Source organism: Spermophilus citellus (genome assembly GCF_964194105.1).
Source record: "Spermophilus citellus genome assembly, chromosome: 12".
In the NCBI taxonomy this organism is placed as follows: Eukaryota; Metazoa; Chordata; class Mammalia; order Rodentia; family Sciuridae; genus Spermophilus; species Spermophilus citellus.
The window spans coordinates 125,189,150-125,261,238 of record NC_138198.1 but is presented as its reverse complement, the minus strand read 5'-3'; the positions used below and the strand labels follow the sequence as shown (position 1 = coordinate 125,261,238).

The 72,089-nt window shown below is 38.0% G+C and overlaps 1 pseudogene across 1 annotated transcript; it reads left to right on the top strand.

The window, feature by feature from the left end:
* The first annotated feature begins 43,314 nt into the window (after positions 1-43,314).
* LOC308631678 (Na(+)/H(+) exchange regulatory cofactor NHE-RF3-like) lies at positions 43,315-49,506 on the top strand (annotated as a pseudogene). Its single transcript has 2 exons — positions 43,315-43,465; positions 48,127-49,506. The product of its transcript is annotated as a Na(+)/H(+) exchange regulatory cofactor NHE-RF3-like (transcript).
* Positions 49,507-72,089: the final 22,583 nt, after the last annotated feature.

The following is a 72,089-nucleotide window of genomic DNA, read 5'->3' as shown; positions in this document are numbered from 1 at the left end:
TGGAAACAAACACAGCTTTCTTAGGCAGACTTTTACTGGACTTGTGTTAATCTAATCAATTTTGTGGATTCTAAAGTTCTTCCTCGTCTGCCACCAGGGCTGAATGTCCAAGTCTTTCAGTGATTCCTTGTCAGCCCAGTTTGTCCAATTTATCTTGTTCCCTACTTGGCCCCTCCTTTTACCTCATCACCCTGGGTGCTACTCTTCAGAGAGAACCTGTCTCTTTAGGCTCTCCCACTGTGGCCTTGTGAGCTGGGAAGTTGGACATTGTCTAGAACCCTCCTCCAGAGCACCTTTCTAGACCTGCCTGCTCAGGAGAGCCTTCCTGGGTGCCCTCCTCCAGAGGACTGCCGAGAATGCGCTGCTCTCACAGTGCCTTTCTGCTCTCCTCCAGAGCCCTTTCTGACAACACTCTTCTCTGGAGTTGTTTCTTCTTCGAAGCCTTTAGAGTTCCTTCTTTCAGAATGTCTTTATAAGCCACTCAGTTACAGAGCACTCAAAGGACACTCCCACCCTTCACCCTGAGGTCCTCTTCACATTCAGCTGGAAAACCCTTTGAGGTAGTTGGCCCCTCCTGCCTGTGGCTCCAGGGCTTTCACCCCCTCACAGGCCCTCTCTCAGCAAGCAGCCATCTGCTGGGGACACCTAGCTTCTTTCTGGCCACCCTAGAGCCTTAGTAAGCCTGTGTGAGTTTCTGTCCAGGGAGGCCTGCTGCTCAGTGACATCTTCCCTTGGTGGCACCTTCACAGGAAGAAACACAATTGGGTAAAGGAAGGATGTGCTGTGTCCTCTGTGGCAGAAGAACAAAGGAGCAAAAGGGCAAGGAATGCCTGAGCTTCTCTCTCAGCCATCAACCTGGTGCCACAGTCTTGAGGGCCGTGTGGTAAGGACTCCATCAGCTCCCAGGCTCCCCTTTGACGTCACCTCCAAGGGGCGTAGGTACAACCCAACCCCGCTGGGCTATTCAGACACGCGGGGTGAGGCTGGGTGACTAACACTGCAGAGATGCCTCCTCTCACACTCTGTAGGACAACGTCCGACGTCGAGGTCCCAGAGGTTTGGTTCTTCTGAGGATTTGAGTAAGCTCTGCTCTGCCCTGTCTCCCAGCTCCCGGTGTCAGCCCGGGAACCTGTCTTCTGGCCTGTGGGCAGCGAGGTCCTCACATGCTGTGGTCCTCTGTGAGCTCACAGCTGTCCAAATTACTTTTTTAAAACACAGCGACACTGTCATCTGGTACTAGAGGTCTGCCCGGCTCCAGCGTGACCTCTTCCTGACTCATGATATCTGTGGTGACTGTGGCCCAACACGTTCAACTTCTGAGGCACTGAGGCTTGGGACTCCAACACAGCCACAACGTACAGACGTCAACTCAACACAACTGACATCTGCCAGCGTCTGCCCCAGGTAACCAAAGCCTCCGCTTCCTTTCAGGTCCCTGTCTTTCTCCTGAATGCGGGCTCCTGATTTGTCCTGAGACATCAATCTTCTGAGGGGCTCAAGGAACCATTTAAATTCGTGGTTCGTCGGCTTTTCTCATGTTGCAAGTGAGTTCGGTTCTTCTTCAAGCGCATTGTGCCTGCTACTCACGAGTTGATACAGGAACTGAAGTATGTTATATTCACATTTCTGTATGTGCAGCGAGTCATCAGAATGTTTATGAAAATTGTACTCTGTTCTTTTGTTTTATTAAATTCACAATGAATCGTTCAAACACCAAACTAATATCACTTAACTGATTTTATGTCATCCAAGGAAAGAAACTTCATATTAAATATCTTGATACCTCTGTAGACAATTAGCATCTCCTAAGTGCTCAATAAATATACAGTGGGTAATATAAGTGCAAAGCAAGTGTAGTAAGATAGTGAAAACACAATAAAAATCACATTTGTGTTGGGTATGGTAGGAAATGCCTATAATCCCAGCTGCTTGGGAGACTTAGACAGGAGGATCACGAGTTCAAAGCCAGCCTCAGCAACTTAGGCCCTAAGAAACTCAGAGAGACTGTCTCTAAATAAAATATTAAAAAGGGCTAGAAATGTGATTCAGTGGTTAAGCACTCCTGTATTCAATCCCTGGAACCAAACAAAAAAAAAAATCATTATTTTTTCTCCTTAAATGTATATACAATTAGATTACATATTGCCATGAATATTTTTTGAAATATGGCTAGGTTTTTTAGTTTGCACTGCTATAAATTAATTTTCCTAAAAAAATCAGCAATCCAGAAAGGGTAGACTAGTTTACAATTTTTGATTAGATGTGACATGACCAGGAAAACCACATCATACTTACTCTTTTTGAATAGAGATATTTCAATCCTTTGGGATAAGGCCAACCCATCTCATAAACACAGGAAATGTTTACTTTAAAATCAGGCCTTTGCTTGCGGCTTCCTGTAAAAGTGCATTGTGTCTGCCCAGTCCCAGTGCTTGCACGACTACCGTGTTGTAAAGGCTGAGAGGGGCCTTTGACGTGGCTTCTCTTATCTCCAGGGATTTACTTCTCTGGCAGCAGCAGGATTTGCTTCTACTGTCAGCTGCACAGAGCTGCCGTGTTCCCACCAATGCAGTGCAATCCGATGTCACACCCACAGGTGCCAGAGCCCGCAATTGTCTCTCTTCAAGCATCAGAGTAGGAGGGTGGAAGCCCCCCACAGAACTATTTTCTAAATGGCCTGAGCAGGTATGGTGGAATGAATGAAAAGAATACATGGACCCTTGAGGTGGGCAAGGAAAAAGACAGGGTTGGTAGCAGATGGGTACAGGGCACGCAGAGAACTCACCTTCACTCACTTGATCTTCCTACATGTCCCCACCAGGGTTGGCTTTGCAGCCCCCTCTTACTGGACTTTCACTGCTCCTCACTTCTCTGTCATCAACACAGTTGCAGTTCTTGCTGGAGCAGGATTTATTATGTTTAAAGTTTAAATGCATTTATTTTATTATAATCTTTGTACATAAACTAGAAATGCTTCCTAAGGAGGTCTTTGGTGGTTTTTATCACTCTGCTAAAAGTTCCTTTAATACTAACATTTCAGAGTCAGTAAACTAACGGCAAATTATTTATAGTGAGATGCAGCTTCAACTTTCTATATGAGCATATGGGATCAGGAAGGGCTTGGGACAGGCTTCCTGAGCATTAGGTATGGGTCTGCTTTGCAAGGGTCAAATTCATATCATGGACTGTGGTCTCTGTTTTGTGCAAGGACGCTCATCTGGTTAGATGGAGGAGACGACCACACATCAGGAACACAGTGACTGACCAGTGCCCAGATAGCCTCCTTACCAGCTTGCTATCTTCTTTTTTAAAATCTCACCTTGATGATATTTCAGAAGAAAGTATAATATCATGCTATCAAAATTCAGACTAGTCCAGTTCAAATTTAAAATTTAAACCTTACCTTCAGTTAAAATGTTTCCTGCTTTTCACCTCTGGGATAAAATCAGTAAAACTAGGGTCACCAGTGTTGAATATGAAATATTTACGTGATTAAAGTAGATGGCCTTAGGTGTTTTATTTCACTTCTATACCCTGGTGTAGATGCAGTGAAGACCAGTTTTTCAATTTCATCTTCTTATAGCAAAACAAGACCTCAGGTGGCCCCTCAGCTCACATTCCTCCATGCACAGGTGAGGAATCGAACCCCAGAGGGATGAAGCATGTCGTTTTGTGTCACGCATGCAGCTAGGAATGGCACTGAGAATACTGGGGTTTCAAGAACACGGCATGTGAGTAGCCTATCAGCTCTTCCAAACCTCCAGGACTTCATTTCATATTTGTCCTCTTCCCAGATTCAGCCATTTTCTACCTTGTCTCTTCCTCGGTGCACTCCTGTCCCCAACAGCTGGAGGTTGACTTGGACTCAGAAAGGGAGACTTATGTAAAATCAGGGAGAATTAGATGTTCTGCTTTTCTCACTCTATGAGGAATAGGAAACAAATATGAAAATTAGCAAAGGCAGGATGACCCTGCAGAGTGGGACTTGAAGAGAAGGTGCCACTGCTCTCAGGTATTAAACTAGATGCGGGTTATACCTCCATCTATGCTTGTGGAACATTACACAGTTCTGAATGCATGCATGTGTTTAGATGTATATGTACTTGTGTTTAAATTTCTTAGTAAAATTTGCTGAGTGCTGCTAGAAATGATGAGGACCTGGTCATAATAATACACAAATATTGGTCTATGAATACTGTTCTTTACCAAAAAATTATATGTGCAGGAATACACATATACTGTGTGTGGGTATGTGCATGTGTGTGTGTGTGTCTGTATAAGCATATATTTGTAGAAATGATTTTTCCCTAAGCTTGGGTTGGAAAAATATCCAGGACATCTATGATGTCTTGTGCCAGAAAGTAAAGCTCTGGGTATGCTTCCCAAAGACGCAGAGCCCAGTCCACAGGGCCCTGTGGGGTCACACCTGGCACACTTCCAACATCAAAATAGAAAACAAACTTGAACCAATGACTTCTAAATCATTTGTGAAGAATAGAATTCTCAAGTCTATAGTGACATAAAGGGAAACTAATTCATAAATAAATGCGAGATAAAGGAAATCTCTACCTTCTGGCAGAGTAAACATCAGCAAATATGAAATCATGATGGAGTTAGAAAATCACAATTTATCAAACAACCTGGGAATCAAGGATTGAACAGGAATCATCAACAGTATGGAAACTGGCGAGTGAAAGTTCGATTAGGATCAGAACAATTTCATGCTTTTAAATAAATGGTTAATGAATCCTTTCCACTAGGAAAATCTGACAGCCCCTATCCAAGGTGAAAGACAAATCCCAGCCTCCTGGGATAGGGCGATAGCATGAGCCTCCTGATAGCATGGAGTGAGCAGATCCCATCATTACATTCCTGGTATTTAGCTTAAGTCATGAAGAATTATCATAGAAACCCTAGATTACATCCTGAACATTAAAAAAATGATATTTTGGGGTAAATGTGTGAAACAAATTTGGGTTCCATGTAACATATGTTAATTTTGGGTTGATATTAATTAAAAGAAGATTTGATCTCTTTTTGTATAGAATATTGTCCTTAGAAAGCATACTAGAGTTCTTCTGTGATAAGAGTTATCATGTCAGCAAGCCACATGAAAATTACAAAGCAATTATGTGTATTTTACCTGCAAGTTTTCTGAAAATAGAAAATGCTTTAAAATCAAAAGAAGATTAAAGGAGAAATAATATTTCTGGTTAGAAAATTGTTAACACAGAGATGGAGCAGCTCTGACTGGATCTCTTCTCTGTGTGTTAATTTTTATGAACTTTTTTCCCCTTGAATAATAATTATCCAGAGTGCTTTTCATTTAGTCAGCAATATCAGATCCCTGCAGAGTGCAGTTAGCACCTGTAATTTTCTAGTGTTGCTAATTAAAAATATCTGCCACAAAAAAGCTAAATTTTACTATTCATTTGCTAACACAACCTGCAGGGTATGCACTGTAGGGTTGGATTTCACTGAAATGGTTGGATTTCATTGAAAATGTGACATAAACAATTTGGGGAATAAATAGTTTCAACTTGTCTTTTACATCACTCCTGTAAAGATGCTCCTGAGAAGGATTTTCCATGTGGGATATCTTTGCTGATAGAAGCAGGGATTCAGGGGACTTGAAAAAAAGCCATCTCAATGACAGCACCTCCAGCCTCAGGGGAGTGAGCTCCTCCTGGCAGCTTGTCACATCTGTAGACTTTTCTGGTCTTACTTTCTCTAGGCAGTCAACTGCAGTCCCCTGGTGCTCCCCAGGTGCTCCCCGGCCAGAACCACGAATACAGAGAGTGTTCTCTCTATTCCCCACGTCATGTAGCTGCTGGCTTGCTCACTGTCAGTGCATAAGATGTTACCATCACTGCAGCTCTCCATAGCACCTCCTTACAACAGTCACCTGGGAGTCCTTTCCTGTCTGTTCATCAATCAAAAAGCTACTCAGACCAGCACCCAAATTCCAGGCATCAAATTCCATTTCAGTTATGCATCACCTTGAATATTAGTGGTTTAAAATTTATCAACAAAAACATTTTATTCCAAATCACTACTATGTGGTCCAGCAATTTGGCCAGGGACTAAGTGAGGATTTCTCTTGCCCAACAGCATGATCACCAAAAAGTCACAGGATGGTATCTAGTTTGTGGCTGGATTTGCAGGCACCGAATGGTTCAGTCACAGAACTAGTGCCTGGCCAGGAATGGCAGGTGGATGTGCTTGGCTGGAACACGTGTTCTAGTCCCTAAAGTTGCAGGGCTTCTCTGTGGCAGCTCATGAGAATGCACCTTCTTAGAGATGGAAGATGACGTTGCTAATGTCTCAGCAACAGGGACCAAGAAGTGGAATTGTGGCATTTTTTGGCACCTCTTCCAAGTATATAAGTAATTAGCCTTTAAAAGGGAAGACAAGCAATGGGAAACTGGCATTGATAAACTAGACAGGGACACAGAAAAAGTAAACCTCTAGCTTAACTCCACTTTTTTTTTTTTACAAAAATTAATATCGATAATAGACATTTATTGAAACCTCAAGTATTATATATCTCTAAGAAACAGAAAAAAATGTAAGGTCTTGTGATTTTCAGGCAGGAAAATACTTATTTAGTTATCACAAAGAATGGTCAGAAAGAAAATAAGTGACAATGGGAATTATTGAAAATTTAATCTCTTCATTCATTGATGTGCACAAAAAGGAAAATAAATAACCACCTAGAAATTCTAAGAAAATATTCACCATGAATATAAGAACTGCAACTAAATTACAAGTGATCCACAAATCAATAACGTAAAGACAAACAACTTCCTACTGAGTGACAAGATATAAGCAGACACTGCAAATAAGGATATATGGATGAGCAACAATCTCATTATGGGAAGATCAAACATCATTAATTATCAAGAAAAGATTAAAATCACAAGAAAATATTTCTTCATGCCAAGTGAAAATTAAAACCACTAAAAGAAGAGCAAATTAAATCCAAAGAAAAAAGAAATAATAAAATATTAGAGGAGAGATCAAAGAAACTTAAAACAAGAAATCAACAGACAAAATCATCAATACTGAAGATAGTTCTCTGAAAAAAATATAAAATTGATAAGCCTCTAGCAAGACTAAGAGAAAAAGAGAAAGAACATAGATTACTAATATCACAAAGAAAAGAAGTCAGTACAGATCCCCTGGACATGAAAGGGTAAGAAAGGAATATTCTGAGCCATTCTAAGTTCAATATTCACAAATCTAGACGAAATTGACCAATTATCTGTCAAAATCACACAAGAAATAAATAAATTAAATGAATTGCCAATATCTATTAAAAAATCAAATCAATAATTTTCCAAAACAGAAAATACCAACCAGAAAGTTCATTGGTGAATTTTACCACACACTTAAGTGCAATATTTTATCAGTTCTCTACATTTACCTTCAAAAGAAACAGAATGGCTACTTCCCAATTCATTCTAAAAAAGCATAGTATTTTAATACCAAAACCAAATTCATTAAAAGAAAAGTAAAAATCATATCTTATGGACATAAATGCAGAATTTATCAATAAATATTAGCAAATTTAACTCAGTAATGTGTAATTATACATGATAAACAAATGGGACCTATTGCACATATGCAAGACTTATTCAAGGCTTATTCATACAAATATATGCAATCAAAAATTAGACAAAATCTAACATTCATTCATGAAAATGTGAATTAAGAAGATAGGGAAACAATTTCCATTTGCAACAGAGTATCTATAAGAATTTTATAACTAACATTACACTTGATGAATGACTCAGAATTTTCTTGAAAGATCAGGAGGAAGACAAGGATGCCCTTCATGAGCCATGCTTTTCAACACCGCCGTAGAAGTCCTAACTAATGCAACAAGAAAAGGAAAGGTAAATGGTATACATATTGGAAAGAAAGAGACTGTCTTTGTTCTCAGATGATCTGAATATCTATGTAGAAAATCCAAAAGAATCAGCAAAAGAGAAACTCCTGGAACTGCTAAACAATTATAGAAAAGTCACAACATTTATAGAAAGATTAATATTCAAAAGTGCATTGTTTTTCTATATTCTCATAATAAAAAACATAGTCATTAACATTAGCATATACAAAATTGAAATAGTTATAAATTTGTATGTATATGTATAAGCTATCTCTGAGGAAAACTATTCAAGTCTGATAAAATATATCAATGAATGAATGCATAAATAAAGGTCTTCCAAGTTTGTGAGTAGGAAGACCAAAACTGTTAAGAAACTAATTTCTCTCAACTTGATTTCCAGGTTCAATGCAACCTCATCAAATGCCATGTGCTCTTTTGTGAATACTGAGAAAATGCTTCTGATGTTCACATAGATATAAAAAAGACTCAAAATACTAATTTTACTATGAAAGAGCCAGACAGGAGGGTTGGTATCACTCAACTTTACAGTAGATGGGGTAGAGAGAGAAGAAGGGAGGGGAGGGGAGGGGGGATAGTAGGGGATAGGAAAGGTAGCAGAATACAACAATTACTAATAGGGCATTATGTAAAATTGTGGATGTGTAACCAACATGATTCTACAATCTGCATTTGGGGTAAAATTGGGGGTTCATAACCCACTTCAATCTAATGTATGAAGTATGATATGTCAAGAGCTTTGTAAAGTTGTGAACAACCAATAAAAAATAAATAAATAAATAACTAAATAAATAAATAAAAGAAATTAACATAGAAATAAAACAAAAAAAGAGATATATTTAAAAAAAATTTCTATGAAGCCATAGTAATCAAAATAGTGTACAAATAAATCAGTAGATCAGAATAGAGACACCCAAATATCCTGCATGCATATGGTCAGCTCTGTGTGTGTGTGTGTGTGTGTTTGTGTGTGCTTTCAAAAAAGACAGTCTTTACAAAAATGGTGCTAGAACAACTGGATATTTACAAGGAAAAAGTAAATCTAGTCACAAAAATTTCCCTGCTTAAAAAATTGGCTCAAATAAGATAATCACCTAAATATAAAATGAAACACTACAAGATTTCTATAACAGGCAGAAATTAGACACCTTGAGTATGGTGGTATCTTTTTAAATATAATACAGAGAGCATTCTCCATGAAAGAATCAGGTGATACTATTGATCTGTTAAAATTTAAAAAAAAAAACAACTCTGTGGAAGAAAGTTAAAAGAATGATATGGCAAGACACAGCCTGGGAGAATGACTATGTAAAAGACCTTTAATGAAGGACTGTTACACAGAACATGCAGAGAACTGTTGGCTCAAAATGAGGACATGAATGACCCAGTTGGATTGGAATAGAATTCCCACCAATGTAGACATATAGATGGCAATCAAGTTTCAGCAAGGAATTGAAATTAATTTGAATTAATTACAAAGTGACAATGAGGCATCATTACACACTTATGAGAAGGGCCCACATCTCAAACACTGACACACCAATGCCAGCAAGGACATGGGACAACAGGGCTCTCACTGATCCTGGGAATGCAAAACAGTGCAACCCCTTTGGAGAATAGTTTGTCACCTTCCTAGGAAGCAGACCACACTCATACTACACAACAAGCACACACTGCTCTAGACTCAAAGGAAATAAAACTTTATGTTGACACAATACCATGTGCCTGTGTTTACAATTCTCCCAACTTAGAAACATCAAAGGTATTCTTCCAAATGTGAATGGAAAAGTGAACTCTGGCACACCCATAGAGTGAAGTGCTAATTATAAGAAGAAACTTATGAAACAGAAGGAAGACACAAATGCATGTGACTAAGTGAAAGAAGCCCATCTGGAAGGTCCATCTACTGAACGGCTCCAACCACATGACTCTCTTGAAATGGCAGAATTATGGACACAGCTGCCAAGGGTTGGGATGGAATGAGATACAAGATGCAAAGCTCAGAGGAGTTTTAAGGATTTTTACATAAGAAACTCTCATGTAAAACTGGAGATATGTTATTTCAAAACTTGTACAATATGCAACCACAGTGAACCTTAATGCCAAGTTCAAACTGAAAGATAAAGATGTGTCATACAGATTTGGCTGTAGTTGATGTATCACCTTGTCTGAGATGTGGAGGGTGGTTGAGATGGTGTATATGTTTGGGTACAGGGATAATGTAGGAAATTTACTCAATTGTTCTGTGAACCTAAAACTGCTCTAAGACTCAAGCTTATTAACTTAAAATGTGTACATACAAAAATCCCAACAGCATCAAGTATTGGCAGGAATGTGGAGCTACTTAAGCTCATAAGCTGTCTGTGGAAGTATAAAAATCATGCCTCCCCTTCTCTTGAAAACCAGTCAACATTTTATTATAAAATTAACCATGTGTCCACTTTATGATCCAGCAGTTGGGCCACTGTATATATGAGTCATGAAAACATTATATCCACAGAATGTTTATGTTTCAGCCTTATAAAATCCTTGTAGGAGCATTCTGTTCTTTATTTCAGCTTTGTGCGTCTTCCATATATACTTTAATTCGAGAAAACAGAATTAGCTGTTTGTGTTTTCAATTAAATATCATTCATCATCAAAAAAGAACTGAACAGAATATCATGATAAGTGAAATAAGCCAATCCCAAAATACCAAAGTCAGAATGTCTTCTCTGATATGCAGATGCTAATTCACAATAAGGGTAGGGCGGGGCCCTAGGGAAGAACTGAATTACTTTGGATTAGGTAGAGGGGAGTGAAGGGAGGGGAGGAGAAATTGGGGTAGGAAGGAGAGCAGAATGAATCAGATATCATCACCCAATGTACATATATGATTACATGGCTAGTGTGATACCACATCATATACAACCAGAAGAATGAGAAGTTATACTCCATGTATGTATGATGTGTCCAAGCGCATTCTACTGTCATGTGTAACTAACTAGAACAAATAAAAAAATAAGAGAACAAAAAGAACTAAACAACTTGAATGAGTCATAATCACATTATTTAGAGCAATGTAATAGCTAGACCCAAAGAAAGTACACTGCATTATTCAATTTGTATGAAATAACAGGAAATAGAATTAACCTATGATAACGGCCTATGGTATAGAAATCAGAAGCTTATTTACCCATGGGCAGGCCTGGATCGACTGGAAGGGCAGAGGGACTCCCCGGTGTCTTTGCTTCAGCTATTCCTCTTGTCTGGAATGCTCTTCTCTCACATATCCGTACCACTGATTCCTTCTAGTATTTATTTAATATGTCCTTCTCAAAATGGAAGGCTCTCTAGGCTTTATTGTCCTATCTGCCATGGCTTGCCTTGCCTTCTTTCATAAAACAAAATTTCCTCATCCTGTGTGTTTTCCTGAAATAAGTCTTGGATCTAGGGTCATTATTTAAATTCTGATGCCCCCTCAAGACTGTGTTGGCACGTTCACACACACAGGCATCTTCATCTTCCAGTCTCGGGTTCTGGTCTGGGGATGCTCTTTGGACCAGTGCTCTCTTCACCTCCCTTTCTTATTCTCTTGTTAATTCTTTATCTCAGCTTGGATTTTCGGTCCTTCTCAGTATTCTTTTGACTCCAAATATTTCCCATCTCAAGTATTTCTAATTCTTTTGTCTGAATTCCCATGGGTCACCCTGAGTAGCCAGAAAATCCAGAACAAGCTTTATGTATAACTCATAAGTCGTTCTCAAAATATTTCTGAATGGGTATGTTGACAATTATGTCAGTTGTGGAGGAGATCAAACTTAAATTAATAGAATCATTTAACTTAATACCATCTTTAGCTAGAAAACGTTAATCTGTGTAACTGAAGCTGTGCTTTTGCTTGGTAATCAGTGTCCAAAATGCTTACCAACTTGAGACTCTTGGCTTTGCCTGTTTCAATGAAATTCTTACTATTAAATACATCACGTTATCCTAGTTGGTTTTAAATTAAAAACAAGAAATAAATTTGCTATTATAACAAGTATAATAATGTATTTTCCCTAAATATTAATTCCCTTTCTTCTCCATAGATGTACAGAGACATTCCATCATGCACACATTTTTTTTTTTGTATTTTGTATTTGTTTGGAAAGAAATACTGTTGGTTTTATATAAGTCTTTCTGCAGATTCAAAATGATTTAGATGAGATTTACTTTGAAACCAATAGGCAGTATCTATATTACAATTTCCTTCTTTTTTTCTTTTCTTTCCCTTTTATTTTGTGCAGCCCTATCCCTCTGAGTTTGTGCTCATCAATCATACTGGGAAGCTGACTTATATTCTCCACACTTCACCACTAACTGGATTACAGAACTGAAAAACTTACTCAAAGTTTAAAATGTGATAAACGTAATCAAATTGCTCTAGTCAAATTCTAACACTGGTGAATAGATGACACTAATTACCTTTTCTTATTATGCTACAAATGTGGTTTACTCCATCTTTATTCATGAAGAGCTATCATGCGGCCCACGAAGGGGACTGCAGCAGGATGTAATATTGCCTTATTTGTTTCCTCAGTTTTACTTCTTCCTTCTACCAGCTTTCAGGAGATATAATTTTAAGCTGCAATATATTTATATGCAGTAGTTTTTTATCCACTTTGGAAGATAATTGTTACCCACTGAAAAGCTTCCCATTTTACATAAACAAGTGCTTTCAGAACTCCAGTAAAATGACATAAACTTTTTTTTCCTCATTGTTGAAGTTTATTTTTGTTTTGGAAGAAGTGAGATTGTTTCAACTCAGTTAACACAGAAAACAAATGGGGCCCAGCTAGCAAAGTTCATGGAGATGAAAGAAAATTTACCATTTTTCAGAAAAAAAATATGGAAAACAATACTTTATAAATATATTCTTCATTTTACAGACTGGAATTTCTCATAATTCACCTTGAAAATAGTTTACAGAAAATAACTGCTCAAATGTGCTTTTATGCTATCTTATTTAAAAAATTCACATCCCATTTCCAGTGGTCCTGATAGAGGTGTTTTCATAAACTTGTCCCTAAATGATTCCGGACTCACTCTCCATGTCAAGTGCTGTTCTAAGGAAAATTATCTGTAAATGTTTCTGCTTCTATTTGTCAGATAGCCAGAATTTGCTTTGCTTTCCTGTTTGCAAGAAGAAACTACCCTGACGACTCTTCATGGGTCCATAAACTTATTTTAGGATATTAAAGAAATAAGCAGAAATATACCTCCACTATCACAAGTACAATAGAATATGGATTGCTTTTAGAATCTTGGAATTTCAAACATTCCAATAATGTAAGTATATCTGAGGCTAAAAGGGACTTACTTAAATAATATGAATAGATTGGACATCATACATATGGAAATTAATTCAATGAGTGTTTTGTGATCCTCTCAAAGATACTCCATATGGGAATGCAAGATAGGGACCAAATTACAAATTAAAAATTAATTTGCAGGGCTAGGAAAGCATCTACCCAGAATGCTTTGGACAATTCAGTTTTATTCCTGTTATCCTGGATTAATTGTCAACCACATTGCCTTTAGATTTCAGTTGCTTTCCTTAGGGTACTAAATTGTGTGGGTACCCTAATTGTAGGCACTTGTAACAGAATTGCATTTTGTACTCAGAGCAAGTGAATGCTTCCAAAGCACTTAAACAGGGGGTGCCTTTGTTTGATTCACATGAGGCCATCACATGACTTGATGCTAGACAGAGAAGAGTTTGGGGGAGAGAATGGGGTAAAGTGGGTATAGGAGAGTGGGATGGGGGAGATTAAGTGGGAAGGAGTTGGATGGTGGAAAGGATCCCAATACTGCCATTCTTTATAAACCCTGATAAGAAGCTGGGTGTCCTCCTTCCTCCCATGATGAGATGGAAATTTTGTAAGGCATGAAATAATTCAATTCAAATACCAAATTTGTGTTTTTTCCATTGATTATTATGCCCAATGTATTATAATGGTGTCCGGGAGAAGAATTGGGGCCAGTCGTTTCCAAAAGCAGCAGGGACTTGCACAGAGGAAGTAATAGGAAGGACATGGTGGGTGTGGTATGTGTCTCAGACACAGAGTAATGAAGACATGTCAATGGATTCAGGGTGGTGTAGGGAGATGTGGTCTCAAGAATGACCCCCAGATCTACCCACACAATGACATGCTGTCATTTAATGAGGCAGGCATGTGTAGACCTCAGAAAGAAAAAAAAAATCTACATCTATTTGCAAATACCAAGTTTGAGAAGTCTTGTTATATACAAATCAGCAGCAAATTGTATGTATGTGGCTGGTAATCACAGAACTCTGGTGTAATCCAAATTTTGACCTTATTGGAGATAATAGATAATCAATTGTGCATTTGCCCTTAGATTATTGCATATAGTAATTATTTTCCAGAAAAAAATGTCACATTTAGAATTTGTGGACTATATATTTCTCCCTATAAAATTACTTCAGCTAGTAGTACTGAACTGTCTTCTAGCAGTTGTGATATTCAGAAGGGAGTGAACTGGCCAAGTTCAGTCTATGAAGCTGACACAAGAGTTCTCTTTCAAACCAGCAGAATTTTTTCCTTATGGTTAAATTTTAATAACAGAGTCAACACTGCTTCACAGACAATTAAATATAAATAATTTTGTTTGGCACGTTGTACACTGTTGTCAGCTGCACACTTGGATCTCCAATGATTAAAGGGAATTTCTGTAATTAGATACATTTCCACTTAACACATCATATTTTCTTCTTTAGGAAAATTAATTTTCCTATACCTGTTCTCTGAAATTAAAATTTCATACCTAGATCTTATATCTGTTTAATCACTTGGTCTTTATATTTGCATTTGGGAACTCTTTTCTTCAAGTAAAATCTGTCATTGACCTGATTTTAGCCAAGACTTTTTTCATTTTTTAAAAAATGATACATTAAAGCAATTTTTAAAAATATTTATGGAGTACTGTGTATGTTTCAATATATGCAGTTTATTAGATATAGTAGAATAAAATATTTAAATCAGGTCAAACATTTATCTTCTCAAACATGTATATACCATAGCTACAGGTTAAATCTTTCAAAATTTTATGCTTAGGCCTTTGGAAATCTGTAACACATCTTTGTTGTGTATAGTATCCTCCATCTGCAATGGCACCACAGAACTTCTTATTTCTTCTGATTATAACCTAGTACCCACTGATCACCCTTTGTGACTTTCAATGTCGTTTAGGTGTGTTCACATAATTACATGCACATTTTTATTGGTTCCATGACTTCTTATGTTTTTACATCCATTCTATTTTCCTTTCTAGTCTATAATTACCTATTTCTTAAAATCTTGGCCCTCATTGATTTTCTTCACAAAAAGATGTTTTGCTGCCTGGAACTGGTATAAAAATAGACACACAGATCAATGGTACAGAATAGAAGACACAGAGACCAACCCACACTTACAGTCATCTGATCATTGAAAAAGGTGACAAAAACATACATAGAAAAAAAAAAGCAGGCTTTGTAACAGATAGTGTCAGGAAAACTAGTTATCCATATGTGGAAGAATGCGACTAGATCCTTATCTTTCACCCTGTACAAAACCAACACAAAATGCTCCAAAGACCTAGGAATTAGATCAGAAACTGGGCAAGTCCTAGAAGAAAATATAGGGTCAATACTTCAAAATATAGGCCCAGGCAGCAAAACCTAAAACTCAGGAAATAATACCAAGAACTAAGAAATATGTTGGCATCAAATTAAAAAGCTTCTGCACAACAAAGGAAACAATTAGGAATGTGAACAGAGAAGCTACAGAATGAGAGAATATCTTTGCTAGCTACTTTTCTAAAAGACAAATTAGTATTTAGAATATATATGAAACCAAAAGGTTAAAAACCATACACCTCCCAGTGGCTCAGGAGGCTGAGACAGGAGGATCATGAGTTCAAAGCCAGCCTCTGTTAAAGCAAGGCACTAAGACCCTGTCTCCAAATAAAATAAAAAATAGGGCTGGGTATGTGGCTCAGTGGTTGAAGGCACTGGAGTTCAATTCCCAGCATCAATCAATCAATAAACAAACAAACAAACAAAACCATATACTTCAAATAATTCAATTAATAAATGGCCAAATGAATTAAACAGACCCTTTTCAAAAGAAAAAATGCAAATAGCCAGAAAATATAAAAAATGTTCAACATCATTAGCTTTATGGAAATACCAGTCAAAACTAGTGAGATTTTATCTTAGACCAGTCTGAATGGCATTCCACAAGAATACAAACAATAGGAAATGCTGGAGAGGATACGGAGAAATAGGAACACTTTTACACTGTTGGTGGGATGGTAAATTGGTTCAATCACAATGGAAATGAATATGGAGGTTTCTCAAAAGACTAGCAGCAAGGAACCACCATATAACCTAGTGATACCACTTTTCGGTATTATTTTAAAGAATTAAATTCAGGAAACTATAGTGATAATGCATATCCATGTTTATAGCAGCACAATTCACATAGCCAAACTATAGAAACATTCTAGATGTCCATAAATTGATGAATGGATAAAACATGACATTTATAAACACTGGAATTTTATACAGCCATAAGAAAAAATGAAAGTAGGTCATTTGTAGGCAAACGAATAGAAATTGAGACCCTTGTGTTAGATGGAATAAGTCAAACTGAGTATGTCAATGAAGATATGTTTTAATAACACAGTCAATACTGCTTCACAGACAATTAAATATAAATAATTTGTTTGGGCTCGGGATGTGGCTCAAGCGGTAGCGCGCTCTCCTGGCATGCGTGCGGCCCGGGTTCGATCCTCAGCACCACATACCAACAAAGATGTTGTGTCCGCCGAGAACTAAAAAATAAATATTAAAAATTCTCTCTTTCTCTCTCTCTCTCTCTCTCTCTCTCTCTCTCTCTCTCTCTCTCTCTCTCTCCTCTCTCAGACTCTCTTAAAAAAATAATAATAATTTGTTTGGCACATTGTACCAAACAAAAAGATAAGTGGGGTAATCACATGAAGAGTAAAGTGAGATGAGTGGAAGAGAGGAAGTGGAATAATGGGGAGAGAGCAGGGTGGTGCTGGGAAAGGGTATTGGCCAAACTGTATTGTTATATTGTGTACATGTGCCAATGTGTAAAACAAATCCTACTATTATGTACAACTATAATGCACCACTTAAAAATGTGGGGGGAAATAAAGATGTTTCGTCTCTGTGTTTTCCAATTTAATGGAGTATCATTCAGAGGAATACTTCACATTTCTTCTTTTATATATGTTCACACTTCTCATTTTCAATGTGTTTTTTGTCCATCTCTTAGCAACATTAATATAGTTTTAAGTGTTCAATATGAATCTACTCTTTGCTTCAAAAGGTGTTGATAGATTTTCCTAGACAACTTGTCATACATAGTTGGGCTTCTTTTGAAACTTTATTGGTTGACAGACTCTGATCTATTATGACATTTGTTTAATTCAGGAGAGAAGGGACATCACAAAACTTTTATTAAGTATTTTTAAACTCATCAAAAACTGCAATTGCTGACTTGTTGATACTTGATACATATGTAAGAAGTGCTCCCTGTGTTTAGAATTTCCCTGTTACTAAGATTGAATTTAAATTTTTTGTTGAAAAATTAGCATGCAGAATAACCTCATGGTTCTTGGACTGTGATACCACTTTTCAGTATCATTTTAAATAATTAAATTCAGAAAACTATTGTGATACTGTATATCCATGTTTATAGCATTTTTATAGCATATACCATTATTTTTACATTTCATTTTTTTAAACTAATATTTCCAAGATCTGTGTTATGGGATTGAAACCATTCATTTTTATTGATATAGTCATGTGCTACTTTAATGATTGAAATCCATACAGAGAAAGCCATCATTAAATGACTCTATCTCCATGAAAACTTAAGAGAATGTACTTACAGAAATTAAGACTATAATATCATTAGGCAATATCAGCTTTGGGGACCACCATTAAGTAAGTGCTCCATCACTGACCAAAATATGCTGTACACATCTGGGTTACTTTGATGCATATCCATTAGTTTGGTGTACTTTATCCAGTTTTATGGTGGTAAGATATTTTGGTCTGCATTTTTTTTTGCAGCCATTTCTCATAGAAGACTTTTCCTATTGCCTTGGGGTAATCATAAGATAAAGGATATAATCATAAGATAGTGGCATAGCCAAATTTAGAATATAGCTACCTTTTGTCATTTAAAGATAGTTTGATATATTAATAACACATGTTTTGTCACATTGTAAAATAGAGATGAAAGTCAACTTAGACTTATTCTATTGATTTATTTTATATAATATGCAATAACTAATAGACTTTTTCAATAAAACATATACAAGTATTATATAATCCAAAGACTTATTCTATAAAACAAAATAGATAATAAATCATCAGCCCAAGTGTGTCAGCTTCAAGTCACATCAGGTTAGATATTTTCAAATACTTTATTTGAAATCATTAACACTTTATGGGTATAGGTTTTAATTTAGCATCCTGTTATAATAACTTGATAAATATCCATGAATGTTAAAAAAGTGTGTGTATATAAACATAGATATATATGTGTATATATATACATATATACAATATGTCTTTTATGTGTTATTATAATAGGAGAATATATTTTAAATGACATATTATCTATTTTACTATATCCATCATTTATATCATTATTATTTATATATGTACACACACACACACACACACTTATATATATATATATATATATATATATATATATATATCTTTAAGATCCCCAGATTAACCAAGATAAATTTAATCTCATAACATTAGACATGTTAAGCTAATTTTTTTTTGCTTTAGAAAAATAAAGTCTTAAGATTTCAGAATTATATTAACTGAACACCTAAAATTAAACTGAACAAAACAAACAAAACAAAAGGCAAAATTTAAAAAAATAAAGTCTCTTTATTGGAGTTTGACAACAATAATGTAAGGATGTTTATTTGAATCAAAGACGTGGAGTTGCTGAGGTAGAAAGTAACTGCTGACAAAAGATATGGGAATCATAAAGAGCGAACTATGAAATTTATGGGCTGCCTGAGACTATTATTTTCAAAGATGATTTTGTGTGAGTATTTTCCAAAACACTCTTGCTATTTCCAGTGTGTCCTGTACGTGTGTTGATACTCCAAGGAGTTCCCTATAATCTGCAAAACCCCACCGTACAAGTTGGCTCCTGAGGTCCTGAGATCCACAGAGACTTTGTTTTCAGAGATTCTTTTTTTAAAAAAAATTTTAATCTTTTATAAAGGCTCCATTGGAGACTTTTCTTAGCAGTGACAGTGACTGAAATGTTGGGCTTGTCTGCATGTCTTTTCTAAGGACCTTCAACCCAGAGAAAAACGTCACTTATACACTCAGGACTTCTAACTGTTCAAATGAGTCCAGTGATGGGCACCTGTCAGTCATCCAGCCTGCACTGCGGTCTGCATTCTGGAAAGCACTGGACAGTGACAATGTGCCATCTTCCTGGCCCCTCTGCTTCTTTTCTTAGCCATTTTGCTGTAAAGAACAGAAGAATGTCCAATGCTCTCCTCTCTGGAGGAGGACAGTCCTTCAATTCACCAAGCTTAACCACCAAGAGTTACTTAATAGTGTTATGAAGAAGTATGGATTAAGAGCAGTTACTTCAGATCTACAACAAGAGTTCTATAGACCCCGGACTTCGACAGGAGGGTGTCCACCAGCCCAGTTCTGTGTTTGTAAGACACAGGTGGCTTTAGGTGCAGAGCAAAGGACAGCAGGACCTGAATTGAGAAGGCAATATCATTAGATGTTTCCATCCCTCAAGGCTGGGAATTTTCATTCTTATTTCCCACAATACATTTCTTGGTGGTAACATGAAGTTCAGCAAGATGTTTGCAGGAGACACGTTTCTGATGATTCTTTTCCACTTGAGAGTGTAACAGGTTGGCAATTTTAAAAAGGAAACAAATATCCAAAATGTTTCTTAGAGATCACAGATATTAGCAGTCAGGAATCTGCTCAAGGGCTCTGCCTGTTTTGTTGTGGAATAACGGATATATCTGTGAGTAAACACAACTGCAGAACTCAGGGTGGGCTCCAGCCTCCTGTGAAAGACAGAATGGAAGGAATCAGGAAGAATAAACAGCTTCTCCCTCCCGCTGGAGCATGGTTTTATATAAATTTGGATGCTGATAGGTAAGAAAATCAGGAGGTGCAGCCATGTGAGGAATGCAGTCCACCTGTGCTCATGGGGTTCCTGGGCCATTTCTTGATTCCAGAGGTCAAATGAACACCACATACAGCTATTACCTGATTTGAGAAAGTCCAAATGAGGATATGACTACTAGCAGTCATAACAGAGTAACCAAATAAAACTTTTAAATCAGCAAAGAAAAAGGAAACACATTTATTTTTGTTATGCTAGAAACCTACAGCAAAACAGCTGTTCTACCTGCAGATGCTGAAGTTTATGTGAACTCACCCTCTAGAGATCCGCGTGCTCTCAGATGTGCAGCTCACCGTAGTGTTAAGGATGGGGCTCCTTGCCTTAGGTCACCTGACCATCCTTCAAGATGCAAAAAAGGAAGCCAAACACATTCACCTGTGCTTCCTTTCCCTTTCACGTACTGACCCACAAAGAGGCTCAAAGAGGCACTTTCCTATGGCAGGGCACAGCGCTAAAGGGGAAAAGAGCCTAAATGTGAGCGAAACAGGAAGAATTCAGATACAGTTTGGCTAAACTGTAAGTTAGTGAAACAAGACTTTTCTCATTGAAATGAATCCTGTCTCTAGCCATGTTGAAATGTCTAACGATTATTGTCAGCTGTTGTCACCCTATTGTTTTCTAGTCAACAAAATTTTAAAAACTCATGGTGTTTGCTCATATTTTATTCAGATGTAATAGATTGCCTAACAAATATATTTTAAAAGGTGAAAGAAAAAATAATTTGTGTTTGACATCTGCTCTGTCTGCTTAATCTAATGGTTTCATTCAGCAGAGATGTGCACTAGTGAGCCAAAAAGAAGCTTGCAGTTTGAGGCTGATGGAAGGAAAACACTGTTGGGAGGGGTGAGGGATGGAGGGTATAATACATTTAAAAGTTTTACTTTATTTGCAATTGATAGCTATTGATGGAACATATGCATGGGGACAGTGTGTTATTTTTGATACATGCATACATTGTGTAATGATTAAATTGAAGTAATTAAAATTTCCCCCTTTAAACTCTCATCGTTGCTTTGTAGTGATGACCTTAAAAGTCCTCTCTCTAGCCATGGTGACATGTATAATAATTATTGTCTGCTGTCGTCACCCTATTGTGAAGTATACCACAGCACATTCTTTCTCCCTACCTGTAATTTTGTATCCATCTCCCCCAAGCCCTCCTTTATATATCACCATAGATTGAGAGTTATTATTTTTAATAAAAATTATCTTTGAAATTTATAAAATCAGAAATAACTATAGAGTACTAAGCAGAACAGAACATACATTTAATTTTATAAAAGGATATTTCAGTTTTTTTAAAAAAAATACGTATTTATTTCAGTCTCTTCCACTTTTAAAAAAACAAATCTGTTTCTGTGAATTATAAACTCTAGTAAACTTTTAAAATGACATTTGCCCAGATATTCTAATACACCACCTGTGCTTCCTTTCCCTTTCACGTACTGACCCACAAAGAGGCTCAAAGAGGCAAAATATCAAAAATAGTATATATGCATCTGTTTTTTCCCCTTTATCATAAATCGAATTAACTTTCAACAACTGATTTAGTTCATATTGTAACAAAAGAGCCAGTTTCAAGGGTAATTTCTGAAAATAGGCTGGTAGGTCAGGTGGGAAGCTAGGAATCAAGAATAGCATGTCCTGTGTGTATTCTCTGCTTCTTTCAAATTTCCTTGCTTTTTCACAGGTTTTAATTTTCAATAACTGATCATTTTCAGTTAAGTTCTTCTCAGGAATACTGTTATCTAGCCATACTCCTTTTTTGGTGATATTAATCCTGAAACACATTTTTTTCATGTAATTTTCACAACTTCGTCATGACTATGTCATAATTCCCGCCCTTTTGTTGAAAAATTTGAACCTAAACTTCAATATTCTTTAGTGGGAGAAAAGCAATTTAAGCCAAAGTCCTCTGATGTAATACACATAGGTCTATTTGGATGAGGAATTTTTAAAAATCTTTATTTTTTAGTTGTAGTTGAACACAATATCTTTACTTTATTTATTTATTTTTATGTGGTGCTGAGGATCCAACATGGGCTGCGCACATCCTAGGCGAGTGCTCTACTGCTGAGCCACAACCTCAGCCCTGGATGAGAAATTTTAATGTGAAGACCAGTTCAAAGTTATGTTACGTGGCAAACAAGTAAGTAGAGTCAAACTACAAAAAGCAATTTTCGAAGATTTAAGTAAACATATAATAACTGATACTGGAGAAAGACAACAGAATTCTTCCTCATTTGAAACCTTTTCTTGCACCAAGGGGATGCACCCATGCCACAAGGAGTCAAGTATCAGTGCTTGTACTTGGACACTCAATGAAGCCATGAAAAGCCAACAAAGATTCAACATGTCCTAAAACAAAATGTCATGTATTGTCAAATATGCTAGCATTAATGTCCACTCATAGCCCTATGGAGCAAGGCATTTTGTGGAGTCTGTGTACGGTACCTTATTATGCAATAGGTGAAAATGTCATTGATAATCATAGAAGGGCTCACCTTGTGGGTGTATTGGAAAGCCTTACTTCCTATCTTCTATTTAGGTAAATTCCAGCTGTAAGAACAAAAGAATCAAAGAATAAAGCACAGGTTACCATTAGTCTCCTGAGACATCCTCTGTGTCTAGGAAAGAAGGAGCGCATGGGTCAGACCAGAGCTCCCCCAAAGAACTAGAAAGGCCTCTCAAAGCACAAGGCTACTCTCTTCATCAGCTTGGTCTGGCTGCCGGGGAACAGCCACGGTGGGCCTTGGGAGAGTGGGCTCCCCAGTGGGGCAGAGTGACTGTCCTCGGTTCAGCTCAGGGAACATGGGGCTTGGTCTGGAGACAAAATTTGGATAGCACTGAGTGCCCTGAAGGCAGCCAATATCACAGAAGGCTTCACTAATTCGTGAGCACTCTGGTCACGTGTGTGCCTGCACATGTGTGCATACATCTGATCATGTGCATGTTTGCATGTTAGAGAGTCTAAAAGTCAGCAGCAGAGATTACGGTTGGCTTGCCAGGAACACAGCTATCCTGAGCCTTTCTAGAGCTACCACAGCCCCCAGGTACCATGACTGCTCAGGTGCACTTGGATTGGATTAAGGTGATGGTGGATGAGGAGGGACCTCAAATACTCATTTGAAAAAATATATGTGTGAGAACTAAGGAAGCACAGGACTTCAGAGATGGGCCTTGTGAATCCATGAAGCACCTGAATGCAGGTGTCCAGGAGGACATGAGATCTGATGTAGACCCATGAAGGCTAGAGGTGAAGACTTCAAGTGAACCAGGAATTTCTGAGTGTGTGATGGAATGCAACGATGAGGATGTGAGAGAAGGGCTGGTGATCATCGTGAGGAATCTCATGTGCCTAAGTGAAGAACAAAAGGAGACTCTCCCCTTCAGGCTTCTGAACACAGGGGGTTATTTGATTGCAGCTTAGACAGCTTTGGGGTTGTGGAGGTGACTTGAAATGACTTTAGTGTTTTGAGTTCGTTTTAATTTATTTCATTTTTCAAACTTAATTGATATTAAGATCTTGATATGCAGAGGAAGGGTGATTTGCAGCAGGTTTATCAAATGACTGAGAAACGCAAGCAAATTAGCTTAGAGATAAATTTGGGAATTGTGCAAAGCTAAATGGTGGCGAGAAAGTACAAAGTTAAATGCGGCATCAATTCGATAAGAAATATCTTCCAAACTTTAAATTCGAGTGGGTTTGCCTACTCTTCAGCTTCACATTGGAAAGAAGCCAAGTCTCCGAGATGACAGAAAGCTAGGATTCAGTTTCAGAGGCCGCCATGTCCCCAATGTCCTCCTTTTCCTTACTGAACTCCCCTGTTACTAGGACCAGAAAAGCACCATCTTAAATACTGAAACAAAGGACATCAGCAAGAACAGCCGGCCTTTGAGGGTGGTGGTAAGGGGTGTGCAAGAGTAAGTCACTGCCACTTAGGGCCATTGGGAAACCAGACTCAAAGAGAAAGTCCGACTGAGACCTTGCTGCCAACTGGGTGGCAGGCACAGCCCATGCCTCCCTCACCAGGGGAGGCTGCCTTGCCCAGGCCCTCAGCACACAGCCCTGGGCTCCACACCCACAGTACCACAGTGCCAGCCATGGCTGCCTCTGGGATGTCTCATGATGGGAAAGTGCAAAACAGAGCTGTCTTGAGCCACTAATTTTACCAAATCTGAATTAATACCTGATGGAATATTTGCTTCCTACCTTTGAGATCTTGGGCAGATAACTTGACCCCTGAATGACCCAGAGGCTCATGGTAAGTTATGAATTTCTTCCATCAGGTAAATCTGGATAGTGTGTCTATAATCCCAAGTACTGTGTTGGTCTAAATGAGGTTTCAGATATTAAAATGAGCTATCAGAGCATGTGGATTGGATGACAGAGGCTTGGAATGAGCTGAGCAGGCTGCTGTGGGGAACTGGCAGGGAGCTACTGTGTGCACTGCCTACTTTTGGTGTTGACATGTCACCCAACATCCAGACAGGACATTTCAGAGGACAGACAAAAATTCTAGTAGCTTCACAGCAGTGAGGAGCACTTAGAGACCATGTCACTCTAAAGGCTCATCTCCTCCTGTCTCAGCAGGTGCAAGCTGAGGTTTTTTCAGAAGGAGAAACTCCAAAAACAAAACAAACGAACCCCACAAGCCCAAGCAGATGTGCAATGCAAATTAGTAGCGGACATACTTGGTTGTCTTGTAAGTATAGAAAAAATATGTCACAAAATGAGTCCCATGCTTCAGAATTTCCTCACCTTCTCTAACCCATTCCTGCAGCCCACACCTCCCCTTATCTCCCATCCATGCTGTCATCCAGCAGTGAGAAAATAATGATCAGCAACCACTCTCCAAATCCATCAATCAGACTGTCTGTGTTGGCTCTCTGCTGTCTCCTTCCCACCCACTCCCTAGCCAAAGCCTGTCCTTGTAGCACGCTCCAGCTCTGGAGTAAATTAATCCGCATGAACCCTGGATGGCAGTCTTCCAAATGTCATAGCAAAGCCTCTGCTTCTGCGTGGTGGGTATGTATAGGAGCTCTGCACCCAAGTGCGCGGCACTGAGTCACACAGGAGGGTGCTCCGCGCCTTGACTGACAACCTGAGGAATGTTGCTCCTGTCTCCATCAAATTCATGGTTTCTATGTCTATACACACAGTAAAATGTACAGAAAAAGTGAGCAAGTCTTGGAAAATGTGAAAGAAGCTTCCGGTGAGTGAGAAGGACTGAATAATATTGAGCCATCTGATATCAGCTTCATTTGGATAGAAAGTAGCCACACGATGGAGAGCTGAGCATCAAGCTACCAAATGTGTGTTATGCAAAACATGCTTTGCTCCATATTATAGTATTTTCCCATAGAATCAAACATGGAAGAAAAAACACAGTAAGTATGTCCTCTCATGGGCATAGATGTTAATAGACTCTATCTAGATAAAAAAAATAAAGATTAGCAAATAAGATGGCTTTTACAGGTTTTATGGTAAATATCATTCTACTTTTAAAAGTTAATTTCTGTCTATTTCATAAATACTAACTTTCTTTAGGTACCAATATTTAAAAATTCCTTAAAATACAAAGGTATTGATTTATTTTTAACTCTGCTTTCCTAAAATCTGTCCTTTTTCATACACAAATGGGGACGACAGACACCACTGATTTCGAATCTGAGACGTGGTTGCTCACTTGTGGTTGTTTTATAACGACATCTTGCCTTGAGCAGGTAGGAAAAAAGAAAAAGCCACTCAGGAGTAAAGTCGACTTAATTAACTGCAAACACTTCTCAAGGCCATCTTTAAACACTTGTACTTCATTGCAAGACAGAGAAAAGATAATTAATAAAAGAGTCTCTCTAGGAAAGGAATTAGTCAGAAATAACTCTTGGTTACATTTTCTGCCACTGACGACATCCATGGTGACAGGAGTTGGCGGCCTCCGTCTGCTGTCAGTCTGAAAGTCTGCTCCCCAGAGGCTTCTGAGACTGTCTTCTCCTTCCAGGCAGGCAAGAAAGCAATCACCAGCTCCAGTGAGCACACCGTGAGTGGTGTAGGTATGCACGGATAACTGAGGAGTCCCCCACCTGCCTCCCTTTTTTCTTTTTTTTATTTCATAATTTATGTTGGAAGTTTATAAAGCAGTGCATTTACTCAGTGAGAGTGCTTTAGATTTCAATTGCTCCTTCTATTTCATTAGAAGTGGAAAAATGGGTTCACACTTAATGACTATCTGTGCAACTCATTAATTTAGCCACCTATGATGGCAAAATTGTTTTGGCTTTATTAATGAATTATTGCTTATCAGGATGTGTAACATTTGCCTTAAGTTCCAAGAACAATATAAAGGAACATGGCTCAGTGTGTTCTGAATGGGTTTTAGTTCATGATGCTAAAGTGAAATGGTAGCTTAGTTTTCTCTTTAGTACTGTTTCATTAAATGCACATACACATACATAAACTTTTATATTTATGTCAAATGCAGTAGTACATGAGAAAGAATGAAAAAAAAAATGAAGATGACCCCATGGAAAAATTCAGTCTAGAAAGAGACGGGAAGTGGTTCAAAAAATATTTATGACCAGGTTTCCAGAGACCCTACTTTTAAAATCCCTGACACATATATGTTATTTATAAGCAGGAAGAAAGTATGAGATCTTAAGATTTGTATTTTACCACAAAGCTTCAATGAATGGTCTTTAAGCATTCTTGCCATGGAGGGTGCTGGTATTGCAGGCATGAGCAAGATGATCGGGGTTCTAGAGACAAGAGTTTCATTACAGCAGTGTGGCATTGGTGGCATGAGGTTAAGCTATGGACTTGTCACCAGAAGAGTGATTCACTTTGCCCAAGAGGGGCTGCCAGTGGCAACACTGTAAGTAAGGAGACATGTTGTTTACTAGCAGGAAATGTAAAAAAAAAAATGTTGGGCAGAAAGAGATAGTGGATGGTTTCCCACACATAACCAGCAAGATTCCCTGTGCTGCAGTGAGGGTATCTACGGCTCAGGGAAGGAGGGTGGTGTGGGTTGAGTTGTTGAATTACAAACTCTGGGCAGAAGAGCAATAATGGATGATAATTTCTCTAAAACGTGTGACTATGGAAATTTGAAGAAAGCTTAGAGGTTCAATTGGAGAGGGTGGTCAAATGACAGAGGCCCTGTGTTGGGGACTCTCAAGCCACCCAGAATTATTTGTTTACAAATGGAATAGTTTTTCCTACTTAATAATGAGACAAGTCTTCTTTCCTCATAGGGGATATTGCCCATATGTCCCTTGTCGTGCTCTTCACCTGCTCTTAGTGACTGGCTGGACTACCATGACACTGCAGAATATGTACTGACCACTCTTCTCATGGAGCACCCTCCATTTATTACCCATAACCCTCTGGGCCTTCATTTTTTATGTATTCACTTGTTTCCACCTTTCCTGATTCTTATAGAGAATAAATTGCAATAAGGCAGAGACCTTGTTTTTTTCTTGGATTGAATCTTTAATATTCAGCAATTACTATCATCTGATTTGTGCTCAGAAATTATTGATTTATAAAAGAAAAATGAATACATTTTTAGCCAAAATAGGATAGTCACATATTAGCTCTCTAATAAATATGCAAGGTAAAAGATATGATGTTAGAAAAAAAATTGATTGGGGATATACAAACAATATAAACAAATCAAGATTTATGAAATGAGTAGAACTTTCTCAAACAGCTTGTACCCCAAAACTGTCTATACCCAGATGAGTTTATGGGTGAATTCTTGCACTTGAAGTCAAATAGCTGACCCCCATGCTGTTTACACAGCTCCATGGCACCCAGGGAAATGATACCATCTGGGAGTATTTATAAAGCAGTGCTATGCTGGCCAAGGATGGCACAAAGATAATATTTTGTATATAAATATTGATACAAAGTTGTAAATAAAATATTAATGCTTACAGTCAAATAAAACATCAATGAATAATACAACTAGATACAATTTATCTTGCCAAGGTAGAAAAGTTCAGAAGTAGAACATTAAATAAAGTTATTTTATAAAGCTAACTAGTTAGTCAACATAATACATATAAGAAAACTTTTATTGATTCCAAAAAGAGTATCCACAAAAAACGTGTGACAATAATGTGAATAGAGGACCCTTTTCAGTACCATGGAGCTGTGGACCTGAGTGCAGAAGGCATGGTCACTTTCTCAGAGGGTGCTGAAGACAGGTCAGAGAGAAAATTCTTTCTCCATCAATGCAATGTCAATGAAAATACCTAGCAAAGCAGGTACAATATACATGATCAGAATAAAATGTATAGAGGGATAAAATAATTGTATAACAGGATATATTTTGTTTGTATGGTGGAATACTGTAAGCACAATTTCTTAAATTTAGGTGGATCTCAATGAAAATCACACAATTAAAAATGGTTAAGTATTCATTTTGGAGCATACACGTCACTAGGTGATTTGGAATAATAAAACACAGCAGAAGGCATCATGTTTTGCTTGCCTCAAAGAATTTCTATAATGTGAATCATCAAGTAATGAACCATAATTACATAGGTTAAGGACATATCAAGAGCAAAGTGTAGATGCAAGTTGATGAGCATGCTTCATCTCCTGAGAGTTCAGTTTTATACTCGTGAGGAAAAAAATGACTTTGTGGCCACAGCTCACTTTTGGTCATTGTCACATTAAGCTACATTTAAGGATCCAGCAGTAAAGTGTGAAGAGCAACATGTATGTACAAGTCCACAGAGAGGTTGGGCATGCTGTGAGGCTACTGCTGCTCAGGAAGGTCTTTGGCAGGAGTGCTCTGGGCCTGATGGAGGAGGAGAGGTAGGGACATACTGCAGAGGATAGTTGTGCCATGTGCAGAGGGCACTGGGAACACATGGTTCTCCATCACTCCTTTTGAGCAGGAAAAAGGATGGAACTGGAATGTGTTATGTTAAGTGAAGTAAACCAGATGCAGAAAGTCTAGGGTCTCACATGTGGAAGCTGGAGAGAAAAAAACAGGGGGAAATGGGGAGATTCTGAGAACAATAGAAGGAAGTAAGGCATAAGAAGGGGTGGAGGGAGGTACTGGAAATGAAATCAACCACATCATGTTGTATGCACAGATGGATGTGTAACAAGGAATGTCACTATGATGTATGATTGTAAATCACCAATACAGTTTTTAAAATTGAAGAAAATAAAAATTTTGAATGGAAGGTCGTGAAGCAAACATAGGCTGTATTCAGTTACTTATGTTAACTTGTGCTCTTGATACACGGGCATAGTGAACTGCCTGGAAGGATGCTTACAAATTATTATCATTTGTTATTCATTACAGATAGCCTTTCATGTACTTGCTTTATTTTGATTTTTCCCTAAATTACACGATTTAAATACTTTTATTCCAACAGTTTTTTCCTCTCAAACATTATTTTTTTTTACTTTAGTTACAAAAAGGTAACTGATTTCCATGAAGACTTGAAGTACACTAAAAATTCCTGTATCCCCATTTATTATTTTTCTTCATCTTGTATATTATTTTATAAACATATGTTACTGAATGAAGATTTGACATAGACATTCTTGATTGGGTTTTGCTTATTTCTCAATTTTTGTAATCATATTTGTTCACATTGAATGTAGTGTTTTCACACTGTGTGAAGGGCTCTCTTTCTTACTGAGATCAGCATGGACTTGCCTATGGGACTTATAATATTTAGCAAAAAAGTCAAGTGAAACAATCACTATATAAATATATAATTACATCAGCAGGTAATTTTAAATTTCAGCTTTCATGTTATTCCTAAATGTCAAAGACAATTTTGATTTAATATTAAAATGACCAATTAAGTGTGTTCCATTCCAGCTATTTGCATAAGAAATCTCATAAAAATCTCCACAAAAGCAGTTTGAAGTACACATTAGCATTCTCATTATATGATTTCGTGGGACAGAGATGTCTTGGCATCTAAGCAACACAGTAAGCCATGGAGCTGGATTTTGAATTCAGGGGCTCTGACCCTATTTGAGAAGATTATTAACACTACATAGTGTCCATATTATGAAGAAGTGGATGTAATTACTTATCATTTCATATTAGGAGACAAACAAAGCAAAACTTACATATAGTTTCTTAAAAATCTATGTGCTGAATGGACAAATTTTGTATTTACCATAGGGAAATGTTAAGCATTTTTCAGGGGACATAATTTATATGTTCCTCTCAGATTCTTGCAAAATGTAGACTTTTAGATAAATTGGAGAATGGTAAGGAATCCTAAAGAAAAACAAAATAATACTTTAAAATATTTTACATAAGCTTTAGAAAAAAATGCAAAATATAGCATTCAAAGTTTGCAAAATGCCTAAGAAATGTCGGAAAGTAATATGTGATAGATTCCTAAATGTATTGAAGTTTAAGGAAGAAACATGTCTTTAACTATGAGTAAAGGTCTACTTAGTTAATATATAGAAGAAATGAAAGTGAATTTGGGAACCAGATATTGAGTGGGTCCTGTCTACTTCAACTATAATCATCTTCTAACCCAATGAAATTTATTAAGAATATTTGATATTTTTTTTAAAAAAATAAAATATTCTATAAAGCATTCACTTAGATTCCTAACATTCCAGATTCTACATTGGTAGATAATATTATTGTTCCCAATTCTTTACTTTCTTGTCACATACACTTAGAGTAGGTGACAAAAACAAAGCTCGGCTGTGATGTTCTCTGACCAAAGTACCAGGAAGACCCAGAACATGAAGATGAGAGTGAACTTCAACACATGCCCCTTTGCTTTCCCTCTTGCAGTTCTCCTAACGCTCTGAGAACATGACCTGGAAGAGTCCCTGGACCAAGGAACATGAGGACATTGGGGAAGCCTGAGCTGCTCCCCCCAGTTGGAGGTGAGCACAGCCACAGCTGGGCAGAAGCCAAGCCAAGGGAGACCTGTGGATAGAGAGCAAGGTCACTGTAAACCAGGGACATGCTGAGGTTCATGAACACCAAGGACCCATCTTAACCTGACATGCTGTTGACTGTTCTATCTCAGCTCTTGCTAGATTGTGTTCCCAATCCAATACATAAACATAAAAATCCCCAAGGCTACAATTTATGATATTATCGTGGACAATTCTATTATTTTTTCACATATGCAAATAAAAACTGATAGTAAATTAAAGTTCTTTATTATTTTGAGATGGAGCTAATATTAATTCCTCTGAATCATAGTATGTCATTTTTGTATTTTTCATAAATTAGACCTATCTGAGAAAAAGTTTGCAACACAATTTTTTATGCTTCTACATTAAGAATGGCATTGGTATGTTACATGAGAAAACAAATGTATGTTCTCATTGTATAAGAAAATTAGCAGAAAATGTAACTGGGAGAGTCTACAGACAGGAGTATACAATCTAAGTGAATTTGCTATTGGCTCATTATGTTAACTTCTTACCTCACCTCTTATATGCCAGCTTTTGTTTTGCAAAACTGAATTACCAAGGGAATAGAGTGTCCCTAAATTTCACCTTATGCGTGTGTCACCTTTTCTGAGTAATCCTTTTCCAAGATCTCCTAATTAATTTCTGTCATTGAGATGAAACCATGCCAGCAGAAGTGTACCCCTCCAGGATTTTACATTTGAGAGTTGTTTGAATAGTTAGAAAATTTATCAAAATCTGAGAAAATATGGACATACGTGTTTGGATTCTGAGATCCAGTAAAATAAATAATGCCTTCCTCTCCATATTGAGTTCATAACAAATAGAAAAATCAGTGCATGAGCTAGTAGATGAAATAAATCTGCCGTAACTTGGAAATGGAAGGCAGGATGGAAGTTGTGAGCTCCTCCTCCTACCAGGAAGAAGAGCCAGTGGCCTCACACAACAGGTGAGTCTGACAGATCTCCGCATGAACCATTTACATGCACAAATTGATGTTGCTGAAAACTATTCAAATTGGAATATTAAAAATGTAGAAATATTAGAGGCAATAACAGAAAGCTTAGAGGCAAGCAAAAGTTTAAAATATTCTTGAACAATTTAAAAAAGATTTCTTAAAGGGCTAATTAGAAAAGTCAAAAGATCTCCAACAGGAAAATGTGAATACGAGGAGAAGGTGACATCATTTATAAAGAAATGTTCAACACCACAACACCAAAAAAAAAAAAAAAAATTCCAGCCTAATTAATAACCAAGAAATGTTAAATACATGTGAAAATTAACAAAATATAAGAAAATCAAAAAGTAAAAAGGACAAAATAATAGCATCTGTTAATAATCAGCAAGTAACTAAATAGGAATATATTGGGAGTATAAATTGACATAAACATTTTAGAGTAATGAACTGCTGCTAATACACAACTTCTTCTCAAAAACTGACATAACTTTCAACCAATAAACCTACTTTTTCAAAAGGAAACAGTGTGTGTATAAAATATTAATCCAAGATTTTTATTATAAAGCACACTATTACAATAAATTAATATCAACTTACAGCCAACAATAAGGTTAAATTGTGTTCCTTCCATAAAATGAGATTAATTTAGCTAATTAAAAATGATATAGTGGGACACTTATGTACATAATAATATTAAGTAGAGATACTTTTGGAAAGATGTGTTTTATGCAATATCTCTCTCCTGGTATTATTTATTCTAATATGCCCTCTTCAGTGCATGCTGAAGTTAGACCCATCAAACTTAAGTAGTTAGATTCCACCGACAGTTTCACCTTTCTTAGGAAGAAGAAGGGCCACTTAGCTAAAGGGCTCCCGCAGACCAGCAGCAACAGGGTCAAGCAGGCCGGCTGTCCGGTTCCCTAGTCTGCACCGATGAACAAGGAAAGCAGTAAGGACGCTGGGCTCGCTGGGCACCGGGGTCTTGAGCCTTTGTTTCCTTGGCTCCTCCTTGTTCCACCTTGGCCATGTGATGACGCCACTGCAGATTTTAAGGGAGAAGTGGGGCTCAGAGGACTCTGAGTGGGCCGGGTGTCCTCCATGATGCCCAGGGAAACGCGGAGCACACAGACTGCTGCCCTGCTGCCAGTCTCCACTGTGTTTGGGGGGACAGGCTCCTGTGGATACAGCCTAGCTAGTTCCCTGGAGACCCTACCACTGCTGCTATCGCTTCTTCCGGGGCCACGTGCACACTTCTCAGATGGCCTCCTGGACGTGATCGCCTCTCTTAGTTAACCTAGTCTCTCACGCATTCTTCCTGAAAGCATTCTGCCTGTGGGGCTTCAGTGCTGCCTGTGCTCCACACAGTCCTCTCTTCTCAGCACGGGATTCTCTGAGGCCCCTGCAGAGTGCATTGGCTGAATGGCAGCGTGTCCCTTCCTTCCAGAGCACTTGTTCCCTGGTCAAGATGACCATGCCCTTGTAGTAGAGGCATCCTGTGGCCATTTGCTAGGAAGGCATAAGTGATTGCCATGAGGACATAAAGATAGATAAGGACTCTCAGTGGATAGGGATGCTACCCATGCAGGTACGGGTGACCCCAGATGGTTGGTGATTCAAACTCTGATTCAGTTTTCTATTTTGAGGGCTACTTCTTTTCATAGCTAATTATCTTGCATTTATTGGAACTTAACAATAGGTTTAAATTTCATAGATGTAATTTCTAAGTCAGAGTCTAAGTTTGATATGAATGAAAAATTTGAGGAGAACCTAAAGGACCAGACCCTTTAACTTTGGAAGCCATCTTTACTTGAACAAGAGATGAACAGAAAACAGTTCTCACTTTTAGGAGACATATGGTGAAAGCACACATTTGATGGGTTTGGGGACTCAGAGTAAAATACACATGGGAATTGAAGCTTTTAGAGTGGTAGCACTGTTCCAACCCTTTCCTGCTTCAGGAATTCGTTGGCCTCAAGGAGCATAACAAATGAAATAACCGGCATCACATTTTTGAACTCTAGATATAGAATTGAATGATCACCTCAGACTAGAATGCCTGGAAGCAAAGAAAAACTGTGTCGGAGTGAGTGGTTAGAAAACCGGCCTCAGTCCTGTAGTGCTTGGATGTCTAAGATGGTCCCCCGAGTCGAGTCCCATACCCTCGTGTCCCCAGCTGCATGATCTCTTCTCCCCTTGCATAGGGTGTGACATAAACCACACAGAAAAACAGCAGCGGTTCACTCTGAGCTTGCTGCGGCAGGGCGTCAGCCAGCATCCCCTCTGTTTTGGCAGAGACTCAGAAGCAGGCAGGCACTGAGCGCTCCACATGGAAAGGGGAGGCCCCAGCTTCCCTGGTGAGGTGCACTGGCATGGGGGGCTGTAGCCTGGTGACAAGAAGTGCTGCAGCCTGTGAGATTGGCTGGGGGTGTGGAATCAGCTGTCCCTGGTTGGTCACAAGTTTAAACATGAAGGAATCTGTCAGCTAGTAGTAATCTAGTCCTGGCCATGTGGGGCTGATCAATACAGAAATGACTCTTCAGTTTCCAAGACTGTCACTGGAGATAGCTGTCTTGTTTCTTAGAGGTTGGACTATAGATTGGCTTCCTGTACTTTTACAATTGTGTATATATATATATATATATATATATATATATATATATAAAATAACAATTATATATATAATTATATATGTATAATTATGATTATAGAAAACTGAATCAAAGTATATAACTATTTTATAAATATATATGTATATGTACATATATATATATATATATATATATATATATATATATATATGTATATGGCATGATGTTTTGACCTTCATATGCATTGTGAAATGGCTATATCAGGTAAGTAACACATGTGTCACCTCAAATACTTATCTTGATTTTGCGTGTGTGTGTGTGTGTGTGTGTGTGTGTGTGTGGTGAGAAGGGAGGTTGATCTTCTGGGGAAGTATGTGCATGGTGTGGGTCAGAGTCCTACTTCTGTAAATGAACTTGAACTGTGCAGATTCTTTTCACCATGGAGTGAGGCAGGGCTGATGGCATCAGGTCCTGGGAACCAGTTACAGGGACTTAGGCTTCCTTCCTGCTAGCACACGCCTCCCCTCCTGGGCAGCAGGAGAGCTACCATGTGCAGGAGCTCCACATCTCAAGAAACTTCAATGCCTTGCTCCATAGTCAGAGGGGAAATATGGCCCTCTGCCCAGCTGCCCTTCAGGAAGGAACTCCACCCAAACCCACACATGCAATCTGGATCCACTTTCAGCAGTGCCTTCACTAGAGACCCTGGGCCTCGGGGATGATTTGATTGCAGCCCTGGAGACAATCAGGAGCAGACAACCTGTCTGGGCTATGGCTGAATGCCAAAGCAGCTTTGTGATCATAAATGGGCATTTGTTTAAATTTTATGTTATGCGTAATGTCTGAATGACAACTAATGGAAGTGCTACTTACTATTTCAGAGTTTGAGACTTTTGAGTCCCAACTCAAAATTGTGTCTACTATTAAAGTAATAAAGTCCTGTGTGTGTGTGTGTGTGTGTGTGTGTGTGTGTGTGTTTCTTCTGTGTATAGAAGACAAGGCATTTTAATAATCCTAATCAGAGATTTCTGCCTAAATTAGTAAAGAAGTTTTTGGTATTGGCTTTTACTCATTTGTTTTGAATGGAAGAGAATGAACCGTTTTCTGAAAATTCTCAATTCATTCAACAGTTGAGTTTGTGCATAATAAACTGCTGCTCTGTCAACCCAGGTGCTATACTTTTCAATTAACTTGAAACCATCCTTCAGGTTCAATCATCTACAGGCTCTGACAGGGCTACATGGTGTATAGGTCTTTAATACCAAGACACAATGCAGAAACTACGGCTAAGCCAAGATATTCTGAAAGCCTCATATCTTTCTCTGTCCTGTTGCTGATATTTGTTTGGGCCCCCGAAGTGGCAATGAAAGAGGGGAAACAAATGAGGAAGACCCCAAATATGATGGACTTTGCAACTTACATCCTGAGAAACCACAGGATTTTCCTGAGTCAAAACAGCTATTTCCAGATTTTTTTTTCAACAAGGTACAAAAAAAAAAATCCTAAAAGGGCACATAGTAGAAAAAAATAAAATAAATGCAAAAGTAATTGTACTCTAAGGATATAAGGCAGTTCTCTTTGTGTAGTATGAGTTCAAAATAGATTAAACACCTAAGGAAGGCTATTTGTAGAGCTTCATACTACCCCCTGCAAAGATGGACAGGCAGAGGGGACAGTTTTCAGTTGCTATTCCATCTGATGGTGGATTTGTCACATTTGTGTTCAGGTTGGCACTAGTTACTCTATGATCCCGGGAGAGGAACTAAAAAGGGAGGTGAATAGGTTCTTCTAAGAGGGGAGTGTCAATTAGCAAAGACATGTTACAGGAGACCAACAAGGTTTGTCCTATCATTGTCACAGCTTATTGCCTGAAGAAAGTGTTTAAAAGAGAGAGAGAGAGAGAGAGAGAGAGAGAGAGAGAGAGAGAGAGAGAGAGAGAAAATAAAGCAGGTTTATGCAATCACGCCCACAATCCAAGATGTTGTCAGAGATTCCGAAAACAATGACGTTCTGTTCTGGAGCGCCCCCTGTCGGTTCATGCCGTGAAGGTTTGGTCTCCAACGCAGCAATGTTCAGGGATGGGGGTCTCGGAAATTGATTGCACCTTGAAAGGCTCTGACCTCATCAATGGGTCAGCCCACTTGATGGGTTGATAATAAACAGGACTAGTGGGAGGTGGTGGAAAATGCACACAGGTGGACACTAGAGGCTGACGGTCTCTGGCGTGACTCCTGGGGATAGAACTCATCTCTGTCCCTTTTTCCTTTTGTCGGGTTCCTGGTGCCACGAGCCAGGGGCTTGCCTCTGCCACAGCCTCCTGCCCCCACGTTCTGCTGCAGTGAGACCTAAACCCATGCAGTCATCAGACCATGGTCTAAAACCCCCTGCCACTGCAGGGCCAGATGGCTCTCTCCTCCTTTTAAATGGTTATTGTCTGTCTGGGTCACAGTGATGAAAACCCACCAAAATAACAGTCAGTCAGAGTACCTGAAAAACTGAGGATACTCAATAATCAGAAAATAAACAAAACAATAGAAAGTTGCCCATTTCATGAAATCCAAATAGACACTTTATGAAAATAGAATATTGATGACAGAAAGTGCACGGGACTGTCAAAATTCCTTATATAGGCAATTAAAGGTAGGTACCATGTTAAAAAAATTGGGATTAATAAAAATTAAATCATTCTTCTTTGCAAAGGACACTTCTGATAAATAAAAAGGTGGTTCACTGAAAGAAAGAAGCACACTTCTGACAAATATGTGTAACCAAACTATGAAAAGAACTCTCATAATTTAAAAAAATGAAGTCAATCTAGTTACAGATGGCAAAGTATTTAAGTAGAACTCTTAGACAAGGCATTGTACAAATGATAAAAAGCCCATTGGATAGTATTATCACATTATTCATTAGAAATGTGTAAATTAAAGCTACTTGGAAAAGAGGCAGAAAGTTTATCATTAATTAATTGTGTATATACAAACACCTTAGCCCTTCTACTCCTCCATGTTTAGTCAAGAAAATTTATTGCATTTGTCCATGCAAAAATGTGTATATAGATGTCCAGAGAGTTTTATTTGCAATTGTGAAAAAACTGAAACAACTCAAATGTGCATTAGTAGGTGAATGAATGTGTGTGTGTGTGTATGTGTGTGTGTGTGTGTGTGTACTGCATAAACATATTGGAATACTTCTCAATAATAAAAAGTAAAAAATAATTGTGAATAAATCAAACATCAAGGGTTAATCTTAATGCAATTATACTGACAGAAGACAACATACAAAACTTACAGATGTCCAGATGATTCCTCTATGTAAAATAATAGAAGCACATTGGCCCACAGCTCTGCCAGAAGTAGATCAGTGGCTTCCTAGGGATGGCAGGGATAAGTCACACCATGGGATAGCATGAGGGTGCTGGATATGCTTATAACTTGGCTTTGGTGACTGTTTCTCAGGTGTTTTCATGTGTCAATGCTTACCAAACTGTTCAATGGGATGTATGCAAATCCAGATTCAAAACACTCTTTCTATAAAGACCAGAAGTTTGTGGTGCTATTGATAATTCCTTAGAAGATTATCCTGACATAGTAATGGGGATGAATTTCATGTAATACTGACTAAATTCCCACCTACATCAAGTTCATAAACAGGCAAAATTAACATATGGTGGAGCCAATCACAACAATGTATTCTGGTCATGGAATGACTATGGGCTCCTACCCAGATGAGCAAAGGCTGTCAAACACAGCTTCTTTATCAAGGGAGAGGCCTGGTAGAGAAATAAGGAAAAGAACTGAATTTCACTCTTGAGATCTGTGCTTTTCCTTGTATGAACTCATCTCAAAAAAAAAAAAAAAATCCAATTCCATATTCCTTAACATAAATGGAACTCACATTCTATTTTTTCCAAATAAATAATTGTCATAATAAGAATACACATTTTAATATAATGCTTATATAAGATTTTTCTGAAATTAAGTATTTTTGCACATTTCATTAAATTTGGAAGATAATTCAAAATTTCAAAATAAAGTACATAATATTAAATGAAGAAGGCTAAAGAAAGAATAATTTAATTTTAGAGAATAAAGAGCTTTCTTCTTATTATATTGTATTATTTTGAAAGTTGTAATCCTTTATCATTTCTTTGGAAAATCTGATCATTTTCTTCCCAAAATGTTCCAGTACAATGTGTGATTTAGACTACCAGAATATTCCTGGTTGTATCTAGTTGATTTGAACGCCATCAGATGCTTGGGAAAGCTGATTATGGACCTAGGATTGCAGTGAAATGCAGAATGTACAAAGAAAGTACTGGCAGTTAAATCTGATCTGTTAAGGGACCGCACAGGCAGTGAGCCAAGCTTCCTTTATTCTAGCAAGGCTTTGTTGAGCACCACACTTTGTACATTTTTTCCCTTTTATTTAAGGTCAGGGAGTTCACATTCATTGTTACTTTTATTTTCTAACATTTGACTTCTACTTTTTTTTCTTACTTTTTCTCTTCCTCCTTCTGTGGCATTTGGCCAGGCTTTCTATTGAAAAGTTTGAATAGAGTTGTAGAGGAACAAGAGAGAAAATGGGAGATTGCACCACTTGTCAGAGGAATCCCAGGGTGCCTCTGCTATGGAACCAACATATTGATTGATTTCTCTACTCCCAGAAGTCTGTGACATTATTGCACCATTTACACCCCAAATGGCAAGTTTCTGCATTCAAGGGGCACTGGCATCACGGGTGCACTTTAGTGGTACCCATAGCTCTCACTGTGCAATTTGAAATATACCTCAACAAAGAGCATCCCCAATAAAATAGCAAAGGTAACAAGCATATATATGTATTTTTGCATGTATTGTTATGTATCTAATGCATAATATTGGTGCACCAATCACTTCATACTCTAAATAGCCTGTTTACATTTTTCTTCCTGTTTCTGTTCTTTCAATGTATTTTTAATTATATTGGTTAACTAACACCTGCAGTACAAAATGGAATGACATCTTCCACTCCATGTGACCATTATCTTTGAAATCAGTTTCATCCTAGCATATTTTAATAGGTATAAATTTAATAAATATTTCTTATTTAGTATAATTTCAGTTCTATAACATAATGTTTAATGCTAGGCATTGTTCCAAAATCAATCAATATCCTTTTGCTTAAAATAAAACTAAAAAAGTCATTAATCTAACTTCGTATTAAATTGGTACATAAGGGTACAGAGAACATAATTTATTCAAGGGAAATTATAACATGGTGTTTTCATTGCAATTCCCTCTAGAATTCTAAAGACACAAAGAATCATTGAAAATCTCAAACTTTATTATATTCCAAGCTTTAGTGAAGTATAAATGATATATAAATAACTGCACTTAACTAATGCATATTCAAATATATGTGTATATTCATGTTATCATCACCATATTCACCTCCAAAAGTTTACTTGGGACGTTTTGGGTTTTTTGTTTGTTTGTTTGTTTGCATGTTTTGGTGAGAACACTTAATATGAGCTATACCCTCTTAATTCTACATGAATTGGAGCATATTAGGGATGTATGAAATATTTATTAGGGATGTATGAAATATTTATTCATTTACTCACATTGGGTCATTTATTCAACAGCTATTGCCAAACACTTTGATAAATTATGTGAGAGGTTTAAATATAAGTAAACCTGAAAGCAAATATTTTAAAAAGCCAAAAAATAAAGAAAAAGGTTTTTAATTAAGTGATATTTTTTGAAGTGAAAAATTGGAGAGTGCTCTATCTGAGGATTCCAAGGTGCTGCTACTTGGAAATATGCTTTGAAGGTGCATCATTGAAACTATGGAAGACTGGCTGGTAAAAGAGAAGATGGGGTAATTTCTTGGAGAGAGAAGTGTGTGTGCACACTTTGACTTAGTTTGGGTGAATGTGAAAGAAGCCAAGGGACAAGGACTTGCACGTGAGATGTTTCTGTGGGAGGCGATTCAGGTCAGAGAGAGAGAGAAAGCCTGAGGGACCATAGAGGAGAAAGGCAGGAGCAGTCGGCCCCCACAGCGTGTGGCCCACAGCAGGCACTGGAGGACAGTACGGCTCACTCCACCTTAGAGCTCTGAGGAGCTGTGCATAATTCATCACAAAACTTCTCTGGACAATAATGGCCTGAGTATTTACTGACAGATCTTCTTCCCCTTTAGGGGTTTCCTCCAGCTACGGGAACCAGCCTGACCTTCCACGCCATAAATGCCCAGAAAGCAGTGTCCTGCAAACCAGCAAAATCTTAATAGATCAAAGCCACAAGGAAGGCTTCTAGAGGGAATCCCACAGAAGAGCGGGGTCTATGAAGCACAGGTAAGGAAAGAAATGTTGGCACCCATAAGCTCCCCTGCATCCCTCCCACTCTCCCACCCTGCACTGCTCAATCCACTTAGAAATCACAGTAAATGCACTCTCTCTCTAGCTCTTTGTACCAGTGCTAGAATCACTAACAGAAGGAACAAGTGGAGACTGAATAAGAGGAGAGAGAGAGAGGGAGGGAGAGGGGAGGTGAGGAGAGGAGAGAAGAGGAGAGGAGGGAAGGGGAAGAAAGGGGAGGGGAGGGGAGAGGAGAGCAGAGGAGAGGAGAGATTGTGGGGTCATTGGGACCAGGCCAGTGATGGAGAAGGATAACCATCTCTTGTTGCTCCTCGCCCATGGTTGACCTTCTGCTGCCTTGATTGTTTTCCTGCCAGGTGACCCACATCTTTCCCCAGGAGAGGGTCAAGATTTGCTAATCTAACTGTTGGTCAACAAATACTGTGATTATCACTAGGCAAGGGACCCCAGACTATGCCGCAGGGTATCCCGAGGTACAGACCTCCCCCTAGTACCACAGAAGTTCATTCTGGTTTTCTAAACCACCGTGGTAATGCTTCCCTTTGCTTCCTGGTCTGCCCGCATGAAGACTCGGTGTTTCTACGTGGGAATCATAACTTTAGCTACTTCAGAACACTTAGTGAGAAGCTTCTCAGACACTCTCACACCCAACAGCCAAGAGCCACAATTTAGCAAAGTCTAGGATGAAGAGATGGGAAGAACACACTCGTGGTTTTTCGGTAGGATTGATGGTAAGAGGCATTGTTACTCTTCCCACCTTCATTTTCTGGTTCTTTATAACATGCTGGAGCCCAGTATATTAGAACACGGTGGCATAATCCATCTGGCACAGTCAATAGCCGGTTCTTTTTTTAAAAATTTTTTGTAGTTGTAGATGGACAGAATGCCTTTATTTTATTTCTTTATTTTTATGTGATGCCGAGGTTGGAACCCAGTGCCTTATGCATGCTAGGCAAGCGCTCTAACACTGAGCTATAGCTGCAGCCCCTCAATAGTCATTTATTTATGTATCCTATTTGATGCATGCCAGTGATATGATAATTATTGTGGTCATTGAAACTTACTCACCTTGAAATAGACTTCTTTGTTGGAAGACATAGTCATAGGATCCAAATATCAGTATACTGATTTCTTTGAGCTCTCTGATTATTGTGCTGCTAAAAATAGTGGATACAGTACAAATTCTGTTCAGAGTGTAATTGTCAATTTTTATAATCAATTTTCCCTCCATAGTGGAAATGTGATGTAATCAACCAGCCATTTAGTGGCAGGATGGTATCCTAAAGAGATGGTGCCATTTCCCATCTTGATGTTATTGATATTCCTCCTGGTATGTAGAATCAGCATTAGAGGGCTATCATGATGGAGCATGCACTGCTACTTTTATGAATGTCCTCCTTTGTGGCTGTTGGGACATTTTGTGCATGGGCCTTTTGCATAGCTTTGGGAGTCTAGGGCCAGCTCTGGATGACATAAACTAATGGAGACACCTGGACAACCTGTGACATGGATGCCTCTTTTATAAAATGAGGTATTGTAAGCATGGATGAGACCTTCACATTCTTTGTTAACTTCCATATGTCTTTCCATTTGCCTCTTTCCTAGACTTCATTGACCCTCATTTTTAAATCTCTCTCCTTTGATGTCACAATCTAGTGGTTCTCCATTAGACATGATTCCAGGTATATTCTAACCTGAGGTAGTATCTTTTGATAAATGATCTTGGTAACTACGTTCACAACTTGGAACCTTTCCCAGCAAGAGTAATTCCCCTCTTATTATGCAGATCCACTCATGAGCTGGGCAGTAGTATTGTATCCTTACATGGGTAATAAAGAATAATAAAAGTCCAGGGCCACATGGCTTTATTGATGAACATTTTCAAACATTTAAATATTTACTGATCCTTTTGAAAGTCTTCCAAAAGGAAGAAGAGAAAAGAATACTTGGTAACTTATTCTATGAAGCCAGAATGATCCTGTTGCCAAAGCCAGACAAAAATAAAAAAAGAAAACTAAAGAAGAATAGCTTTTATAAATATATTTGCAAAAATCTTCAGCAACTGGCCACACTGAATCCACCAGCATGTGTATTAGGTTGCTGTGATGAATACGTGAGAAAAGATTGATTTAGCTCATGGGTTCAGTCCATGGTCAGCGAGCACAATCATTTTCAGCCTGAGGTGGGGCTGAGCATCATGGCACAAGTGAGTGGATAGGAAAGCTGCCCACTCCAAGGCAGCCAGCCAGCCAACAGAGAGACAGCATAGGACCAGAGACAAGATATACCACTGCAGGCCTCAAGTGACCCAATGTCTCCAAAGACGTCTCACCTCCTTCAGTCTCCTCCACCTCCCAATAATGTCATTAATGCACTGATGAGATCAGAACCCTCAGGATCTAATCACTTCCCCAAAGCTCAGCCCCTGAACATTGTTGCACTGAGGACCAAGCCTCCAACACGTGAGTCTTTGGGGGACACTGCAGATCCAAACCTTAATAGCATATGGATTACATAACAGAACTAAAAGGGATTTATAGCAGGAATGCAAGAGTGGTTCAACACACCAAAATCAATGTTCTAAGCCATGTTAATAGAGTGATCAGGGAAGAAACTTCCAAGGCAAAATTACCTCACTTAACACAGAAAAAACCTCCGACAAAAGCCAACATCTTTTTATGATAAAAGTACAAGGATAAAAGGGAATTTCCTCAATTTGACAAAGGATAGTTATGAAGAATTCACAGCTAACATCATACTCAAAGATGAAAGAATGAAAGAGCTGCCTTTAAGATCAGTGAGAAGACAAGGGTGTCTATTTTTACAGCTTATATTCTGTGGGATATTAGAAGATCCAAGAGAAAAAAAATCTCTCTCTCTCTCTCTCTCTCTCTCTCTCTCTCTCTCTCTCTCTCTCTACCTAGCACAATAAGACCTACAGGTCAGTAGGACAGAATTGAGAATAATTGATAAATTGAGAATCTCTCTCTCTCTCTCTCGATATATATGTGTGTGTATATACACACACACATATATATATATATATAACCATATCTATATGGATATATATCCATATCTATATGGATATATATGTCCATAGATATATGGATATATATTTCCATGTCTCGAGAGAGAGAGGGGGGGGGGACATATATATATATATATATATATGTGTGTGTGTGTGTGTGTGTATATACACACACATATATATCCAAATAATTCTTTAAGATATAAGAAATTCACTAGAACTAATTAACACATGCATCAAGGTTGCAAGATGTAAGGTCAACATAAAATAATATGTTTTTTTCTTATAAACCAGCAGCGAATAATTTGTAAAATGTAATAAAACCTTCTGTTTATACTAGAACTGGAAAGAACAAAATAAAACACCTAAGAATACATTTAACCAACGAGGTGAAAGGCTTTTGCACTGAAAACTACATTTCTAAAGATAATTAAAAGAAACCTAAACATAAAAAAAAAGGTAACTTGCTTTCTTTCTTGGATTAGAAGACTTAGTAACATTAAGAGGCAATACTCTCCAAAGTTATTTATATATTCAGAAAAATCCCTATCAAATATCTAATATCCTTTTCTTAGAAATGGTAAACCTGATGATTTCATTCACAGCAATTTGAAGTGGGAATGAGAGCAAAAATATTAGTGAATAGAAAAGTTAGAGGAATCATACTTCCTGATTTTAAAAGTTATTGCAAAGATAAATTGATCAAAAAGCTGTGACCTAGCACCATAATACCTATAGGTCAATAGGATAGATTTGAGAGTTCAGAAATGAATTTTTGCATCCATGACCAATTGATTTTTGACAAGTTTCCAGGACAGTTCAGTGGGGGAAGAATTGTTTCTTCACAACGAGTGCTGAAGCAAATGCACATTCACATTGAAAGCATGATATAAGATCCCTAAAACAAACAACACATAGAAATTAATCAAGTGTGGATCAATGGCTGCAAAAGTTTTAGTTAAAAATAATGGGGGGCTGGGGATGTGGCTCAAGCGGTAGCGCACTCGCCTGGCATGCGTGCGGCCTGGGTTCGATCCTCAGCACCACATACCAACAAAGATGTTGTGCCCGCTGAAAACTAAAAAATAAATATTAAAAAAAAATATTCTCTCTCTCTCTCCCTCTCTCTCTCTCACTCTCTCTTAAAAAAAATATGGGGTCATATATACATGACCCTGGATTTTGCTTGTTTGTGGCGTCTTCAATGACATACTTAAATATTTTTTCATCACTTTGTTGCCATGAGTAATATAGTTATAAAGTGTTAAAGTTAGGAATTCAAGCTATTTCAAATGTTGTGATATCTTAATACGTGTATTAGGAAAACATAAAGCTAAAATATAATTATCTAAGCTAAAGTATAGAGGATTGCAAATTAAGAACATTCAAAATGATACTCTTTTTTAAAAATAATTACATTCTAAAATTGCAAAGCCAAATATTTAGAAGTTAAAATATGTAGTTAAAATTTTCAAAATGCACATGCTGCTATGGTATTTTTGGCAAATTTATCAACACATTTAAGTTCTTTTCACCAACATTCATGAAAAGACAATGAGAGTAGAAATGTCATTCTAGGCCAACCCAATTATTAAATCCTTCTCAAATTAAATGTTGGTGTCAGGATTTTTCTTTATATTCACAATCAATTGAATTAAATTAGCCTTTAATCATTTTAATTTATATCTGTTGTTCTCCTCTGTGCTTTTAAGAATTGCACCAGCAATTATAAAATATGAATTCATATCATATCATAAAATGAAATTTTCCTTCTTTTCCTTTTTTATGATACACTTTTTAAACATTAAGCTATCATGAAGTTAATGATACAAATGTATAAATATTGACAAAGTTGGTGTGTTAAATGTAAAATACACATAATAAAATTAATATTGTAATCATTTTGAAATGAGCAGTTCAGTGACATAGAGTCAAATTACTATGCAACCATCACACTATTTGTCTATACAGTGTTTCTCATTGTGCAACACTGAAACTGTGCTCAACAGATTATTCTCTATGCATCCTTCCCAAGCCTGGCACCTGCCACTCTACTTTTCTAATATGTGAATTTCACTGCTCAGGAAATGGAGTCTACACCATTTGCCCTTTTGTAAGCAGTTTTTCATTTAGCAGGATATTTTAACCTTTATTATGTTGTGGCATATGTCAGAATTCCCTTTCTTTTTAAAAGCTGAATAATAATATGAATAATAAATTGATAAACTTCTCATGACTAATTTCACATGTATACATATATTATAGCTGACCCACTCACATGTCAGTAAATGGTTGGTTTGCTTCTTTTGTGTATTATAAAAAATGCTGCTCTGAACAGAAGAACAAAAACACTGTTTTGAATCACTGCTTTCAAATCTTTGGGGGAAGTATGTGTTGGTAAAATGTGTTGTATTCACCTCTGATCAAAATTTAATAGTATTTGAAATATATAATAAGGCTCCAGAATATATACCTATTGAGTTCATATACTTTATTCTATTTATGGTTATTTATGAATTCTTCTAAGTTGTTGACATATTTTTATGGATTCTCTTAATCTTTTAAATGTATTATCTTGAGCTCATTCCAAGAACAGTCTATCAATACAAGCTTCTCCTGTATCAATGCAGTAATATATCCTGTATAAATACTTTAAATTGCAAAGTAGCCTTAAATTGCAATTGAAAACATTCACACAGCAAAATATGCTGGTAGCACATTTTCCCACATCCTTCTTCTCAAAACTGACAACATCTCATTCCACAAATATTAATTTCTTTACAACTTTAACTGTATATACTCAAAGATTTCTGTTTTCAGATTGCTTTGTTACCACTTTTGCTCAATGACTCTCTTACAATTTTCTTTGATAACAATAATTTTCTTTCTTAATTATAATTGAAGTAAACTTCAAAGGTAATAATTTACTGCTTTTGCCAATTTATTGTTTTTTTTTTTTAAAGAGAGAGTAAGAGAGGAGAGAGAGTGAGAGAGAGAGAATTTTTTTTTTTTAATATTTATTTTTTAGTTCTCGGCGGACACAACATCTTTGTTGGTATGTGGTGCTGAGGATCGAACCCGGGCCGCACGCATGCCAGGCAAGCGCACTACCGCTTGAGCCACATCCCCAGCCCCAATTTATTGTTATTTTAACAGTTTATTTAATGCAATTGATAAGTATTAACAATTTTTACTTGATTCTTAGACCTTCAAATGATGATGCCAATTTCAAATTTTAAAAACTAGTGTTGTTTACTTAAAAAAATCTAAAAATTAAAATATTCTTCAGTCAGGGTTCAATCCCTAGCACCATCAAAACTAGGGGGAAATGTCCCGTTCAATGCATTCTTCTACACAGTGTATTATTTTCACTCCTACACTTTATTTTACTACAATTAACAAAATTAGACATTTAGCCTCATCTTAATTTGGAGGGTGTTTCAATTTTGAGATTAGGTGAAAAAAGTTATTAAATAGTGATATTCAAATTACATCTAGTATATTCTAATACACTTTGAATTTGCTACTTAAGTAGGCTGACATGTGGCAAATGAAATTTAATGTTGACAAATGTAGAGTAATGCAAATTAGCCTCATATACAATAAGTAAAGGATAAAAAATTACAGGTAATTGAAGTGATGCATGAAGTCCTTGGAAAAGACCTTCAGTGCTTCCACACTTTCAATAATCTTCTCCATTGAAAATAAACTCAGTGCTGCTTCTTTAAGTGTCAGAAATTAGAAAGGCAAGAGTGTAAGGACCTTCAGTTCTACACTAAGAAATGTCCGATTGAGAGGTCAGAGGACAAAGAGGAGTTTGCCTGGAGCCAATGAAATGAAGCATCTATGTCCAGTACCTAATTGAACATGTGGGTCCAAACCTCAAGTGAAAGTCACCCTTGGGGAAATAGCAAGTCCTGGATTATGGCCTGCTTCTCTCCAAACATTGCCACATTGGAACATGGAAGAACAGAAGCACAAGAGAGGGAGAACAAGGATTTTACTCCAGTTAAATATTCTTTCCAAGGGATTTATCCATTTGTATTTTTCATCACAGAAACCACCTCCACTTTCAATCCCAACCATACAAACCAGAAGGGCAAAGCTATGGATTCTTCTTGAAAATTGAGGTAGTACTAATGGCCACATGATCCTGGTGGTAGAGAATGGTAGCCCATCAGAGAAGGCTGGTCTTCTGGATGGAGACAGAGTTCCTCCAATAAACAGAATCTTTGTTGACAGGAAGAGCATACGCTGGTGGTGGATCGGGTTAGGAAGAGTAGGAATTCAGTGACATTACTAGTTCTGGATGAAGATTCCTATGAGAAAGCCTTAAAAAATGGGTAGACTTGAAAGAGTTGGGTCAAATCCAGAAGAAGCTGGGTTCAAATGATGAGAAACTGGTCCTTGTGGTGAATGAAGCAGTGGAGACTTGGATCCAGCCACGGCTCTGCTGCCTTGTGAAGGAGGGGAACAGCTCTGGCGTCTCTCTAAAAAGTGTCCAAGGTGCAAAGGAAGTGTCCATGACTGGTATCATACCTCAGGGTGTGTCTATAAAAACTGGTGGCCTGGTTGATGATCACCTGAGAAGTAAATGGAAAGAATGTGGAGAATGCCAGCCACCAGGAAGTGGTGGAAAAGGTGACATCAGGAAGCCATGTCCTGTTCCTGCTTATGGACAAAGAAGCTGGCAAGTGTCGAAGTGAACAGAAGGAACAATTCCAAAGGGAAACACCAGTTTGAAACTCCTGTCCCACTGGGCCTGAGTTGTGGTGAGGAAGAGAAGCCCTGGCTGTGGTTTCTATCTGAAGGCAGACCCAGAACAGAAACAGGCTGCCAAGGATATAGATTCTGGAAGTCCCACTAACACAATTGGCTTTAAGAACAATGATCTTGTAGTTGCTGCTAATGGTGAGTCTGTGGAAACCCTCAAACATGACAGTATCGAGGACAGACTTCACTGTTGGTGGTAGACAAAGAGAAAGGTAACATATAGCACTGGCTCATTTTCTCCATTTCTCTACTATCAAAGTTAAGAAATGCCTCACGGTTCTGTCAAAGCGGGTCCAATCCCTATCCCTGGTCCTCTGGAGGTCTCAAGTCCAGACACCATAGAGGAAGTAGCAATCATAATAAGCCTACATACACTCCGCAGGCCGATTAAAGATTAAAATGGCTGGGGTTTTCTCTTAAATGTAGTTTGGGGGTCCACCTGGTTCCTTCATCAAAGAGGTACAAAAGGGTGGCTTGGCTGATGTCTCTGGGCTGGAGGATGAGGAGATCATCATCAAAATGAATGTGGTAAACGTGTTGGATAAAACCTACGAGAAGGTGGTGGACAGAATCCAGAGCAGGGGGAATAAAGTCGCACTCTTCGTCTGTGGAAATAAGGACTATGTTTACTTCTAAGCTAAGAACATTCCTATTGTTTCCTCAATGTCTGACCAACTGGATGTCTGCCCTGATTCCAAATAAGAAATAATGGCAGAGTCAAAGCAAGACTCACATATGGCAAAAGATGAAGCCCACAGTACCGCCCCAAATTTTCTTCTAATTCTGAAGATACAGAGATGTGATAACAAGAAACAATCACATTTGCTGATAGGATTGCTGCTAAGAATCCAGAAACTGCTTTCTCAAAGCCGCCATCCATTTACTCCCTCTGTTAGAGATGACCTCTGCTCTTGTCCTTTGTCTTAGGGGCTGCTATTACAGATGGCATTTTTATGGTCAACTTAGGAAGATCTAAGGCAGGAGCCAGATCGTTTTGTGATCTCCAAGCTTCAACTTAACTTCATGTCTCTAATGATTCTCTTATAGTTTCTGTGAACACCAAAAATAATTCATAAATCTATATATGTGAGAGTTGCTAATTAAAATATCTGAGAGATACTATTAAAATTTATAGCAATGCTGTGTTGCTGGAATAAATGCCATTAATATGCCTTTTGAGTATGCTTGAAACTGCCAAGAAAAAAAAAAATGTTTGATTGAATAACGTGTTGCCAAAGTGAAAAATATAAAAAAGCTATATTCTTCTTTTTTTTGGCCAACCGATAGACCTGTTCCAGGAAGCCAAGTAAAACTTCTCCTAGCATTTCCCTTGTTGGAGTACAAGTGCAGCAGAAAGCCCTAAAAATATTGCTGTGGTGTCTGACTATGCACCTCCAGTCCAGACTTCTTGGCACTGAGAAGAGAACTGCTGGAGGATTCTAATTTGCCATCTTCCAGATCCCATGCAGGACAATAGCTGTGGATCTGCTCAGTTCAGCCCATTTTTCTGCATATGAACATCAGATTATAATATGCTACACATCCTTTGCAGCTCAAAGCACCCACTAAATCATACCTGCCCATCATCAACGAATAAAGTAGGTTTTGCAAGACCAAATGCCCTCTATTTTTGTTACTTTCTCTAATCCTTACCGCCACAGAAACCTGATGATTATTTTCCTTTTTTCCCTCTCAGTTGTTTCTAGCTTTTAAACTAAAAGATGAGTCTGAAAGTTTATTCACAGCATGTTCATAGTAAGACACATAAAAGTTTGTATTTTATATATTTAATACTAAACTTATGCTTTAACACTTTGTGTGTAAATTTCACAGATGATTGCCCATAGCATAGTTGAGTGATCATGTACTAAATATATTTAATTGCTTATAGCCATATTTAATTAAAAATGTTACACATATCCTCACATGAATTCACTTCTTTACTGCACCATTGAACCATTGAACGTCTACATAAAAGAGGGGGTTAAACAACAGAGATTGCAGGTCTACTGGTTTTCTGAGTTACAAACAATCCATAAGAGTAGCTGAAGAAAGACAGGTTAAAATGTGAACTTTTAAGTGACTTGCAAAATTAATTTAGATGCAGGGATATTTAATGAGTCTTAAATTTCAATCAAACTCTCATTCTTGTAGATTAAACACATCTGGTGGTCAAGAACTATGTTTAATTTAGCTTTCTGAGTGGCACTTAGTGGGTAACTATGTACAATAAAATACCCAGGTCATACTTTTGATGTTAGTGGCATGCTTTCATAAAATGAGTTCCATTGTCACATATAAAAACATAAAAATATGTTCATCTATTTTTTTTGTTATTGTATATTTCATGATGTACACATATATATGTCTCAGTGAATCTTCATGAACACTTATAGCAAAATTAGACATAACTATGTTACATTACATATAACATGCATATGAGCACAGAACATGCTTAGCAATCTGAAAACAATTATATAGTTCAACATATAAATTCATTCTATGAATTAGATGAAGGGGAACTGTACATAAACCATCATGAGTCATACACGTTTAAATACATATCAATATTCAGAAACTATGATAAATGAAATTTAAAGATGAAAACAAACAATATTGATATGCATATAGAATCTTTGTAACTATGGATGTAATTGCATTAAATTACCAATCACATGACAAAATTAAACTGGAAATTCACATAGCTTTTTAATTTTTTTATTGATACATAATAATTGTATATACTTAGAGGGTACAGTGTGTTAACCCTATTTTATATATATATATATATATATATATATATATATATATATATATATATATATATATATATATTTCCAGACGTGGGTCATTAAATATATGTGAGAAAACCAGTACTGCAGTGTATTCAGAAAGCTTAGTTCAAAGAATTTTTTTTTATTTTTTTACTTTTAAAGCATTCATTTAGTTGAATTTTATGTCCATTTACAGTAGAATAATGTTCTTCCCAACAGAGTAGAACAGAGGAGTGCTAGTCTTTATTCATAAGGCCAATAAATTTGTTCAAAGAGCACATCTGCTAAAGGGTAAAATGACTGTGAGCAAGATGAATGGTGACTTTGTTTAGCTTTCTAGTGACAGCTATTATAGAAGGGTTAGGTTATTTATTTTTGGCTCACTGATAAAGCTTGTGGTATGGCAGGTGAGACACCAGATAAAACGCTTTCAGAGTTGATTTTATAATTATATCCCCAAAAGTCATACACGCACGCACACACACACATACACACACACACACACACACACACACTCATATATATATATATATATATATATATATATATACTCAGTTCTGCAAGAAAATGTTTTAAATTTTATTTAAGTCCATGTGGATATAATAATTTCTTTTGGGAAAGTAAACCAACCATTCACAGTTTATATTGCTTTACTTTATTAGTACTATATGTAGTAATTTTATTACCTTAGTTTTATGATATGTTATTCTTAAATTCATTATTATTTCTCTTCAGTAGGAAAACAAAATTCTTTTACTTCTAACAAGTCAGCGGAGACCTGAAGAGTTTCATAGTTATGAAAAAAAAGAAACTTATTTATAAGTGGATTATATGTGGTGCTGTTGTCCTTAAAGGAAAAGGTGCTATTTTACCATACTAATGCTTTTTTTATATAGTGCAAGGGATGAAACCCAGGGTTTCGCACATGATAGGCAGAACTTCCGCCAGCCCATAATAATTGTAATTTTTATCTATTTATGTATTTATGTGTATTTACTTATTCGTCTGTCATGCTGGGAATGGAACCTAGGACCTAGGACCATAGGCATGCTAGGCAAGTGCTATAACACTGAGCAAAACACCTATCTATACCTTTCTTTGATTACTCTTTAGTTATTTGTTTTCCTGATTACCTCACATAAACCTTAGAAAGTATAGTTGTATTGACTATTAAACATGTTATTTAAGGATAGACTTACAAAGATTTAGACATAAATTCATATTCTTTTTTTCTCTAGGGTCTAACTTAGGATTTAAAGTAAAGTCCTGAACAAGCGTGGTATGAAATAAAACATAAGCACAACACATACTCCAAAGTTACTTACTAGATTAGCAATTGTTATATGTTCTCTTTACAATAGCAAACCCTAAAATATTTATATTTTGGTCCAAACATTGAAGTAGTGAAAATAAGACAGCCAATCAGTAATGGGTTCTCCTCTGTTCTCAAGGACTTCTTTGGGAAGCCCTTCTCTGAGTACTGGACATGATGGTGCTGCCTGCTCCTGTCAAATGGGTGTCAGGCCTCATGCACATCATCCTTCCACATGCCGACTTTCTGCATAAGATTAGGTTGTTGCTTGAGTCATGGTGAATAAATACCACACTTATTTCTTTATTCAATCTAAGTTAGGCTTGGATTAGTTGTAGAGAGAGAATCCAAACCTAGTCCTTATGCCAGAGTATCTCACCTTCATTGAAACCATCACATTGTCCAAAGTCCTGGGACACCTTGGAAGAGAGGTGGGTGGTGAAAATCAAGGCTGCATTGTTCTATCCTTTCTACTCAATTTGCACAAAGATCAGTAGTTTTTTAAAGAGTATTATTAGACCAGAGTCAGGAGAAAGAGAAAAGGAAAGAAGAAATGGAGTGAGGGAGGAAAGTAGGGGGATAGGAAAGAATGGAGGGAGAGAAGGGGGAGAAAAGAAGGAAGGAGGCAATTTTCCAATTATCTGTTCAAGAGGAAAGTGAGGATGGGACTTAGTGGTAGAGTAGTGCCTAGCAAGCAGGAGGCCCTGGGTTGGATCCCCAGCACTGCACAAGCATACAAAAAGAGAGAAAGACAGAAACGGGGAGGGAGAGGAGGGAGAGAGAGAGGGAGAGAGGAAGAGAAGAGTTGGAGATTAAGTATGCATCAGTTAAAGTTCTGGAACTGTTGGATGTGATTCCCTGATTCTCTACCAATATGATAACCTTAAGAAGCATTATATGAATGTCAAAATATTCATAGTTGATTTGTATACCAGCAATGTACAGTTAATAATTTAAAAATTCTTCCATTAAAATAAATGCTAGCTATCCTCCCAAACTGATCTTACCTATGTATGTGACACTATTTGTTATGTTTGGATATTTTGTCTTTCAAAATCTCATGAGAAAATGTAGCAATGTCCAGTGGTGATATGATTAGATAATGAGTCCTGTAACTAATTCAATAGGTTAATCCATATGATGGATTAATAATCTGAATGGATCATAGGGAGGTAACTGTGGGAAGTAGGGCGTGGCTGCAGGAAGGAAGTCACTGCAGGCATGCCCTTGGGGTCACGCTTGTCCTTGGTTCCTCTATTTCTGTTTCCGGCTGCCATGAGCTGACAGCTCTCCTCTGCAGTGCTGTTCCACCATGATGCACTGCCTCCCCACAGGCGCAGAGCAATGAAGGTGGCCAGCCATAAACTGAACCCCCTCAACCCTTTTGAACTCAAGACAAATTTGTCCTCTTCTAAGTTGTTCTTGTTAGATATTCTTTTGTTCACAGCTATGAAAAGCTGACTAACACACTGATATAGAACTGGCCATGCTAAAACTATTGACAGAGAAACAGAGAGAGAAGAGCTTTTACTCTTGTACAAAATACTTCTCTGTCTCTCTGACTCAAAAGTGCTAACCTCTCCAATGACCTTTTCTTTCTGGATTCAAAAGAAGATGCTCTCTTCCAGTTGATGCGTCTGTGTCCTGTTTCTGCAAATGATTGGTATTTCTTCATTTATCCCATAATCCTTGAGCTGCAGTTTTTCCCATCAAATAAAATTTTCCTGTTTTTTAAAAATATTTGCATGCTAATGGAGAGATAGACAATATGCAAATCATTTGTAAATTAAATCAGGTGTTGCTAAGTGATGTCAGGGAGATAAAATACAGAAGGCAATAGAGAATTTCACATAGGGGTTGAAATTTTAATCATATAACCAAGGAAGACTCATTACATAGATCAGGATGCATGGGATGTCTGCAGTATGTGGGTAGGAGAGGAAGAGTTAGAGATGTTTGGAGGAGTGCACAGATCCTCTGGGAACTTAGGGGCCATTGCATGAAGCTGGGCTTTTGCTTTTAGTGAAAATGAGAGGATTTTCAGGCATGGTCTGAAGGGGCTGCGGTGTATGAGAAAGTGACAGGAGTGTGACATGATGTCAAGACTGATAGTGTGCACTAGAGTCAGAGGTACTGGTGAGATGAGGGAGGTCATGCTTCTCGGCCCCAACAAGCAGCTAAGTGAAGATGTTGAATGTGAAACCAGATACGTTAGGCTGGAGCTCAGGGGAGAAGTTCAAGCTAATAAAATTCGGTTTTGTTTGGCAAAATCAGTTTTCAAAGATTATTCAATGTTTGTGTGAACTAATTACATATGGTGCTTTTTTGCAAACAGTGGATAGCAGATATTTCCTAATACTTCTCATTTCAGTTTAATGTTATAGTGCCTCTAAAACACAAATGTGTTATATGTGTGTGTGTGTGTGTGTATTATACATATGTATACAAAACATTTGAAGAATGAAGCAGACTTACATGTTGATGCAAAGAAACTTTAGTCATTAGTGAATGTGTGCTCTTATACAATGTGTGCACTATGAGAGGTAAAAAAAATAAATAGCACTTAACATATTTAAAATCTTTATCTTATGACAACTCAGAAAGTGCCTTTGGGGTAATTCAATACTAAAGAAGACACAATAGCTATCATCTTCTTCTTTTTTACATGATGCCTGTGTCAAATCTTCATAAGTATGTGTTTGAGTCCTCTAAGTTTGTGATATAAAATGGAAATGGTTTATAATGTAGGGCTCCCACAATTTTAAAAAATGTCCAGAGATCTCATAGGTAATAATTTAACATTAGAAAATTCACTTCCTTTGCACAATCACTATAAAGAATCATGCTCCTGTCATAATGATTGTAAATGCTAATGGTATTTGAGTGATCACTGTGTCCAGCATATGAATGTAATTGTGTTATATTCTTATCTTATTGTTTGGCATCTTTATAATGTAAGTACTACTTCACTGACGAACAGCTTGGGGCTCAGTTTAAACTGTTCGCTGATGGCCCAATATCGAGTAATTGCGGAAGGCAGGAGGGAGGCTGGGAAGGAAGGCTTCACAGCATGCGTGCCCAGCCAGCTCTGCCACAATCTACTCTGGGCAAAGTGGAATCAGTTCAGGATGTAGACAGGAGAGAAACGACCTAAAATAAATCTCACAAAAGGAGAGCTACAAAGATGAAGTCTTTATCCTCTACTAGAAGCAGAGTTAGTCAGAAAATTAGCAGAACTTGGATTTCAAAGCAAAATGGAAAACTTAAGCCAATCTGGAACAGTATATTTCATGATTTCAGATTTCAGGTTGAGATAAAGTGGGTTCTTTTGACTATGAGTTTACATCTATTAGCATAAAACTTGGACATAAAAGTTATAAACCTTTACCTATATTACTCAGGATTTATTTTTATTTAAATTTCCCAAGAAAGACTTTGAAAGAATAATACTACTTCCTCTGGGTATCCATTTAAACTACCAATTCAATCTCCTTCTCTGTATTATTTTAATTTACTTCAGCTCAAAGAAAATTATAGGAAGCTATCAGTTTATATAGAATATTTACTCTCTTTAGTAATTGAAATTTGAATCTGTTTTAGTAGCAACAATGCAATTTTCTCAAACCCTACAATAAGCATGCGGTGATCACCTACTGTGTGCGGAATCAATTCAGCTACTGTGGAATCTTACCACGGATACAACACAGAAGTTCTAATGCAAATCAATAAGTACAGGCTTTGTTTATGTTTGGTAATAATAAATCTTGTTTTGCTTATTGCACAGCATAGATCCATAAACTTCATTTAGTCTATGCAAATTCTTGAGTCTAAAAATCTTCGTCTAAGTCTAAGAAGGCATGAGGGAACAAAGGAGACACAGCTGAAGTTTGCACTCATAATTCAGGACTCCAACCACGTCCTAAATGCTTTTTCTGAAGACTGTTATTGAACTTTCAGAGCTGCACACATTCAAAGAGCCAGAGCGAACTCAAGATTGCCCTCACCCCATTCAGTCTTGATGCAGGCTGGAGGCAGACTTATAAGATACAGTAGTTTTGCCAACAGAGAAAGGAAATACTTTCATTGTAAAGAAGTAACGTCTCTCTCTTCAAGGTAGTGCTGTTCTGTAGCTTCTTAATTCTCCTGATTTCCACATGGGTGATATTTATAAAAGGGCCTGGGGCTATGTCTACTCCTCAAGCCTCTGAAGACAAGAATACACAAAGCATGAAGTGAGCTATTCATGGAAAGTCTGATTTAGGACTTACAGAAAACATGGGCTTATTTTTGCATGCCTTCTCTCAAGTTCGGAGAAAAAAATATACTGATATAATACAGAGCCAGAAGGAAGTTTCCCTACCTGTTTTAATCTAACCAATGTAATTAAACTTAGGAATTAAAGCTCAAAGAAAAGACAATGAGAAATAGACCCAAAGTTCAGGCTGGAAATAAATATGTCCACCTTCCCAGGTTTTCTCCATTTTCTATATGTCCTCAACTCAGCAGTAATGATTAAAATTGATAGAATATTTAAAAACAGAGTGTGCTGCTTGTCACATCAATATTTAGAAATAATAATTCTCTATCCAAGGAAATTTTTAATTTTGTACGTTTAAAATATCATTACTCAGATGAGCATAGTAAATACAGATTTAAATTAACTTTTACTGTGATAAGATTTATAAAAGAGTGCCTATCAACAATGAAATAAGGCATTAAATGGTATTATTTATCATGCATAAAATATAAAAAATTAAAAATGAAACAAAGCTATTACAAAATACAGAGTATTTAAAGATACATGTGTACACACATTAAAGATGTGTTACATCTAGAGGAACTGAGATAAGAACTGCTGTAGTAACTGCTGCAGTTCATCTGATAATCTGCAAACCTTCTGAGAAATGAATCCACACTCCTCTAAGAAAGGTAAGGACATACAGGTACTCTAATTTTTACCAAGCACTGATACATGTATCTGATTAAATAAATAAAAACACTAAATAAAACAAAAAGATGATTTCTATATAGTAAACAAATCAAAAGCAGTTGACAGAAACTGGTGTAGATGTTGGAGTTAAGAGACTAAGATATTTGACAAGAACCCACATAATTAAAGGAAGGTGAGTTGAGATAGTTTGATACAATGTGACTTTAGTAAACAAAGCACTAAAAAATTCTTAGTAGAGGGGAGGACAGGGAGAGGAAGGACCAGTTCTGGCCATGGTCTAATTAGGCAGAGCCTCCCACTGCGAATGACCAGGTGTCTGTGCAAACTGCATGAGTCCCCTGCCTTATGACACCCAGTGATCTCAGCTCACGGTGGTGACCCCCTGAGAGAAGGGGTTCAAGGGAGGTGCATCACAGCTCACCTGGCCGGTGCTTGGGGTGGTGTTCTGGGTCTTGTTTTGGGGACAGTGGTCCCAAAGACAGAGAGCATGTTCTCTTCCCTGGGAAGAGATACAGAGTTCAGGGCTCCACAGAAGCTGGCTTTTGAAAAGAGATGCAGAAACCTGCACAGACCACCTCAGTTATCATTTGGCTGGATGGGAAGCCACGGATGTGAAATGTGAAGTTCTGCAGAACAGGTAAGTAATTACCAGGTTGCTCCACCCAGAACAGTTCCCAGAGATCACATCTAACAGAAGGACCTGGGAGCTCCAGCCAACCAGGGAGCAGCTTCCGTGGCTGCAGAACGGGCTCCACTGGGCTTACCAGACCAATCTGGCAGGAGTGAGAAAGTGGTACCACCTGCCGCGTAGCCATGGGTACCATCATTTCCACAGAGTTCAAAGGACCTGCTTTGATGGCAGCAGTTCCCACTGCCTTTTCCTGTCTACAGATAAGAGTCCTCCAGGGATTCTTGGCTCCTTTCCAAGAGTGGGTTTCTCTCTCTGTCCTCCTAGAGGGACCCTGAAGGACACACACAGGTCCTGGTAAGTGAGTCTCCCTGGGTCTTCATCCTCCTTCCTCCATGACATCCCCAGGATGAATTTTAACTTAATTTAGAGTGCACCAGTTTTAGTTTCAAATTTCAGTCAACTGAACAAACAGTGTATTAAAGCCCTTCTCAGAACCTTCACCTAAAGCCTTGTGCCCAGAATCCCTATGTGACCAGCTTGTTTTTGAACACGTTCCCCTCGATGCAACACTGCATTCCTGTAACCCTGATCTGATGGCTGTGGCAGCCACTTCCACCAATGTTGCTCTCAGTCCTATCAACAGAACAGGGACACACTTCCCTGGCTGTCCTCTGGCTTATGCTGGGAGGCGAATCACTTGCAGGTCTGGGAGCAAGAAGGCACAGTGAGGACTTCCCTGGGGAAGACTGGTTAGGCCTGGAAGGCAGCCGCTGTGTGGGGCAGCTGCAGCTTCTTCCGGCAGGAGGTGATGACCTCTTCGGCCAGAGACAGAGAGGGCTCTTCTGGGAGAAAGGGGGCTTGACAGCATTTACAGCTGCCAGATCCCCAACTCCAAGGCAATCCACCTGGCTGTCCCCCTCTCTGTGTGAGGATCTCACTCCTTCCCAGCTCATGTCCTGGCTTCAACATGACAGGCCCTGAGACTGTGGGTAAAAGTTGGGTGGAAATTGACCCACCGACAGTTTGCATCTCTGGTTCCCTAATCTTCAACTTGGAGCTGGAGGAGACAGTTCTTGGGGGAAGAAAATAAGCTGCTGGTTCTCGACCTGGATCCTGACTCGGTGACCACAAGTGCGTGGATGGTCTCTTTCCATCATCTTCTCCACTACACAAAGAACCAAGTAGGGGCCAGGGTACACTCTATTTTATTAGGGTGTTCTCTGACAGCAGATACTTTGTTGCCCAAAGATGTTCTTCTTAGTCATCCCATGTCCTTGTGTATGTATAGGTGCAGAATTTAAATAAGTGTTCTACCATTGTAAGATGTGTACCTAGTATACTTTTTATCAGTTGAAACAGGTTTTTAAATACATTTAATCTAATCAAATTGGTTATTAAATTCCAGAAATCTACATTCGAATATTCATTTTCAAGGTTTTCCCTTAAAGCTATTCCTAGTACAAATTTGGGTTTGATCATAGAGGTAGATTGCTTCAAAGTCAAACAATAGGGGATTACTGAAGGTGATAACATTTTATAGATTCTAGGAAGATCCTTTGTTAAGAACTGAACTATTTCTGGACCTTTCTGCTGCTGTAATTGACCTCTGCACCTAATCATCAGATTCACTGCCCTTCAGCTCAGAGGGGATGCTAGACTTGCAGTATCATAACAAGTGGACTGCTGGATTTAAGAGTAGTCTTTACATGATTACTCCTTTCAGATGTTCAAAGTGTGTCCCTCTGCATGCATGGGTTGTCCCCAGCAGGCATAACTCCTGTACCTTTCAAATGCCTGTGACATTGTAGTCACGGAACGCCTTGGGAAAGGCAGCTTTTTCAAGCTAAGAAAGTTGCTGGCAAGGGACTCACTCAGCTGAGAGCAGCCAGCCACCTGCACTTTCAGAGCTGGGCAAAGGAGGGCCTCAGGCCTGTGAGAGACAAGGAGGACCTGGGCGGAGCACCCAACTGCTTCAGAAGACAGAGCAGGAAGGAATAAAGTACAACTTGTCTTACGAAGCCTGGAAATGCCTTGTAAGAAAAATAACATAGAGACCAATGTCCATCATGGGAAATTCCTTAACAAGTGTTATCAAATCCAGTCCAACTTTACATGCCTAGAGTAGATGCCTCATGATGCTGAGAGGGTGAGGTCATCCAGGAATGCAAGCTTTTTCAATATCCAGATATTAGTCCATCACCATATCGTTAGAATAAAGGAGTCAATCTAGATTTCTTTCAATAGAAGCCCCAAAAGATTTTACTAAATTCAGCACTTATTTATGAATAGGAACTTGCAAAAACTTGGAAGAGAAGGAAGTTTCCTTTCAATAAGGGCCTTTGACGTGTTCCCTATGATCACAAGCAAATAAAGGATACCTGCCTTTGCCATTCCAGGTCAGCACTGGACTGCTGGTGTGCGGCAGTCCAAGACAGGAAAGATGTGAGTGGCATTAAGTTTGGAGAAGAGGAAATAAGTTGTATTTAATCACAGACAACACAGATGTTTACACAAAAGATAATTCACTATATTCATATCTCTCTGCTTTAATTGTTGCGTGAAAATGAAAATCAAAAACTCAGGAGCCAGGCTTGTTGGTTCCTCTGAGTAAACTTTTATAATTGTGAATTCAATTTTTAAAACTGACCCTGATTGGGCAATTTTAGACTCCCAGCCAAGCTGAGCAGAAATTACACAGTTGTCATTTAAGCCTTGGACACAGGCAGCCTCTCCCCTGTCCACATCTCAGGAGGCAGCTGTGAATTTGGTAGAATTCACTTACCCACATGACACATTGTCAGCCCAGGTCCATCTTTTCAGGTGGGGTTCACTCTTGATGTGAGCGTTTTATGTGTTTTGACAAAAGTATAGTGCTGTGTTCCACCAATTTAGCATGATGAAGAGTAGTTCCAGTGTCCAAAGATTCCCCTGCTCAGTCTGTTGAATTCTCCCCCACCACACACAGACACCAGACCTTGAGAAAGAACCCAGGAAATTCTGCCATCTTCATGGCTTTGCCTTTCCAAAGTGTAAATCTGTTAGAATTAAAGAGAAGGTAGCTTTTTCAGAGAATCTTCTTTCACAAAGTCATGTACATTTAAGTTTCCTCTATATACTCTCATGATTTGATAGCTCAGTTCTTTTAGTGTTAAATAATATTCCATTATTTGTGATACATGGTTAATTTATCCATTCACCTACAAAAAGACATCCTCATTTCTTCCATGCTTTGGCAATTATAAATAAATCTTTCATAAACTTCTGTGTGTATGTACTTATAAGGACAGGGGTTTTCATTTCATTTGAGGAGGTAATGAGAAGAATGATTGCTGGATTTTTTGGACTAATTTTGATCTTTGCTCAGCATAGATCTATGTATTCACTTTTGATTTTGACTCAACCAGAAAATTGATTAAAATGGTCTAAGTGTTTTCAGGTAATTATTTTCTTTTTGTGTAACAGAAAAATACAAAAAATAAATGAGAAATGGAATTGATTCGGGAGTCTTGTTCTATGGTTACCTTTTTTTTCAATTTTATAGAGCTTTTGATAATTGTATTTCCAGTAGTCAAAGGTGATACACACACACACACACACACACACACACACACACCACAAGGATTTATAATTTGTGCCATTTGTGGACTTCATCTCTAATTCTGCATTATTATCACTAGATTTTTCTCATATTCTATAGGCAAATAAAGAGAAATTGAAAATTATAATTAAAAAATTACCTGTATAAACACAGTATTTTTAATAATAATATATATGTGTAGATAGATAGATAGATAGATATAAATACAGATATACAGGCTGTAAAATTCTAAACTATACCTGAAAAAGTATTGACCTTATACATGTTTTGTCTCTTCTGTAAGTAAAGTGCATATTCAAGTAATGTGCTATATTTGAATATGAGAATATTTAAGTTTCATTCACTCAAAAATCAGAGTCCTTTCTGTCATACAGTAAATCTAAAAAAGGCTAGGTATAGGCAGAACCAGCAGAGAAACCTTGAATACTGGAGTAACAAAAATTCAGAAATATTGTCAATATCTAGTGTCAGCCAGCATGTAAAGCTAGGAGAGTTCTGACCTTGCTTATGGGATTTCTAATTTTCCAAAGCAGTTTCAAAATCAAGTTGATACTCTCTGGGAAGGCTGATTAAGTGCCTAACATAATACCCAAAAATTCTAAGGCTGATACCAGGGAGTGGATGTCAAACTCTCCTTCAAACCTAAGACACTATCTAGTTCTTTACAGAAATGTGTCAGTGTCGATGTGGAGGATACCTCATGCTCACACACGGGAATGTTTATGCCACATTGGTAATAAATGAATGTACTTAGTGAAGACGGAGGCTCTGCACACAGAGCCATTTGCAGTTTGGTGTTCTTTCATTAGTATAACAAACAGCTCTTTGAGAGGAATGTGCTAGATTGCATATATCAATATAATAAAAAATAACAAAAAAAAATGTTTCAAAACAGAAGAGATACAAAAATTTCTGCATAGTATTTATTGTTCTATTCATATAGCAATCTAAAATCTGTAAGCCAATATGCTAACATTTCTTATGGATACATACACTCGTGGTATAAAATCATGCCTCCTGATGATAAACACCAAATTTAGATTAGCTTTTACTTCTGTTGAGATGAGGTGTTAAGTGGTCCAACAAGGGTTGTAATGTCATCCCTAATATTTTGTTTCATTACTGATTGCCACATTTTGCTTCACTTTTTCACTATTTGAAATCCTAATATTCCCCACAGGAAATCTTTTGCCTTCTGTCCTCACATTTAGAATATAACTCGGACCAGTTTTGAAAATCTGGGGCCATGGTGGTTGGGCTGGTTCTGGAAAGTGACCATTTCATACCACTGTATCTGCACTGATTTTAAGGTAGATCATTTTGTGACTATTTTTCCACACCTCCATCTTTATTATGATTTGTTCTTAAATCTCTACTGAGATGTATTGTCTTGAGTGGCTAGCTGTTTCAACTCTACCCCCCCAAAAATTTAAAGTGCCACTTCATATAATAATTTTAACCTAAAAGAATTGCAATATGTTATTCAACATCCTTCTGAAATTCAGCATTGTTATCATATATTTGGTTGTAGTATCAAATATCAATTAAGTAAATGTTTTGCTTAATGTATATTTTTCACTTCACCAAAAGACAAATCATATGTGTATTGCATTTAATGCTTTATTTTCACAAGCTGAGAGCAACTTTTAAGTATCATGCACTCAATTAATAGGTTGTAAAAATAATAGGAAATATCACATTTTTCATACATAGCTGTGACTTGGTTCCCTTATGCTCAAGCCTACAGTTGAAGTATCTATTCTTGCACTGACAGCTCCCAGTACAAAGAGAATACTTACTTTTCCCCAAAAGGATGAACAATTTTCAAGAAGCAGATGATATGAAGATCTCAGCAAGATATGCAGAAAGAGTTTCAATAAGTCATTAAGACATGCTTTCTTCAATCAATTTTCTGAAAATAAAATAAGAAGATAAATGCTTATTTATGCTGTCATCAGCAAGAGTGAGCTAATGTGACCATATCACTATAATTTACAGCAACACAAAGTCTTTATAATTCATGCAGAATATGAATGAATGCCCTCTTTAATATCTGTAACAGTTGTCAGCAAGGAAAGGAATGCAGAATGCAATAAGAATAGAGGATCAATCAGCAGATGAAGTGAGAAACATCACGGGGGACTTGTGCCAAAGTTTCATCTCTTATCGACAATTCAGAGATGATCTTTCCAAGGGTCCTACTTAAAGTAGCACTTGCTGTCTGGAGCATAGTGTGAACTTGTCCGTAGACGTCTGCCCTGCCCACAGGTGAGTGGGAGAATCAGTGAAGTGGCGCTGTGCTCTTGGCCCCAGGGCCTTGCTGTGTCTGCAGCTGGTGATTTCTTGGTTTGCATCTTTCTTGCCCTCAGAGAGCTCATGTGTTGGCAATGCAGTGATCCTCAGAGGTGAAACGATTAGGTTATGAGAGCCAACCTCATTAACAGATCAGTCCACCTGATGGATCAATAATCTGAAGGAACGACCCGGTGGTAACCATGGGTGGGAGGGTGTCGCTGGAGGAGGTGGGTCACTGGAAGATGTCCTTGAACTGTATCTGTCCCTGGTCTCTGGTCCTCTCTCCCTCGGCTCTCTGGCTACAAACAAGTCTCCCCCCTGCCCTTCTGCCATGTGCTTCTGTCTTGGAGCCAGCTGACCACTACTAAGGCTTCTGAAGCCATGAGCCACCTCAAGAAACCTGCCTTCCTCTAACTGATCTATTTGGTATTTTGGTTACAGTGACAAAAAATATGACAAAAATAGATTGTTTAATAAAGAATTTTGGGAAAAATGAATAAATGGAGTAAAGCATTAGATACAAAGATACAGTCTTATAACTGGGCTAATAGGAGAAAATAAGCTTTTGCAGAGGGGTGCTGATTAAACGTATACCAAAATATCTAGAAATTCTGAGGTCTATGCCACTGAGTGGATGTCAGACTGTCCTTCAAATCGAAGGTACCATCTGGTTCTTTACAGAAAAATCTATCCTCTCTGACTTGGAGGATATCTCAAACACACACACAAGACCTCAGGATTTCTGTCTGAAACTCAGTGCCAGGTACAGTGGTGTAAAGTGTTTGTGCAGTGTCCAGAAACAGCATGACCCAGATTTTCAAAACTGATCCAAGTTGTGTTCTAAATGCGAAGACAGAACGTAAAGATGTCCTATGATATATGATAGGGATATAGTCTGCATATCCCCTACCATATTCAAATTTTAGGGATGATATTACAACCTGTTTGGACCACTTAACACCTCATCTCATTCCCAAACTCAACAGAAGTAAAGGCTAATCTATGTTTTGTATTTGTAATCACCAAGTACATTTTTTAATTATGATATAAGAAATATTAGAGTATTAGTTTACAGGTTTTGATTGTTATGTGAATGGAAAAATACTATAGACAGATTTATTTTTATAAACACTATTTTATAATTTATAATACATTTCATTTCTTTTATTTCCCCTGTAGAGTAAACTCAGAGGTACTCTATCACTGAGCCAAAATCTATATTCTCTGACCTTTCTCTTTTTTTAAAAAAATTTTGAGATGGAATCTCACTAAACTGCTTCTCTCTTTGAATATGCAATGCTGCCTCAGCCCTCAGCCCCTTAAGTTAAAAGATGTGCACCACAACACTGTCAAAAAAGAAAATAATTTTCGATCCCCCCAAAAACCACTCTTGCAAAGGCTGACAGGTGGAGAAAAGGTTGATAACAAAAGTTTCGTGATGATTAAAGTGATCACAACTTACTATATTTACAAGACAAATTCTCACCTTCTTAAAGGTTATTCAATCATTTGGAATCACTTTGCTGATCAAGGCAACTGTGCTTGGAATGGACAGAGAATATTAATTTATGAGTGACATAAAATAAATGATGTATTTATATGTTTATATAAATACCCATATTCATACTGTAATGCTTATTAAAGCATTTGAACTGAGAGGATTGCCATCCTGTAGCATAATTAGCATGATTCCAATTCATTAAATCACTCCATTTCAAATATGCCAGAAATGGTTAAAAGCCATCCAAGTACCTCAAATGTTGAAAGAAAACTTCAAGACAATTTGATTTGAGCAAACAATTCATGGATCAGGCAGGACTCAAAATAGAAGGCGGTTCCAAGAGCTCAGTTCTAGCATCCAGAGCAGCTGGCTGTCATAGGCCAAAGATGGAGGCAGAGAAATTGGCTAGTCCAGTGCCGTGGTCCAGGCCTCTGACCCCAGCCACGCAGAAGGCTGAGGCCGGAAGATCACACGTTTGAGAAAATTCCAAGCAATTTAGCAAGATACTGTCTCAAAAGAAAAAATAAAAAGGGACCAGAATGTCATTCATTGGTAGAATGCCCCTGGATTCAATAACCCCATCACATACATATACACAAATATGTATATGTGATATGTATATGTATGTATGTGTGTGTGTATGTGTGTGTATATATATATATATATATATATATATATATATATATATATATATATATATATATAATTGTCTGATTGGCTAAAGCCAGATATCTGCCTCATTTGGGCAAGGATTGATGAGGCACTTGCTTTATTTGGATATGGGCAGAAGAAAGGTTCATAGTTATATACAAAAGGGACTGGGTGGCTGGGGGTGATTGGTTGAGGGTTTTGTTTGTTTGCTTTTGTTTAATCATCAGTTAGCAATGTTTCCAAATTCCAATTTGCTTAAATAAGAGCTTGGGATACAGAAACGACCACAGGCTAATGACCTCCTACTTATTTTGCCTTAACACACATGTTTTATTGAACACATGACAGTTTTTAAACTGTAGGTACATGAACATCTGCACATCCTAATGCATGAAAAAGTAAATAATGCACATTCACAGGGAAAAATGTTGGTCTAGTCAGATTTAATTAGAGTGGAAATTATTCTCATATGGGCTCAGCTTATCTTTGGTGATGTTCCATTTGACTTTGGCAATAAATGATGTCTGGAGGAAGATTAAATTGTTATTGCTCAAATTTACATTTCTTGTGTGTTCTGTTTCAGACATTTGTTTGAGCTCTACTACTATTACTGTTATCTACCCAAGTTCTGCAAAAGACGGCATAACCATTTATGAGCTTAAGTTTGTCACAGCTTGGTGAGACAGCTAGTTCCCTGAAAGCTGCGCCTTCAATATTTCTTCTCCTTATTGTAGGGCAGATGCTGTCTAGCCACCTCCCTTGAAGCCCAGTTGGCCTTCTGATGATGAATTTAAGAATCTGCAAACTGGCCACTGTGTAAATGTCTTGTCCGGTCCTTGGAGGAGAGTGTGCCTGCCTTGAGCAACAGGTCTTTCCACAGAAGCTGGACAGAGATGATAGAGAGATGGTGGCCCAGGGGAGAATCTGCAGTTCTTAAAGGGCTTCAGCGTTCCAGGACATCAACATCAAAGGAGACTGGGTTCTCAACTTTACAACTGACATGTAACTCCCAGTGCTAAATGGGAAAGAAATGAATTTATAGTTAATTAAAGAAAATTTTATCTTTGATTCTGTTAGGGTAGCCAAGTGAGAACAAAGCCTGAAAATTAAAGACAGTAGCAACATTTCTTTGTGGATAATATATTATACCTTGAAACTTGTAGACAAGTTCAGATACAGCCAGGCACATTCTCTATGGGAGACATTTAACAGGGGGTTGAAATTTTGAATCCAGGGGCATTCTACCACTGAATGACATTCTGGTCCCTTTTTCTTTTTTTTCTTTTGAGACAGTAAAGGCAATACATTTTCCTTAATTATTGAATCAATTAAAATATCATTTTGGCATATGTGTGTGTTTAAACTATGTATAATTAAAACGTGTATTTTAATTCTTTTAATTCCAAGACAATCCACTTCAGAAAACATACTAATGTACTGCTCTTTTTGAACTCATCAGGGTTTTAATTTGTTTCCACATTACATTTCGTTTGATACCTACTTAATTAAGTATGTGCTGAAGATCATTTTTTATTACTGACACACTTCCACTTTTCAATTGTGTGCTTCCCATCTTCAAGGGATGCTTCATTAATCCCAATACATTCGGCAGGTATTTCAAGATGCTGCTTCACAGCCTTGACTTGTTTTCTGCAGCTTTACCTTCCTAGCTCATGTTGTCCTTGGCGTCTTAAGTCATGTCACCCATATGGAGGTGCACTTATTCACAAAGTATATGCCATGGCTTCATTTATTTGTTATGTTGTTATATTCTTTTATAGGAGATGTGATAAAAATAAATATCTTCATAGGTCTAGGACCACATCTTTAGAGAAGAAATAAAGCTTATTTCTAATTTTGTCATCTGTAGACTGAAACCATGATAATTGAAAAAGTTCATTTCTCTTTGTCAAGAGTAAGTTGTAAAACTTCTAAATTCATCCATTTCATTTATTTTATGATGCTGAATTAGAATTTTTAAAGTAGTAGCATCAAAACATGGACAAATGACTGCAACCAATCAAAACACCCTAATTACATACAGGTTAATACCTGCATACCAGTTATGATTGTGTATGCATGTGCTTAAGGAAACCCAGGTTGAAATGGGGAGAACCCCTCTAAGTACCTGTCTGAGAGAGTGTGCTTCAACAACAGTGACAGTGAAGGTGGTCCATACAGACCTGGCCTGCAGCCTTCCAGGGGAACACCATTGAACTTTTGTGAATATATGTTGATCATCTTTAAGATAAAAATATATGATTCCCTTTGCACAAGGACTATTGTTTTATGAGGCTGGCGTCTTCAATGCCTCACAGTATACCTGTGTTCTTCTTCTCGGTCATCTTCCTTGAGGTATGAATTTAAGTGTCCATTTGAATTAATGAATGTCATCCTCTTCTGAGTTCCCCTGAACATCAGCTGATGTCTGGAAAATGAAGCCTGTGGCTGAGGACTTGTATCTGCCCAGCACACTGCTCCCTTGGGCTGCTTTCCACTGAAGGTCCCTCTCTGCTCCTGTGCTCTGTCCAGGGTCCTGATCACGTCGAGTGCTGCTGCCTCTTCATTACCCCTTTTCCTCCACAGAGCATCCCTCCCTTGAAAGCTGCCTCTGTGGGCTTCAGGGTGTGCAGGTAACAGGACACTTGAGCTGAGTCCCACCCAAAGCTCCACATTCTAGAACTGAAAGCTGTCAGGGCTGTGCTCGGCAGCTCAGCAGCTGACAGAACCCAACTACACCTTCTGCTTCTCCCAATTGTGTTTACTAACCCAAGCGGGGAGGTTCATCTTTGCATACCCAGCTCCCTGAGCATCACCTGGCTTAGCTGCAGCCCAGTGTGCACTGGGGGGTTTAGAATGCTAAACACATGGCATGGAGATTGTAGTCAATGCTGTGCTGGTTCCCACCCATGGAGATATTCAGCACTTGAACTCCACGTGTCAGACGGATAAAGAGTCCAATCTGTCTTTCTCCCGGCTCCTGTTCCCCCTACGTGTCTTGGAGTCATAGGTGGTAGTTAGAGTTGACACGTTTTTTGCCTCTTCTCCACTGGACCTGACCTTGGGCCTTATTGCTCACAAGTCTGGACAATACCAAGCTGCTTCCAGACGCTGCCTGGTGCAAGCCCCTTACCATTGCCTTTGACAACAGGATCCAAGGCTGGGCTCTGCTGCACCCCAGGGATGCAGCACAGGGACCTTCTGCTTCCCCAGACCCCCTTGACCTTCAGGCAGACTAAAGCATTTCCTGGTGACTTCAGAGCGTTTCCTTCCTTCCTTCCTTCCTTCCTTCCTTCCTTCCTTCCTTCCTTCCTTCATTCCTCTCTCTCTCTCTCTCTCTCTCTCTCTCTCTCTCTCTCTCTCTCTCAAACTTATTTGTCTTGTGGCATTTTAATTAACAAATTAAATATACAATTATTTTCTAAACAGTGTCCTGCACACTTCTTGTGTGATACTTTAAACATTCTTGATTGTGGGAGGTCTACATAATTGTACTCTTGTGTGTTTTTAGAGACCTTAAAATCTGGTAGTTAAACATTATTTCTACAAATATTTAAATATTTCTCCAAGCAATAATCTACTTCAACATGTAATTTTCCCTGTAATTTTGAAAATTCTCTGTTTAATATACTTCAAGGCAAAATGAAATGTTGAACAACTCACATAGTAAAGATAATCTGCTTTATGTACTTCCCTTTATTAACTCTTATTAACTTGTGAATGCTCCTATCTTTTAACTGAGGCCTCCACCAAAGGCACTTAACTTGTCAAATTGTCTTACACTTGTTTTCATAAAGTATTTCACCTACAATCTTATAGAGTCACTCTCATTTTAACTTGAAACATTTCTCAAGTTTACAACATTTTATTTTTTCTAAATATGTCAAAACTGATGTATGTAAAACTCATCCACATCATGTTCTAATTTAATATCCATGGAGTAATCACTACACCCAAAGCTATGAGGTTGTGAATTGTTGAGAACCAGATCCAGAGAATTTGTCTTTTTCACCAAAGACATCAGGAAGAGGATGACGCTATAGAAAGGGAGAGGTCAGGGCAGCCCTCTCCAAACCAAGTGCATCCTCAACAGCCCTAGCAAGGCAGTCAGCTGTGCCCTCTGGAAGAGGAGGAGGAGGCAATTTTACACCTGCTTGAGCCTGGTCACACACGGAGAAGTCTAGAGGCTCTGGACACATCTCCCAGCTGTGCTTTAGCCACAGAGAGGCACTGACTGGTGCCTGTGTGGTTGGGACCTCTGCAGAGGTGCTTGTGAGTAACCTGAGAGCCCTCTCTCTGTGCTTGCTCCAAATCTCCTTCTTTGATCAAGTACAACAGGTGCTTATCCACTTAATAGCAAAGGGGAAGTCGCTTCCCTCTGGAACTTCCCCTGGAACTTCCAGAGAAGTTATTACCGAACTCTGTAAAAGATCTCAGGTGAACATGCTGCATTAAATCACTGGGCGGGTTGGTGATTGTATACATTTGGTTCCATATATCTGCCATTGATTTTCATCTTAAAATGATTGGATTTGTAGAATGACCACATAACCCTGTCAAGTTTTCTGCAGAGCACACTTATGTTTAGCAGTATCATTCCAATCCTGATTCTGATTTATGCATGTATTTGGGAATTAGCAGGGGTGATGTTCTTTCCCAACTTACCTAGAGTAATCAAAATAAAATTTATATACCATATCCTACGAGGTCAACATTTTGCTACTGTAATTTTTACGAATTTTTACAGTTATCAAATATTTTTATAGTTATCAAATCTCTTAAAGTATCCCTGAGTAATTTCCAAATGCAATTTATTTCACAAGTATCAGCTTAATTTTAGTAGAAATGTGCGAAAACAGAAGAAAAATATCTATAGCCAAGAAATCCCACTGGACCTGCACTTTTGTGTCAACCAGAAAATGAATATGTGTCCATGAGCCTTCACAAAATGCTTTTGTCATCTTCTTGTCATTATCTGAAGCCTTAATGCCTGACAGCTGTTAGCTTTAATACCTCCAATTCCTTTCATTCTATCTACCTTTGTATGTGACAAACCAGTGGTGCTCATCAATCAGAGGCTACCACTAAATAATCTCAGTTTCAATTTTAAAAGATAAACATGCAGAATAACAAAACACCTGTGGGACATACTCAACTTACAAACAAACAAACAAAGAAACAAACAACTTTTTTGGGGTTCCCTAACCAGAAGAACTTAATCAAGGTATCTGTCAGGAAGGATTTTTGCTCTAAGAACACTTCTTTAACTGGAAGAAATGAAAATCTGTGCCTAATATTTCATAGTTGTTAAGGGTTGAGCTGTGGCAGCCATTGGTGTTAGCAGGAGCAGAGCAACACAACAGTGGATGCACGCCAGTGATTTGCACGGAAAACCACACTGCAGTAGAGGAAGTTGTCCCAGCAGTGCCCTTACCTTTCCCTTGGTACGCGGTCATAAGAAGAATGCGTGCATGTGGTGAGGACAGAAGGAACATGTAAGCTTAGTTTCATTTCTAAATGGCATTCTTTAAAATTCTGCTGGGATTCTAGTAGGAAGCTGACAGTTGCAAAC